At 41.5% G+C, this 72,089-nt stretch overlaps 1 protein-coding gene and 1 non-coding gene across 3 annotated transcripts; one reads left to right on the forward strand and one right to left on the reverse strand.

Moving 5' to 3' along the window:
- The first annotated feature begins 21,775 nt into the window (after positions 1-21,775).
- Znf800 (zinc finger protein 800) lies at positions 21,776-42,246 on the forward strand. Of its 2 annotated transcripts, XM_051151838.1 has the most exons (5): positions 21,776-21,896; positions 26,471-26,566; positions 36,092-36,235; positions 38,736-40,422; positions 41,650-42,246. In XM_051151838.1, coding segments are annotated over exons 1-5 (1,989 nt in total). In that variant the 5' UTR covers positions 21,776-21,835; the 3' UTR covers positions 41,651-42,246. The 2 variants fall into 2 exon arrangements, with proteins under 2 accessions (XP_051007795.1, XP_051007794.1); XM_051151837.1 differs by lacking the exon at positions 41,650-42,246 and having other exon boundaries at positions 38,736-41,188.
- Positions 42,247-56,720: 14,474 nt separating this feature from the next.
- On the reverse strand, positions 56,721-56,854 carry LOC127194983 (small nucleolar RNA SNORA42/SNORA80 family). The gene has a single exon (XR_007831353.1). It is a non-coding gene; the product is annotated as a small nucleolar RNA SNORA42/SNORA80 family (small nucleolar RNA).
- Positions 56,855-72,089: the final 15,235 nt, after the last annotated feature.

Genomic DNA, 72,089 nt, shown 5'->3' on the forward strand with positions numbered 1-72,089 from the left:
CTGATGACATCTTAAAGTAGTTTTGATTTTTCCCTGACGACTAAGGATGTGGAATGTGCAAGTATTTCCCATCCATCTGTCTTTCCTCTTTTGGGAATTCTGTATTTTGAATTGGGCTGTTTGCTTTATCAATGTCCACCTTTTTTCTGTTTGTTTGTTTTTTTAGTTCTTGACGTATTTTGGATATTAGCCCTTTATCAGATGTATAATTAGCAAATGAATCTTTTCCCTATTCTGCAGCCTGCCACTTTGTTTCAAGGTTGCTGTTCTTTGCCATACAGCCTTTCAGTTTCATGAGGTCCCATGTATTAAAATGTGCACACATTGAAAAATGTTAATGGTACAGTTCAAACAGACTCTCAGTCACATTACTAATACCTCTGTTATTCTTGGTCCTATAAAACTCTTTGTATTCCACATTCCTTTCCCACCAAGCTTAACCTTTGCTTTGAGTTCTTCAAAGGGTAAGAAGCCCAATGTGTTTGGAGGACAGAGCATGTGAAGCTGAGGAAATACACGGTGAAATGTCATACAGTCACTATGCTACAGAGTGTATGGTGCTAGCTCTTCTGGGGTCTTTATTAACTGATTTCTCATAAGCTTAAAGTTAGTGGGGGCCACTGAAGCTTGAGAAAAGTTCTTGCCTGCTTAGAATTAAAAAAAAAAAAAAACCCAAACAAACAAATAAATAAAAACGCACAGAAACCGTCAAAAAACTTGTGTTGGAGATAGAACCCCCAAGTTTTACTGCTTCCAAAAACAATTACTGTTTTAAACCAATGCTTCTTGTCAATATCTACCTCAAATATGTTTGCAGTTGGCAGTAAAAGCGGGTTTGAGGCTAAGAATAACTATAGTACTTGGGAGCCTGAGGCAGGAGGATTGTGAGTTGGAGGCCAGCCTGAGATTCATTCTGAGATCCTGTTTAAAAAAAAAAAAATGGAGGCAGTAACATTAGACTCCTTTGGACTGTAGTGTGTGTTGAATGGTCGGGTGTTTGAGTACCTAGAGGCTAGCAGGCCAAAGAGATGGCTACTTCAGTGGTCTAGAAATGAAGTTTGGGTAAAAAAAAATTGATGGTGCATCCTTGGACAGGAAACTTTATTGTTATAGCCCAGAGCTTATGATTCTTTCTAGGTTACATGTCAGGAGTTGCTAGAAGAGAGACTTTGTACCACTAATTTTCACTGCGTTTCAGCCTTGCAGTGTTCCTTGGATTCTGGATTCTGCCTTGAGTGGCTCAGTGGATAGCAACACTGTTACTAAAATGTGGAAGGGGAAGAATAGGTTTGGCGAGAAGATAAGTTCAGTTTTGGTTGTGTTTATTTTGAGAAGCCTGGGGAAGTCTACATGGGCAGTTAGTTAGAAACACAAGTTTTTTTTTTGGCTCAAAGGTAAGTCTGAGCTGTAGCTAAAAATTAGGAATCACCAGATTACAAGTAAGTACAGAGAGATAGAGAGGAGGGACTAGGGAATAGACTTAATCAAAATGATTATATGCATGCAAGAAATTCACAGACATTAAAATATTGAAAATTATGATAATGGAATTTTTCACAAGATTTCATAATCTGATCAAAATATGAAATGGTAAATTAATCATCTAAATCAGACAATATGCAAAGCACTTTACATTTTTCCCCTGAACCTTCACAAAGCTGTTGGCTATTAATTGTACCCGATAAGTACAGTAGCGCACACAGATGGAGGGCCCTCTGCTGAAGCATGAGCAGTCTCTCAGGGGTCTCCCTCTGGAAGAACAGTGATTCTCCCTTGTCTAGAAGCCAGCAACTGCCAACGGTTCTTCAGTTAGGAAGGGGGCCTTCATGAGCCCCATGCTCTGTCTAAGCTGGGATTCTGGCTGGCAGGATTTTGTGCAGACTGTCACAATCATCCTAGTTCGTATGAGCAGCTGCCCTGTTGTGTTCAGAAAACACTGTTTTGCCACAGTCTATACCTCTGTCTTTTACAATTTTGATTCCTTATTTCTGCAATAATCCCTGAGCCTTGGGAAGAGGGGGTATGATGTGCCATTTATGGCTGAGCATTCCACAGTCTTGTATTCTCTGCATGTTGACCCATCTGGGTCTCCGTGTTAACTGTTCTCCAGTGCAAAAAGAAGTTTCTCTGAAGAAGTTGAGACATGCATGAATCTATGGATATAATACATCTTAGGAGTTGGGTTCAGACTGTGTCCACTTGGGCTGGAGACAGCTCAGGGTTAGGAGCACTAGCTGCCTTTCCAGAGGTCCTGAGTTCAATTTTCAGCGACCACATGGTGGCTCACAACCATCTATAATGAGATCTGATGCCCTCTTCTGGCATGCAGGCGTACATGCAGGCAGAATACTGTGTACATAATAAATAAATCTTAAACAAACAAACAAACAAATTGATCTCAAAAGGCAAAATTTATTTTTAAAAAAGACTGTGTCCACTTAGCAAAATAACAGTAGCAGTTTCTCCCTTAGGGGCAGCATCTAACTTACCTAGCTACAAGTACTTTTCCCCACCGACAGTACCAGGAATGAATACTGTTCTGTGGAGTGGACCTTAAATCCTGTCTGAAGGTAGCTGGTTACTGTCATAACACCCATGCCACTGTTGTACCAGAGGGCCTCTTTTGCCAGGGAAGTTGTTACGGTAGCTCTCCGCCTTGACAGGCAGGTAAGACTGATGATTGCTTTTCGTCCCTAGTACCTAGCATGCGCAGTACCGTCTATCACTGTGAACGCTGGCCAGTTTCCAGGTCAGCAGCAGTTCCGTTTCTCCACACTCATGTATGCAGTGTCTTCAGCAACAGGATCTGACTGTCAAGTCCTGGAGGGCAACCAGGAGCAATGACGTGTAATACATGAGTTATGGACTCCACAGACCAACAGCTCCAAAATGGGAACTCACTCCTGGCACTGACCTATAGTGTCTAGGGGAGGTATATACTCCATGTTATAGTGTAATTCCATTTAGTTTTTTTTTTTTATATGTGCGTGCGTTTATATTTTAGAAACCTTCTATGGAAGTAGCTCTCCATATGGCAGTTTAGGTCTTTAGTGTTAGTGATCCCTCCCCATACTCTCCTCTTTGCCCTGTATTTCCACCCCACCCCACTTACTCTTCCCTTCAAGGCACCGCTGTTACGTCTCCCCTCCCTTAAACCTCCTGAATGTCCCCCATTTCCCCGGATTCTATGGGTACTTCAATTTAAACACACACACCTCTAAAGATTCAAAGCTGGTGTCCACATATGAGAAAGAATATGTGATGTTTGTATTTCTGGTCCAGGTTATTCCATTCAGAATTCTTTCTAGCTCTAATTTTTTTTTTTTCCGAGACAGGGTTTCTCTGTGTAGCCTTGGCTGCCCTGGACTCCCTTTGTAGACCAGGTTGGCCTCGAACTCACAGAGATCCACCTGCCTCTGCCTCCCGAGTGCTGCGATTACAGGCGTGCAGCACTGCACCCAGCTCCCTAGCTCTAAACTTACTTGCACATTTCGTTTTCATTAGCAGCCAAACAGCACGCCATTGTGTAACTATCCCACACCTAGGTCATCTGTTCGCACATTGATGCCGCTTCATACCCAAGGCTGTTTCCATCTCCTGGTGTTGTAAATAGAGCAGCACTGAACAAGTGTCTCTACAACAGGATATAAAGCCCTTTGGGTGCGTATGCCAAGAGTGCTATAGCTGGCTTATGTAGCCGACTTCTGAGGGACACCCACACTGATTTCCACAGTAGCGCAACCAATTTCTACTACAACAATGCATTGCTTCCCCCTTTCTCCTTATCAATGTACCTAGTGTCCTTTTTTTTTTAATTTTATTTTTAGACATCCTGGGCTTATCTTTCTTTTATTGAAAATAGACATTTTTCTCACATAATACATCCTGCTTATAGTTTCCCTCCCACTACATCTCCCAGTTACTCCCCACATTCCCTCCCATCTGGAGCCACCCCTCCCTGCTCTCTGCATCTCCCAGTCACTCCCCACATTCCCTCTCATCTGGAGCCACCCCTCCCTGCTCTCTGCATCTCCCAGTTACTCCCCACATTCCCTCCCATCTGGAGCCACCCCTCCCTGCTCTCTGCATCTCCCAGTTACTCCCCACATTCCCTCTCATCTGGAGCCACCCCTCCCTGCTCTCTGCATCTCCCAGTCACTCCCCACATTCCCTCTCATCTGGAGCCACCCCTCCCTGCTCTCTACATCTCCCAGTTACTCCCCACATCCCCTCTCATCTGGAGCCACCCCTCCCTGCTCTCTGCATCTCCCAGTTACTCCCCACATCCCCTCTCATCTGGAGCCACTCCTCCCTGCTCTCTACATCTCCCAGTTACTCCCCACATCCCCTCTCATCTGGAGCCACCCCTCCCTGCTCTCTCTGTTTAGAAAACAAGTAAACCTCTAAGGGATAATAATAATAAAATCAGATAACACATAATAAGATAAGGCAAAATACAACACATTGGAAAAGGACAAAAACAGAAGAAAAAGAGCACAAGAAAAGGCCCAAGAAACAGATCTAGAACGAGAGACCCACTCATCTGCACACTCAGGAATCCCAAAATATATTAAACAGGAAGCCGTGATATATACAAAAAGGAACTGTAGTGTGAAGGGGACAAAATATATAAACAAAATAAAATAAAAAACCAACCAACCGTCCAACCAACCCTCCCAAACACACACACACACACACACACACACACACACACACACACACACACACACAACCCAAAAAACAAAAAACCTGAAAAAACAAAACAAAACAAAACAACAACAACAACAAAAAACCAAAACCCCCTGACATGACATTGTGAGACAAGGAGCCTCCAAAGGTGCCACTGAGGTCTTTTCCTGATGGCATCTAGTGCTGGGCATGCTGCCTAATCTTAAGAGTAGTTTGTTGGATGGGTGGTGGTGGCAGACACCTTTAATCCCAGCACTCAGGAGGCAGAGTCAGGTGGATCTCTGTGAGTTTGAGGCCAGCCTGGTCTACAAAGTCCAGTACAGTCAAGGCTATGCAGAGAAACCCTGTCTCAGGGGAAAAAAAAAAAAAGTAGTTTGTTTTGCCAGTGGGACTCTCTTGGAGAAAACTATATTTTCATTTGCAAGAGGCTGTCAGTTGGGGATAGCTTCTGAGTTGGGGAGGGGGTCAGAGGGGTATGTGTCCACTTTTTGCAGCTCCAGGACTCCATCTGCTGGGACCCGAGCAGGCTGTGTGCATGTTGCCTCAGTCTGTGAGCTCATATGTGCGCCGATCCTACTGATTTAGAGGGCTAGTTTTCTTGGTGTCCTCCATCCCCTCTGGCACTTTCACTCTTTCCAGTTCTCCCACCCCCCCCCCACCCCCAGGGTTTCCTGAGCCCTGAGGGTAAGGATTTGATAGAGACTACCTTTCAGGGCTCAGTGTTCCAAGTTCTCTCACTATTTTGTTTGGCTGTGGGTCTCTATGTGTGTTCCCTTCTACAGAAGGACGCTTCTCTGATGATGGCCGACAAGGCAGAGATCTGTGAGTATAGCAGAACATCACCGGGAGTCATTTTATTGCTCTGTCTCTTCAGCAGAATAGCAATATTTGGTTTTCCCCTAGGTCCCTGGCCTATCTTGCCTCAGACTCTTGGTCATGAGAGACGTGCTGGGCTCTACCTCACAGACTGGGCCTTAAATCCAGTGAGGTACTGGTTGTTGGTCACTCCCGTAAGCTTTTTGTCACCATTGCAGGCAGGATACTGTTTTAGATCAGTTTTGTGGATGAGTGGCATTTATATATATATATATTTTTTTTCTTTTTCATTTATATTTTTCTTTCGGTAGCGTGTAGAACTGGCGTTTCTGTTTTTCTTTTGGTAGCGTGTAGAATCCCTTCCTGTACTAAAGACAGTAGAACATGGGGTGAAGGTTCTATGCAGGTGTCAGCTTAACATCTCCATGATCAATGAGGTGCGTAGGTGTGTCTTCAACACTAGGGCCTGGCTATCAATTTGTGGGGAGCAACCTAAAGTCTTCACACCAGCCTGGGTTGTTTGGGGCTCCTGAGGGGACCCATTTGGCCAGCAACTCAGTTAGACATAACATATCGCCAGTTCTGGAACCTTAATTTGGTGACAAGGGATATACAGTCAGTAAAAATCTTTTCCCATTCTGTAGGCTGCTGCTTTGTCTGAATGATGGTGCCCTTTGCCACGCAGATGCTTTTTGGTTTCATGAGGTCTAATTTATTATTTGTTAATCTTATGTGCCTGTGGTAACAGTGTTCTGCTCAGAAAGTCCTTTCCTGTACCAATGAGTTCAAGGCTATTCCTCAGTTTCTCTTTTTTAGATTCAGTGTATCTGGCCTTATATTGAGGTCTTTGAACCATTTAGAGTTGAGTTTTGTGCACAGGGATAAGTATGGATCTATTTGGATTTTCTGCACGCAGCCATCCAGTTTGACCAGCACCATTTGTTGAAAATGCTGTCTCCTCCCCACCCCCACCCACCCAGTGTGTATTTCTGGCTTCTTTATTAAAAAACAAAAACAAAAGCAGGTGTTCATAGGTATGTGGATTATGTCTGGGTTTTCAGTTTGATTCCATTGATCAGCATATCTTTTTTTTTTTTAAATCAATATCATGTTTTTACTACTGTAACTTTGTAGTGCAACTTAAAACTGGGCATGGTGATACCTTCACAAGTTTTTAAAAATTATTATTGAGGATTGTTTTAAACACTTGGATTTTTGGTGTTTCCATATGAAGCTGAAAATTATACTTTCAAGATCTGTGAAGATCGTTGGAATTTTGGTGATATTGTATTGAATCTGTAAATTGCTTTTGGTAGGATCACCATTTTCACTATATTAGTCCTATGGGTCTATGAACATGAGAGATCTTTCATTCTCCTGATATCTTCAATTTCTTTCCTCAATATCTTAAAAACTTTATCATATAAGTCCTTTTCTTGTTGAGTTGCCTCAAAAATTTTATATTAATTAAGGTGTGTTTCCTTGATTTCCATTTCAATCCATTTGTTATTTCTATATAGGAGGACTACTGGTTTTTGTGAGTTAATTTTGTAGTCAGCTACACTGCAGAAAGTATCAGCTGGAGGAGGTTCTCAGTGGAATGTTTAGGGGTCACTTCTGTATGTTACCATACCATCTTCCATTTAAGTTGATGATGGCTATAGGCTTGCTGTAAATTGGGGAAATTTTTACAAGGAAATTGGTCTGTAATTCTATTTCTTTGTTGGGTCTCTATATGGTTTGGGTATCAAGGTAACCATGGCCTCATAAAAAGAATTGGGTAATATTCCTTCTGTTTCTATTTTATGGAATAATTTGGGGAGTATTGCCATTAACTCTTCCTGAAAAGACTGGTAGAATTCTGTCCTAAAACCATATGGCCCTGTGGGTTTTTTTTTTTTTTTTGGTTGGAAGAATTTTAATGACTGTTTCTATTCACTAACTGTTATAGGTCTCTTTAATTGCTTCTATGGTCTTGATTTAACTTTGGTAAGTGTTATGTATTGAGAACATTATCTAATTCTTTTAGATTTTTCAGTTTGGTGGAGCACAGGTTTTAAAGTCTACCCTTATGTTTCTGTGGATTTCTTCAGTGTCTGTTGTTATGGCACCCTTTTCATTTCTAATTTTGTTAATTTGGGCATTCTCTCTGCCTTTTAGTTAATTTGGCAAGGGTTTGTAAATCTTTTTTTTTTTTTTTTTTAAAGAACCAACTCCTTGGTTCACTGTTTCTTTGTATCTTTGTTTGTTTCCAGTTTATTAATTTCAGCCCTGAGTTTGATTATTTCTTACAACCTACTTGTTTTGAGTGTGATTTCTTCTTTTATTCTAGAGCTTTCAGGTTGTTAAATTGCTAGTATGAGATGTCACCTTTTTTTTTTTTTTTTAATATAGGCACTTAGTACTATGAACTTGCCTCTTAGAATTGCCTTCCTTGTAGCCTGTAAGTTTGAGTATGTCGGCTCTTCATTTTCATTCAGTTCTAGTAGGTCTTTAATTTCTGCTTGACCCACTTTTGTTAAGTAGAGAGTTGTTCACTTTCGTTGAGTTTGTAAGCTTTGTTTATGTCTAGCTTTAATCCTAGCAGGAGGGGAGTCTATAGCAGGTGGTCTACTAGGGGAGGCTACAGCGGGTGTCTACTAGGGGAGGCTACAGCAGGTGGTCTACTAGGGGAGGCTATAGCAGGTGCCTACTAGGGGAGGCTACAGCAGGTGGTCTACTAGGGGAGGCTACAGCAGGTGGTCTACTAGGGGAGGCTACAGCGGGTGGTCTACTAGGGGAGGCTACAGCGGGTGGTCTACTAGGGGAGGCTACAGCGGGTGGTCTACTAGGGGAGGCTACAGCAGGTGGTCCACTAGGGGAGGCTATAGCAGGTGCCTACTAGGGGAGGCTACAGCAGGTGGTCTACTAGCAGAGGCTACAGCAGGTGGTCTACTAGGGGAGACTACAGCAGGTGGTCTACTAGGGGAGGCTACAGCAGGTGGTCTACTAGGGGAGGCTACAGCAGGTGGTCTACTAGGGGAGGCTACAGCAGGTGGTCTACTAGGGGAGGCTACAGCAGGTGGTCTACTAGGGGAGGCTACAGCAGGTGGTCCACTAGGGGAGGCTACAGCAGGTGGTCTACTAGGGGAGGCTACAGCAGGTGTCTACTAGGGGAGGCTACAGCAGGTGGTCTACTAGGGGAGGCTACAGCAGGTGTCTACTAGGGGAGGCTACAGCAGGTGGTCTACTAGGGGAGGCTACAGCGGGTGGTCTACTAGGGGAGGCTACAGCAGGTGGTCTACTAGGGGAGGCTACAGCAGGTGTCTACTAGGGGAGGCTATAGCAGGTGTCTACTAGGGGAGGCTACAGCAGGTGGTCCACTAGGGGAGGCTACAGCAGGTGGTCTACTAGGGGAGGCTACAGCAGGTGTCTACTAGGGGAGGCTACAGCAGGTGGTCTACTAGGGGAGGCTACAGCGGGTGGTCTACTAGGGGAGGCTACAGCAGGTGGTCTACTAGGGGAGGCTACAGCAGGTGGTCTACTAGGGGAGGCTACAGCAGGTGTCTACTAGGGGAGGCTACAGCAGGTGGTCTACTAGGGGAGGCTACAGCGGGTGGTCTACTAGGGGAGGCTACAGCGGGTGGTCTACTAGGGGAGGCTACAGCGGGTGGTCTACTAGGGGAGGCTACAGCGGGTGTCTACTAGGGGAGGCTACAGCAGGTGGTCTACTAGGGGAGGCTACAGCAGGTGGTCTACTAGGGGAGGCTACAGCAGGTGGTCTACTAGGGGAGGCTACAGCAGGTGGTCTACTAGGGGAGGCTACAGCGGGTGGTCTACTAGGGGAGGCTACAGCGGGTGTCTACTAGGGGAGGCTACAGCAGGTGGTCTACTACAGAGCTGGGGATGAGGCTACACAACTGGATCTGCAGGAGAGGAGGGACAGGTGAAGATCTGCGTTTAGCCTACCTGTGGAAGTGTTTTTAAAAATATATTTTATTAATTTATTCATATTACATCTCAATTGTTATCCCATCCCTTGTATCCTCCCATTCCTCCCTGCCTCCCATTTCCCCCTTACTCCCCTTCCCTATGACTGTGACTGAGGGGGACCTCCTTCCCCTGTAGAATTTCAGACCAATTTCTCTTATGAACATTGATGCAAAAATACTCAATAAAATACTTGCAAAACGAATACAAGACCACATTAAGATATCATTCACCATGACCAGGTAGGCTTTATTCCAGGCATGCAGGAATGGTTTAATATATGGAAATCCATCAATGTAATCCACCATATAAACAAACTGAAAATAAAAAAACCACATGATCATCTCCTTAGATGCAGAGAAAGCATTTGATAAAATCCAACACCCATTCATGTTTAAAGTTTTGGAGAGATCGGGGATACAAGGCACATACCTCAACATAATAAAGGCTATATACAGCAAGCCAATAGCCAAAATCAAATTAAATGGTGAGATACTCAAGGAAATTCCTCTAAAATCGGGAACAAGGCAAGGATGCCCACTCTCTCCATATCTCTTCAATATAGTACTCGAAGTTCTAGCCAGAGCAATAAGAAAACAAAAGGAGATCAAGGGTATCCAAATGTGAAAGGAGGAAGTCAAATTATCCCTATTTGCAGATGATATGATAGTGTACATAAGTGACCCTCAGAATCCCACCAGGAAACTACTACAGCTGATAAACACCTTCAACAAATTGGCTGGATACAAGATTAACTCAAAAAGTCTGTAGCCTTCCTATATAAGCTTGCAGAGGAAGAAATTAGGAAAACCACACCCTTCACAATAGCCACAAGCAATATAAAATATTTAGGAGTTACTCTAACCAAGCAAGTGAAGGACTTGTTTGAAAAAAAATTTCAAAACTCTGAAGAAAGAGATTGAAGATGACATGAGAAGATGGAATGATCTTCCTTGCTCATGGATCAGGAGAATTAACATAGTAAAAATGGCCATCTTACCAAAAGCAATCTACAGATTCAATGCAATCCCTATCAAAATACGTATACAATTTTTTAAAGACACTGAAAGTTCAATTCTGAACTTCATATGGAAAAACAAAAAACCCAGAATAGCTAAAACAATCTTGTAAAATAAAAGATCCTCCGGAGCAATCTCCACACCTGATCTCAAGCTGTACTATAAAACAACAATAATTAAAACAGCATGGTACTGGCACAGCAACAGGCTGGTTGATCAGTGGAATCGAATCGAAGACCCAGATATGAATCCACACACATATGGTCACTTGATTTTTGACAAAGAAGCCAAATCTATTCAATGAAAAAGAGAAGTGGTTTTAATTTGGATTTTCTGATGGGTAAGTATGTTGAACATTCAAAATATATCTCAGTCACTTGTTTTCTTCTTTAGAGAACTCTTTAGTTCCGCACCTCCTTCCTTCCTTCTTTCCTTCCTTTCTTTTTGATGTTTAGATGTTTCCATATTCTAGATATGAATATTTTTTTCAATTGTGTACATGGTAAAGATTTTTAAAAACATTCTTTATGTTGTATCTTCACTTAAACAATGGTGTCCTTTGCTATAATGTCTTAGTTTCATGGGCTTCTATTTATCAATTGTTGGTCTCAATGCCTGTGCTATTGCTGTCCTGTTCAGGGAGCCATTTTCTATGCCTGTAAGTTGAGTGTATGCCCCACCTTCTCACTCATCAGATTGGTGCTATTATGTCTTATCTACTTGGAACTGAGTTTCAGGGTGAAAGGTAAGGATCCAGTTTCCCTTTTCTACACGTAGTTATCCAGTTTGACCAGATCTTGTTATTTTGAAGAAGCTCTTTTCTTTTCAGTGTGTACTTTTGGCCTCTTCATTAAAAAAAAAAAAAGAAATCAGATGGCTTTAGAGATGTGGTCTTGTATCTGGGCTCTTCCATTCCAGTGATCATTGTGTTTGTTTTTATGCCAGCACTATGTATTTGTTGCCGTAGCTCTGTAGTATAATGTGAAATGAGGGATAATATCCCCAGCAGTGCTTTTACGGTTCAGAATTGACTTGGCCATTCTGGATCTTTTGGATTTCAATATAAAATTTCAGAATATTTTATTTCAATTTTTGTGAAGAATTGCATTGGAATTTTGATGGGTATTGTGTTAAAGCCATAGATTCCATCTTTTTTCTTCCACAGAATTAATCTTACCAATCCATGAGCAGGAAAGACCTTTCCATCTTCTGGTGTCTTCGTTTTCTTTCATCAGTGCCTTAAAGTCTCTATTAGACAAATCATTTACCTCTTTGGTTAGGTTTTTTCCTTCTTCTTTGGAGGGTATTGTGCATGGGACTCTTTCACTGATTGCTTTCTGAACATGCTTACTGTTTGTATGACTTTTGTTGGCTAATTTTTACACTGCTACTTCGCTGAATGTGTTTATCAGCTGTGGGAGTTCTCTGGTAATATATGGAATAATATCAGTAAAATAAAAGCAGGTTGACTTCTTGCTTTCCTATTCCTTTATCTCTCCTTCACTTGACTTAGGGCTTTGGCTAAGACTTCAAGCACGACAGAGGACTTGAGGGGAAGGATAAATATCTCCGTCTTGTTCCTGATTTTAGTGGAGACTCTTTGTGTTTTTCTTCTTTAGCACGATGTTGGTTGTGGGCTCATTATATATTGCCTTTATTATGTTGAGACATATCTCCCATATCTCTGTATTCTCTAGAATTTTTATCCTGAAAAATTGCTGGAGTTTGTTCTAGGCCTTTTCTGTAGCTAATGGGATGATCATGTGGTTTGCGCCCATGAGTCATTTTATGTGATGAATAACATTTATAGCATTGCATATGTTGAGCCAACCTTGCATTTCTGTGATGAAGCTTAGATGTGGCAGACGATCTTTTTGATGTGTTTTTATTGAGAATTTTTGTTACTATGGTAATTAAGGAGACTTGGCCTATAATTTTCTTCTTGAGGGAGTCAGTGCAGCCATCAGAGTAATACTTGCTTCATAAAATGAGTTTGAGATCGTTTCTTCCTTTTATTGTGTGGAACAACTGGAGGATTATTGGTGTAAATTCATCCAGGAAAAGCTGGTAGAAGTCTGTGCTGACTCCATCTGGCTTTGGTCACTTCCTTTCTTTCTTCATTTCTGGTTTTTCGAGACAGGATTTTCTGTGTAAGAGCCCTGGCTGTCCAGGAACTAGGGTGGCCTCAACAGAGGTCTGCCTGTCTCTGCCTCCTGGGTGCTGGGATTAAACGTGGTCTTTTTTCAACTGAGAGTTTATTTATTTATTTTTTATCCTTCTCCCATGCAACACATCCTGGTTGCATCCTCTCTTCCCTCCCACCCCTCCACCTGCTCTTCTCCCCCTGTTTATCTCCTCCAACACTTCCCTTCAGAAAAGAGCAGGCCTTCCAGGGATATCAACCAACCATAACATAACAAGATGCATTAAGGCACAAACCCTCACATCAAGCCTGGACGAGGCAACTCAGTAGGAGGAAAAGAGCAGGGACTACTGCGTCCATCTTGTTGGTTAAGGGTCTGTTCAAATTACTACTACTACTATTGGTGGTGTGTCCCAATGCTTTGTCAATTTTTGACAACATTCCATGGCTTCTGAGTATACAGTAGGTAGAATATTCCGTTGATGTCAGTTACATTTGACCTTTTCAGATGACCTATTAGTGAGAGTGGGTTAACAAAATCTGTGATTTTAGATCTTAATAGTATTTCTTTTATAAATTTAGATACTTGTGTTTGGCTCATCTATGTTTTCAGTTTTAATATCCTTCAGGATTTTTCCTTTAATGTGTATGAAGTGACCCACCTTATTTCTTCAAATTTCAGTTTGACGTATTTTCAGGTATCAGAATAGCTATACCTGCTTTTTAAAAACCTGCTTATTTTTTAATTCCATTTTCTTGGAATGCCTTTTGTCCTCCATTATTTTACCTTAAGGTGGTGTCCATCATTGATGGTGAGATGTGTTTCTTGGGGACAAAAAGGTTCTATATCCCAATCAATCTGTTGTTCTTCCTGATCTCAACAAGTGGGGAGAGATTGAGGCCATTAATATTATGAGTTATTTTTTAACAATGTGTTAATTCTTGTCAATTTTTTTTCTGCTGGTTCCTTAGACCTTTGTTTGATTAACAGCTCTAGGAATATTTATTCCCAATATACTTTTGGGTATATTTATCCTTCTCTTCAGACCAAACTGTTATTTCTAGTATCCTTTGTAGAGCTGGCTTAGTTGGTATAAATTCTTTTAATATGTTTTAATAATGGAAAGTCTTTATTTCTTCTATTATGAGTGATAATTTTGCTGGGTATAGTAGTCTGAATGGCATCTGTGGCCTTTCAGCATGTGTAGAACATCAGTCAAAGCCCTTCTTGCTTTAAAATTCTATTAGATATGCACTGAAAAAATAAGCTATTATATTGATTGTTCTCCTTTACATGGGACTTGGTCTTTAGGTCTTGCAGCTTTCAATTTTGTTTTTCACACCTAGTGTATTGGCTAATATGTGCCATATGGAGTTTCTACTTTGTGTCCTTTTGAGCCTTGACATGCGTCTCTTTCTACAGATTAGAGAATTTTTCTTCTATGATTTTGTTGAAAATATTTTATGTGCCTTTGACCTAATCTGTTTTTTTCTCCACTAAAATTTTTATGTTTGTTCTTTTTTAGTGTTTCCCAGAGTTTCTGTGCACTCCATTAGTTTTTTAAAAATTTAACATTTTCTTTGAAAAATGCCTAATTCTTTTTCTTCAAGTCCTGATATTCTATTGACCACTTGGACCATTCTGTTGGTGAATTTCTCCATTGAGCACTTAGACTGATTTTTTTTCAAGTTTTAGTTTGCCCATAAAAATTTTTAAATTTTATATTCATATCTTGTTTTGTATTCACTCTAGCATTTAACATATCCTCTTTGAGTTCCTTGAACATATTTATAACTGACATTTTAAAATCATTGTCTGATGAGTCATCTGATTTACTTTCTTTAGGGTCACTACTATGGAGTACTATTTTCTTTAAGAGGAGAGACACTGTCCAAGTTATTCATATTGTGTTTTTGTGATGGTAGTTAGACATCTGGAGTTAGGTCACTTGATTTATCTGTCCTACCTTTGTTGAGTGGATCTTTTGCCCATTATGACAATGTATCAGGTTATGGACTAGCTGAATAGTACTTGGGGCTACTCAGTATTGATGTGCAAATAGGGTATCAGAAGTGGCCCTAACTCATCTGGAGCTAGGTGCAGTCTGTGAGCACAAAAGCAAACCTTCTATAGAGACAAAAGATTCTTGCTGTAGATCCTCAGAAGTCTGTATTCAGTATTTTGTAGGTAGTCCTTAGGTGGTAGTGCCTGAGGTCCAAGTGAGAGCGAGCGCTGTTACCTGGGAAAGTTATGCAGGGGTGGAGTTGCAACAGGGGTGAGGGTCCCTATTTGGAGGAGCTAAGAAAGATGCACAGCACTCAGGCATCAGGAGTGGAGGTGACTACCTGCAGGGTGCTCAGACCAGTGGTCCTCAGGTGGCAGATACGGATCCCAGTGGTGTGAGAGTCATCACCTGGGTGATGTGCATCCATTCTTGTAAGCTGTTTAAGCTACCATATGAAAGCAATGTGTTTCATTATAGCATTTTCACAAATATGTATTATTAAACTCTATTCCTGTTCGGCCTTATTGCCTTCCCCACCCTCTGCTTTTCTGACACATTTATCACCTGTCTGTATGTCTGTCTACCTATCTACCTTCATCTGTGTAGGTATATATTTAAATCTAGATTCTACACACGAGGAAAATGTGGTATTTGTATAAATCTGGCTTATTTCATGTAGTGATGTCCAGTTCTACTCCAGTCTGCAACTGTCATTTCATCCTTCACAGCTAAAACACATTCTCATTTATGTACCACCGTCTCCTCATCTGTCTGCTGAAGGACATCTGGGATGCTTGCCCAGCTTCACTACTAATGAACAGTATCAGGAGAAACATGATGAACAGGTGTCTCTATAATATGCTGGCTTAAGATTCCTTTCTGTATTTTTCCAGGAGTAGAATAGGTGGATTACATGATCAATATTTAGTTTTTGTAGAACTTCCATGGTGATTTTCATAGATGGCCTGGGAAAATTGGATATTTCTGTGTAGAGAATTAAACTAAGTCCTTATTTCTCATGATGTACAAAAATAAACCCAAATGAAAGGTCTTTAAATGAAATATCTGAGACTATCAAACTGCCTGAGGAAAAGACTTCAAGACACAGGCATAGACTAGAACTTTCTGAACAGGGATCCAAAAGCTGAGGAAATAATTCCAATATGACTTCATGAAAAAAAAAAAAAAAAAAAAAGCTCTGTACAACAAAAGAGATAACAAAGAGGAAATTGGATATCCATCTGTAGCTCTGGTATTGAAGATCTTTTAGAGCTATTCGTCTGACAGGGGACTGATGCTTAGAATATACAAACAACATCTGCCCAAAAGCCTAAACCCAAACAATCCAGTTAATGAATGAAAAAACAGAATATACTTCTAAAAATATAAACAAGATGGCAAATCCATATATGAAAAAAAATCCATAGTCACTCTGGTAATACAAATAAACACACACACAGAAACACACACACACAGACACACACACACACACACACACACACACACACACACACACACACACAAAACCACCGAGGCTTCATCTCACCAGTTAGAATGAGTATCATTAAAAACCAGCAAATGCTACTGAGGATGCGGAAAACCCTTACATGTTGCTTGTGGGAATGTAACACAGCGAGCTGGACTTTTTGACATGTTTTGACTAAGAGCATGTCCCACAGCTCTCACTGGACTGGCATGGCATGCTGTTACTGCATGAGGAAGTCCAAGTTACTCACCTTGAGGATGAAAGGCTACACTGAGGGGAGTCCCGTCATCAGACAGCACCAGCTGCCAACTATGTGGTGCATTCAGCCAACCTTCCGGAGGAGCGACAACTTGGTGACTCAGACAACACTAACCCAAATTACTGATCTACAAATTGAGAACATATACAATGGCTTGATGCTCCAGTGGTGGCTTGGCATGCCACAATTATGTGTATGAATCTCTTACCCTGAGGATAAATAAGAAAGAGCAACTTTAAGCCATAAAATAGAATTTAGGTTACTCAACAGGATGTACTTCTAGACTTGCAATTCTGTCTCAAACCAAAACAAATCAAACCAAACCAACCAAACAAAAATCCCAAACAAAAAAATGCGAGGCTGTAATAATTAGCCAGACCATTTGTTCCTGATGTAACCTTAAACAGTAGGGGGCATGTAGCTCTTGTTTTCAGAGGTCTCAGTTCACTCTTCTTGGCTTTGTTGGCTCTGGGACTCAAAGTGAAACAGAACAATCTAGCAGCAAAATCAGATGGCGGAACTGTTCACCTCTTAGCAGGCAGGAAGGACAGATAAAGGAACCTATGACCAGATGTAACCTTCCATGTCACGTCCCCAGCGACCTTCTTCCAGATAGGCCTTGAAGCCCAAAGTTTCCACACCTCCCAAAACAATGTCACCAGCTTGGGCAAAAGTTATCAACATATGGACCTGTTTGGTATATTTCACATTCAGACTTTAACCTGTTACCCAGGATGCCTGGGATGCTTTGTGACTTTTTATTTTTATTTTTTAAATAAAGGTAGGGTGATAATTCTATACATCCAAATTTTCTTTTAAGTTCTGGAGCACCATGAAATTTCAGTTTTCTTGAGATTTAGCAGCTCCATTTTTATTTCATGTATGGACAGCGTCCCATGTAGCTCAGGAGGGCATCACATTGCTATGTAGACAGGAATGGCCTTGAACACCTCCTCGTACCTCTGCCTCCTGGGATCGGTCACCGTGCCCACTGAATATACAGTATCTTGACACATACTTTTCACAGCTGGAAGGATCTACTGGGTCATCCTTCAGATACCATGTGATTGGCCCCCAAACGGCTATGATACAGAGAGGGCAGCTCAGGAGAGACAATATAGCATTAGTGGCTAAATTCATGAGTTCCTGAGTCAGATTGTTTCAGATGTTCCAGCCTGTGAGCTGGAAGTTGAGTGTCCTACTTCAGCTTCAGCACCTACAGAAGGGAAGGGGAGGGGAACGTCACTGGACTGCTGATGGAACGGAACTGAAGACACTTTAAGGCTAGAGGCGTCTTCGATGTTAACACTGTCGGTACAGTAGGGAGCTACCTAGGTCTGGAAAGCAGTTATTACTGGCCACTTAATATTCCTGGGTCTCTGTCTCTTCAAGTATAAAGTAAGGTTCACTAGGTAATTTCCATGGCTTATTTCCATCTGTAAAACCCCGCGACTCAGTGTCTGTGATCTGTTCTACTCACATCTCAATTCTGAGCTTACTTCTCAGTTGTTTACAATTTAATGCTAGCAATTCTGAGGACATTCTACTAGTGATCAGTTAATTGCAACACTGTATTTACAACACTATACATTATATATATATATTTTCTTCTAAGACAGTCTTTCTCTGTGTAGCCTTGGCTGTCCTGTTCTTGTTTTGTAGACCAGGCTGACTCAAACTCACAGAGGTCTGCTTTTGCCTCCATGAGTGCTGGGATGACAGGTGTGCGCACCACACCTGGGCTCAATCATGAGTGCTGGGATGACAGGTGTGCGCACCACACCTGGGCTCAATCATGAGTGCTGGGATGACAGGTGTGCGCACCACACCTGGGCTCAATTTAGTTTTTTTTTTTTTTTAATGTAAAAGCATTTCTACGTGTGTGAGTGTTTTGCTTGCATGTTTGTGTGTGTACCACATGTACCTGGTGCCTCTGGAGTTCAGAAGAAGGGGGTTGGATCACCAGAAACTGGAGTTACAGTGGTGAGTCACCATATAGGTGCTGCAAACCAACCCCAGATCTGCTCTCTGTAAGAGCAAGTGCTCTAAACTAAGGAGCCATCTTTCCAGCCTTTTCACACCTACCCGGCAAGCAAACATTTAAGTCCCCACACATATTTTCCAGGCTTGTAAAATTTTAGTATTTATTTGTATGCATGTGATACCCTTATTATGTAAAACTAAGGAAAATATCCTTTGGAACAAAAATATTTTACTTAAAAATGTACCAGTCATCTATCACCAATGTTGGTTTTGTCTCCTTCCAGTTTTTTTTTTAAATCGTAGTTTTGTGTGGTTTGTATTTTTGTGCTTTATTATTTTATACCATTTCACATAATTATGATCATTTTAAAGAGTGAAGTTAATCTCCTTTGCAGAACATTGGAAGGTAAATTATAGGTTTTGTTAACTATTTTTATTAAAATCATATATGCTTCAGACAAAAGCATCTATAATTCCAATTATACCATCCATCACATTTCAAAAAGTAAAAAAAAAAATTTTCTTTTTTGGTTTAAGCATGTTCCACATAGCTAACATTACACAAGATAATTTTGTGCATAACGGATTTGTGCCTGTGGACAGGCTAAAGGTCCACATTGTATGTCTTCCTCAACTGCTCTCCAACTTATTTTTTTGAAGACAGGGTCTCTTACTGAACCTGAACCTCACCCATTTGGTTACCCCACCTGGCCAACAAGTCCCAGAAATTCTTCTGTCTTGTTCTCCTTAGCACTGGAATCGCGGGTGTACTTCCACCACGGACTTGTTTTTTTTTTTTTTTCCCCTAACATGGGTTGTGGGATCAAACTGAGGTCTTCTTGCTTGCTTGCAAGCCCTTCAATGGCAGTGTCATCTCTCCAACCTCCAGATAAGATTTTTAGTGGTTGCATAATACCATCACACAGAATTTATAGCATATTGACCTACAATCCGCATTTGTTTCACGTGGGTAGTGACTCTTGACAATGGGACTGAAACAAGATCATAATATACCCTATGTGGCTGCTGGGTCACTTATCCTATTCTGGCTCAGTTACACCAGACCTAAACAGTCCTCTGGGACTGCTAAATTACGTAGTGAGAACTACATTTGCTTACAAACTTTCTTTGGGAGTTTGATGATTTTCTTTTCACAAACACAGAGCTGAGGCGGGTGGTCAGCTTGTAACCCCAGCTTTGAGAACCTTAGTGCATACAGACAGGAAAATCCTGAGTTCAAAGTCAACCTGGGAACTCTGTGAGTTCCAGGCCAGCCTGAGCAAGACCGTCTATCGCAAAACACATAATACCTAACTCGTAGAGACTACCTTTCTAAACCTCACTTTTCCAGGAGCTCCCAAGTTGCAAGCTTGTTGGATAATTGCGCCTTTTATTAATGTCGAGAAGATAAATAGGGCAAATGGGTATTCTTAATACTCTAATAGCTGACACATATTTGACTGCAGTTAGCAAGGGCGAGAGTTCCTTCTCAGAGTTGGGAAGAAGGTGGAGGCAGCCCGAAGTTTGCAGATTTGACAGAAGATGGCCATCTTCGAGCTTTCGCGGGATTTTCCAAGCAGCATGCTGGTGCCAAAGAGGGAAAGTGCAGGCTCGCCAAACGACCCAACTTCATTTTTAGGCTTGCGCCATCAGAGAGTACCCATCTCCTGCCAATCGTTTTCCTCCTCCGAGAGCGCCTGGGGAAGGCTCTCCTTCCCCACGTTCCAGGAGGCACACTCGCACAGCTGATGGCTAGCCAACGCCACCTGACAGCCTTCAGGGGGCCAGTCTACTTGGGGGCCATTCCCTACTTTTCCTCCTCCTTCGCCTTTCCCAACCTTCCCCGGTTCGGGTTCGCCGGAGCGCAGCGCGAGCAACAGTTTGGTGCCCCGGCGAGCGAGCGAGCGAGCGGGCGGGCGGCGCGTGCCCGGGGAGGGACGCGCCCGCGGTTCTCACACCTCCGGGCGCACGCAGCCTCGGGCCGGAGCTCCGCAGCCGCCGGCGGGAGGGCGCACGGGAGGGCGGACGGGCCGGCGGGGAGGGGGAGGGCGCGCGCCAGCGAGGCCCGCCATCCACCCACCCCGCCGCCCTCAGCGCCTCAGTCTCCCCCCTCCCGAGGCCTGGGCCCCGCGCGTCGCCTCCCCACCGGGGGTTGCCCGCCGCCAAGCGCATGCGCGCCGCGCCGCCGCCGGGCGTGCCGGCCACACACTCCCCCCACCCACTCCGTGAGCTTGTCACTTCCTGCCCTCGCCCCATCTCCGTCCGGGGTCAGTCAGTCGCTCCCTGTCGCCGCCGGAGACTTCTCTGCTTCCCCCCCACCCCCTTTCCTACCCTCTCCGCGGCGGCCGCTCGGGCTGTCCGGGGGCGGTTCGGGGCGGCCGAGAGAGAGAAAGAGAGAGAGAAGGAACGGGACTGACTTCAGCAAAGTTTCCCGAAGCATCTGCTACCCGAAAGGCCCCAGGTGGGGGACCCGCGCAGCCTCCCCGCCCCTCTCCAAAGCCCCCGGGGGGGAGGGAAACCGTTGCAGGTGGAGCGGCTCTGAGGGGGGAGCCCGGGGCTCGGCGCGGCCGTTGCCCCCCGGCGGAGGGGCGCCTCCAGTCCCGCCCGGCTCCGGTTCCAGCTCCCTCGGCTTGCTGCGCCCGGGCGGTTCCTCCTGTCAACTGCCTGCGCCCCGCGCGCCGCCAGCTCGCCGCCGGCCCGGAGCGCCGAGGGCCGCCGCCGTGAGCCGCCACCGCGGGCCCGACCGAGGACGTGGTGAGCTGTGGCGCTTCCGCGTCCGCGCCGCCCCGGGGAGTGGGTGGGCGGGGGGGGACGGGGAGCCTCTGTGGGAGCGCGCCGGCTTGGCGCCCTGGTGCGCGGGGGGCTGCGCCAGCCAGGTGGGGCCCTCCGCCGCGTCGTGCGCCTGGCCGGTGCCGCGGCCCGTTCGCCCGCCTCGGGAGTTGTCCTAAGTTGGGCGCACTTGGCGGCGCCGCCGGACCGCCGGACCGGCTCCCGGGGAGACCCCGGCGCACGTGCGCGGCGGGAGGGCGCGAGCTGCTCCCCGGCCGCCGCGCAGGGGCCCCCCGCCGCGCCCCGCGCCCCGGCTCTCCGCCCCAGCGCGGCGAGGCCGCAGTCGCCTGCGCAGCCCGCCAGGCCTTCGCCGCCCCGTGCGCTGCGCTGCTGCAGCTGCGCGCCGGACGCCGCGTTTCCGGGTAGGGCAGATGAACCTGTGCTGCGGGGGGACCTGAGGCGGCAGGGAGGCCGGGCGGCAGCGACGGAGGGCCGGCGTCGGTTTGCTTTCAGAGCCGGAGGTGCGGGCCCTGGGTCGGGAGAACAGAGCGCATGGTGGGGTGGTCTGTGGAGACGGCAGCCACAGCCCTCCTCCGGGAGTTGAGGGACGCTGACGGGTTTGTGCTTCTGCCCGCAGCCGAGCCGCGATGAAGAGCTTCTCGCAGTGAAAGGAAAATAGGTCGCACCCGGTTAAAAATGCCTTTGAGGGACAAATACTGTCAGACCGACCACCACCATCACGGATGCTGCGAGCCAGGTAAGTCCGCTTTTGGTGTTTACCCCTCCCCCTCCCCACCAGAGTCTTTGCTTTCCTCCCTCAGAGCTACGCTGCCTCCTGTGTTTGTCTCTCCTAAGAAACGCGGGGGTCTCCTTCCCCACCGTGTAAAAACCAGAGACCTGCCCTCGCCTGATCCCCGAGAGAACGAGCTGCAGGTGTCACCGTCAATCATCCCCACAGGACCAGTCTGCTCCTTTTCCTTCTCTTTCAAGACAGTTTTCAGTTAGTGGTTTACTCCTTGCTCCGAATGTTTCAAACTGAAGAAAAAGGCAAAGATAAGATAGGTGGTGGAATACTAGCGTTCATCTTCTTGAAAACTGCTTATCATTAAAGTTAAGTTTCCCATGCAGCTTTCTAAAACCATAGTATAATGTTTGTCCCCCGCCCCCCACCCCGGAAAAAAAACCACACACACACACACCAAAGTTTAATTTGGGTCAAGAAGGTTAATTGAACTTATAGGGAGAATAGGGCTTTTTAAATTTAAAAAACAAATTAAATGTTTTGGATAGAACTTATTGTATTGCAGATTGCTTAGAATACTTAAGTATATTTAATGTATTTTATTAAGCTGAACTGATTCAGTTAAATTTATTTTAAACCCTTTTTGAGTCTCATGAAGAATGTTAGTGAATTTTAATTTGATGGACATTGTACTTGTAAACTGTTGATGATGCTTAAAACTTTGGCCTTAGCTTTAGAGGGAAATCAGTGAAAACATTGTCAACTACAAATAAAAGCTGCTCTAAGTGGTGGGTCACACCTGTAACCCCAGCACTGGGGAGGCAGAGGCAGGTGGATCCCTGTGAGTTCCAGGCCAGCCTGGTCTACAAAGTGAGTCCAGGACAGCTAAGGCTACACAGAGAAGCCCTGTCTTGAAAAACCAAAAACCAAAACCAAAACAAAAACACGGAAAACAAAACAAAAAAAGCTGCTCCATTCTAGTTCAAAGACAAATGTTTATTACTTTTTACTTAAAATTTACTAGGGTTGGTGTTTTTTTTCTCCCCTAGTTTGGCTTGCTTTTAATTGAAATATTTTAATTACACTCATGCATTTAGATTTTTATCATAACATGTATTTGAAACAAATATTTTTGAGTAAGAGAAAAATGGTGGTAGTAAACGGAAGCAGAAACTCCTTTGCTGTACATGATGACAGTCACCTGGCTCCAGCCTTGTGTCTGTTGTTATTTTGTTGCAATAACCCAGTAAAAGGGAGCCTCTGGGAAGGGCCCTGATGCTCGCCCAGGCGCTGAGCCTTCTAACTTGGGCCCCTTGCTTACCACACGTTGTACTGAAGGTGAAGATGTCTTGCATACATACCATGGAGCTGAGTGGCACTTACTTGTTTGCTTATGCATTTCTTTAACAAATCATTACTGAGCGTCTCTTAGGTGCCAGGTATTACCCAAGGCAATGGAGTAGAAACGGTGAAAAAGACAGTATTCTTGTCACACAGCTTTTGAGTGGGAAGCGATAGATTTAAACAAATAAATGAGGTGATTTGTGATTATAATTTACAGTACATGTTGATAATTACGTATTTAGCAGACTTTTAATGCCTTTAAAGATGCTTTCTGGAGTTGAATTTTTTAATGTGGATTGAGTCTTTTCTTCCCCATTAACAAGAACTCTGTGAATATCACTAATTAAGAAAGTAAAAGTTACTGCTTATTAATATTTACTTCCTTAGGTAGAACTGAGTGCTTTGGAATGTTTATTTTAATGGAGAGCTAGGCATTTACTGACTTTTAGGCTAGGTCATTGACATCCTTTCAGGGAAGGTGTGTGCTGAGGAGAGGACGTCTCCAGGTCTGGAAGTGTGGTATGACAGTGACTCACATGTCCAGGGGGAGCTGTGATGGTGAGCTGTTTGAGAAACTCTCTGATGGGCTTTCGTGAGTGGTCTGTCTGCATTTGGGCTACAGACAGGGTGAGGCCTCAGAAGAGGCCATCATGCCAGTGCATAGTGACAGGTATTAGAAGTCTGGCGGTATATGTGTATTCGTGTTTTGACTTTTTTTAAATAGAAATTTTCAGAAGTTCAGAATGGCACAAGGATCTGATGAAGCCATCATGCAGGTCCGCCGTTTGTCAGGACACGGAGCATCTGGTCCATCTTCTTCTCCCCTCCTGACAACTCCTCTTCTGCTTTCCAACTGCTCCAGCTTCTGTCATGATTAGAAAGATCCCCAAGGAGCTTGTTTCGAAGCAGGAGAGGTTTTTTTGTTTGTTTGTTTTTGTTTTTTAAAACAAAAACAGATATGTGCTCTTGGAGGAGAGTAAGTAAAATGTTCTGAGGGATTGGGTGTTTTTGGTTGGCGGAGATAAGTTTTTAAATGTTTGTAACCTGGATCAGTCTGGTCATCTGATCTTGGAACGGAAGACAGAGTATGTAAGAGGACAGTTTAGAAAATTACATGTGTGCGTGCATGCGCGTGCATACGTGTGCATGTGTGTGTACAAGTACTTTTGAATGAAAAAAGTGTATTTTAATAGTGGGAGCTGTGTCCATGCAAAGATGAGACATCAGTCTTATTTAGAATGCTGCCTCAGTGTGTAAGCGTTCTAGGAGAAGTGCTCTGAGGGTGGAGGTAGGAAGCTGCTCCAGCTCTGAAGCTGGGTCTTGTCACCTGGAAGTTGCTGCATCACAGAAAGGTTTCTGGGGCGTGTTCCTAAGTGAGGAACTCAGACATGGTCTGCTTCTCCCCATGGCTCTCTTACTATTTGTTGTTCTTTCTTTTTCTATGTCTCTAATTCTCTATTTGTTGCCCCTATAAAGCCACACCTTAGTGCTCTACAGTTAGTCAGTTTTCCCACTCTTTTTGTAGCTAATTATGTTTATAGTTATCAGTTGTTATCATGTACAAGTAGTCAAAAGAGATCCTTCTAACTCATCCTAACAAATCTCTTCTGATGTTTCTCTTAAAGGTTGAATTTGGCTTAGGTTTTGTAAAGAATATTGCTTTTTGGTGTCAGGAAAGTGGCTGGTTTGTTCATAGTAATGCTGCTGCTGCAGCAGGGGTGTTTCCTGAGCACTTGTTATATTCCAGGGTGTGTTTTGATTAGTTTTTATTATATCTTATTTTAAAATTACAAAGTCCCCCCTCTTTTTTTTTGAGATTTTTGTTAGCTGCATGTTAGAGAAGAGGAAGCAATCTGATCATTTAGTTGTCTCAGTTACACCTCAGCAAACAGCCACACAGTGACATGCAAGGGCCGTGGACCTTTATTGTTGCAGTTGTCAGTTCTCACACTTAGGTGCCTGTGTGTGTTCTGATCATGTGCTTCAAGTGCTTCTTAAGATACTGTTGATGAAGTGATAGGGTTCTGAAGTTGGGTCCTCCCATCTGTGTGCACTGAGCACTTGAGGTATGAGGGAGCCTGCAAGGCTGCATCTGTACGTGCCGCCCAGCAGCCTCAGCTGCTCTGTCAGAAAGGAGTTGCTGCTGAGGTCTAAGTTGCAGGGCAGTCGTAGCACACCAAGAAAGGTCCCTGGGTTATGGTGGCATTGCTGGGTAGGACATTACGTTTTTTAAAAGAGGAAAAAAAAATTAAATGGCCAGTTTTTCTTCACTATAACCTGCTATTTGACAACTTATAGAAACACTGTTGTCCTTTCCAGCTACCTTGTGTCACATGATCTAATAATTTTTCTGCTCATCTGAGAATTTTGCAAAGGGGAGGAAGTGATAATGACTACTAGATATGAAAGTGAAAATTTTTATTTTTAAAATGGGAAACTTATTTTTACTTTTGTACCTCATCCTTGATAGCCCACCCTGACACAACCTTTAAATCCTGTTGGTATTCTAAGGTAATTTTCTCTTATCTATGCATATACCCATGTCAATTAAACTTATGTATTTCTGTACCTGCATAAAATGTATTATTTTAAATAGGTCATGGCCTTTACCATGGGTTATTATTTAATAATACTGACACCCTTCACTGTCAATACACTGGAGCTGGCTGGTGCTTTTCAGCAGTTGTGAGAAATGGTATTATGCAGATATTTCATAGTTTTTAGTTTGATCCCTATAGCAAGTCTTTGAAATCTTAAATCTCTCTCAGCTGAATGCAGTGAAACTCTTAGATGCCCACAATCGTATACTTGTCTGTTTCCTTCTATTTCCTTTTTTTTTTTTTTTTTTGGCAGTTGGGTCTAATTTGGTACAGGGTGCTTGATCAGATTATTTTTAAGGCTTTTGGAAGAGTTTGCTAGGTGTGGCTAAGCCACCATAGCCTTAAGAGTCGTTGGTAAATGTAGTAGTTCTCTAAGGGGACTAAAGAGGCGAATGGTGTCTACAGAGTGGTGCCAGAGCAGTGCGTGCTGTTGCTGGGCCTGCTGACTAGCCGCCATGGGAATGACCGAGGTGTTCTGTCCATTGCCTTACTTGTCTTATAAAGAGGAAGGTGAATTGTACATACATAAGTCTACGTGGAGGTATTCTCATTACTAACATAGGTGTAGCAAACTATTGTTTGATTCAACAGTGACTGAAATAACCCCTTTTTTGCGGGTTGGGTGTGTGTTTGTCTTCCATGTAGTTTATGTCCTGGAGCCTGGAGATCCTCCCTTGTTACAGCAACCACTACAGACATCCAAATCTGGTATCCAACAAATAATTGAGTGCTTTCGATCAGGTATGAACATTTTAGTTATATTTTTCAGACATCACACAGTAATTAAAAAACTAGAAGGTCTGTACATTGGTTTTCTTTATAGTATACTTTTGAGTTGTCATATTTTTAAGACAAATTAATAAGCATTGACTTGTTCTGGAAATTTCTTTTCAATACTACCTACTGTATATTAATTTGAAAATTTTTACTATAGTTTAGAGAATTCTGGTATATTTTAAGATAAAATGCTGTTACTTCTTAATGTAGTCAATTCTTGTTCTTTATAAACTTTGGTGTAAATTATATTAAACTATGTGAGATATCATTATAGGTTAATTTTCTTACCATTTCTGTTTTGGGGGTGTCACCTCCTGCCAAACTGTGGAGTTTTCAATATCTTCAATAGAGTACAGGATAGAAAAAAAGATATGTCCAGCCGTGATATCTTTATATGCATTTATTAAGCTTTTGTTTCTTTTCCTTTTAGTTATTATTTTATTTTAAATGTGTGGATGTTCTGACTGCCTGTTTGTCTATGTACCACACGCGTTCTTGGTATCCACAGAAGCCAGAGACGGCATTGGATAACTTGGGGTTCAGTTATAAACAGTTCTGACTCTCCATGTGGGAGTTTGGGAATTGAACCTGGGTTCTCTGAAGAGCAGCCAGTGCTCTTAATCTCGGTCCAAACCCAAGCTTCCATTTCTTGTAGATTATTACAGAAACTGGTTATATGTTATGTTTATGGATGTACATTTCAGTGCTTTGAAATAGGGGTTACTCATTCCATGTTGTTAACACTGAGGTCATAGACTGCTGTGACTCTTATGACTCCTTTATCCATTTTAAAGAATAGATTTATGTTCTGACATTACTGTTCATTACTAACATTATCAATAAGTAGATAAGTACAATGGATGGACATCTGATTAATGAACAGTAGGATCTTGTCATTATGTTAAAGCTGCCATCTTAATGAACATTATCTGAGGTGTAAAGGAAAGCACAGTTATGTAGGAATGTAGGATGATGTGCTTGAAGCTGGTGTGTTAAAACTGTGCAGGGGAAGCGCTGGAGAGCTGGTTCAGCAGGTAGAGTGCTCACTGCCCTTGCAGGAGACCCAGGTTCACTTCTCCGCATCCACATGGCAGCTAACGGCTTCCTGTAACTCCAGTTCCAGGGACTCCAGCACTCTCATGTCCAGAGTGACTGCGTGCATGTGATATGTACATACGTGTACACACACACACACACACACACACACACACACACACACGTGTGCACACATGCACACAGTGATATGTACATACACACACACACAACATAAATGAGTTGTTTTTGTTTTTTAGTTTAGTTATTTTTATTGTTGATTAAAATGAACCTTATGTGGAGATGTTACAAGAGTTAGCAGTATTTATGTAAAATTATGCAGTGAATTTGTGGGTTTCCTTATTTTCTATATTTAATAATGCCCAGTTCACTTTCCATCAGCTAGCATTTCATTCTTTCCTTCTTTTATTTATTTATATTTTTTATTTCAATATTTATTTTTCCTTTTTTAATATATATTTTATTATAATTTATTCACACATTACCTCCAAGTGGGGGTGGGAGTGGGCCTGCTGCTGAACCTCTGGCACGCACTCTGGTGCCCATGATTTGGTCACTGCCCCTTTGCAAGATGGCCTTACGGGCGCAGAGAGGAAGAGGGTACAGGCTGTCCTGATGACCGTTGTGGACTGGCCAGACTGTGGGTAGGCGGCCCTGTAAGTCAGAGGCCTAGGGGAGGGAAGGGTGGATAACAATCAGGATGTAAAATGAATTAAAATGAATTGTTTTTTAAATAAAAAAATTTAGAAGGTGAAATAAACATTGCTTTACTTTACAATTCAAAGAAATAGGTTATCCTCAGATTAATTTTTTTTCTCTGATCTCTAAGAACCAATTTTTGGGCTTAGAATGGCATCAATGCCTGTTGTCTTTCCTACTGTAATTGTTCCAGTGCCTGTCATATGCCTATCTTTATGCTAGGTGTTTACGTGATTTTTGAATATTTGTTGTTTTTACTTTTGATGCTCATCCTTGCTTAACAGAATAATCTGTAAATCAAAGTCTTCAATGATGAAAATATAACTTTCACTTGTTAGGAGTAGTTTATATTTCTTGCATAAGAGAATAATAGTTCATTTCTGTTTGTTTTAACAACTTTAAAACAAATAAACATTTTTTTTTTCATTTTTTGGAATGAAACTTAGAATAATAGTTTTTCACATTTAGTAGCATAACTTGATGTTTAAAAAATTCATAATTTATGGTTAAGGTTATTTTATACTGCCTTAGCTTATTACAGTATTAGTCCATTAAGTTAGAATTGATTAGTTCATAAATAATTTGTCTTATAAAATACTTTTCAGAATATTATATATACAGTGTTTGTGTGTGTGTGTGTGTGTGTGTGTTTATCGTGGAAGGTGTTCTATTGCTGTAAAGAGACACCATGACCATGGCAACTCTTAGAAAAGAAAGATGTTATGGCAGCCGCCTTGCAGGTTCACAGGTTTAGTCCATTAGCATCATGGCGGGAACATTGACACTGGGGCAGTAGCTGAGAGCTACACCTGGTATACAGGCAGGGGTGGGGAAGAGACAGACTGCTGGATGGACACATGAGAGACAGACAGACAGACACAAAGAGAGACAGACAGACACATACTGGGCTTGGTTTGTGCTTTTGAAACGTAAAAGCCTACCCTCAGGGACAAATTTTCTCCAGTAAGGCCACGCTTCCTCCACAAAGGACTTACTCCCTAATCCTTGTAGTCCTTTCATAGTGCCACTCCATGGTGACCACGTGTTCAAGTACATGAGCCTATATGTGCCATTCTTGTTCAAATCATTACAGAAGGAAAATATTTAAGGATGAAATTAGTACTTTTTACTGCACGGTAGTCATTGATTCTCTGTTTGCCAGTTCTTTTAAGCTAAAGAATGAGGCAGTAAGGTAGTTATTTTAAGGGGGGCATTTTCTTACTAGTCATTTCCCCAAATGGCTAACTTGTGTCAAGCTGACATAAAACTAGCCAGAAGTGTTCTTTAAAAACCTCTCGGGCTGGGTGTGGTGGCGTCCACCTGGAACCCCAGCACTCGGGAGGCAGAGTCAGGCAGATCACTGTGAGTTCGAGACCAGCCTGGTCCACAAAGTGAGTCCAGGACAGCCAGGGCTACACAGAGAAACCCTGTCTCTCTCTCTCTCTCACACACACACACACACACACACACACACACACACACACACACTTCTCCCCAGGACATTGACCTTAAGTTGTTTTCTTTAACATAAAAATTTCTGAAAATAATTCAAATTAGAGTTGATTTAGAGATGTGCAGAGAAGCTAACTTTGGATTAGAAGAGAGTCATTTCAGTATTGTGTCCCATAAATCAGAAATTTTAATTTCCTCAAGACAGTAACCTCTCACATATCTAGCCAATGTAGTCTACTGGCATAGTTCTTTGTGATACAAAGGTATTTCAGGCTCAGGTAGGAGAATGGGCCGCATGGCTGTAGTTAACATCCATCTAGCCCGAGGCTCAGCTGCTCCCTGACCCAGTCTTCTGTAAGCACACCCGCTGTGACTCATCTCTTTCTAGCCTCTTTCCCCTGTAACGAGGTCACACGCTTTGCCTTGAAGACACTATCCTTGTAGTGCTGTGTATCCGATAGATACTTGGCAGTGCCACTCTGAAGCAAGTCATGAGTCTGCTTAGCAAGTGAGGGGCACAGTCCGGTTGGATAGTAGTGCTCACCGTAGGACCTGCCTTTATCTTCAAGCTCAGAGAGTTGTCTTCAACTACTATGTCATCTTTGAGATGTTACTTTCTTCTTCTACACTGGGTTGTCCTACTTAGGCTGGGTACTCATAAAGGTTGACTCATTTTCACTAGCTCATGTGTGCTACCCTGACCACTTGACAGTTTTGACCCATTCTTACTGTCTTAGATTTCAGTGTTTGTGTTTGCTTTGCATTATTTTCTTGGCTCTAAATTAAAAATTCTTTCTTACTTCTGCTATTTATTTCTAATTGGTTGGTTCATAAAACAATTTAGGTAGGTTTTTATTTTTGGCGGGGGAGAAGAAATAATACTGTGGATACAGTTTTTAGGGCAAAAAGTAAGGTTCCCACTATCCCCTTCACACAGGTGACTACTGCTGCACGGTGTGCCTCTCCCGGGGTCTCTTATCCATGCTTCAACATACCCTTGCTTTCCTCCCAGTAGGGGTACATTCTGTGCACCTTTGCTGTGTGGGTAGATTTGGTTGTTGGGTTTCCTGTAGAGTTAGATGTGCCTATATTTTTTCTACTGTGAACCTTAGTGGCTGGATGGTGTGAACCTTAATGGCTGGATGGTGTGAACCTTAGTGGCTGGATGGTGTGAACCTTAGTGGCTGGATGGTGTGAACCTTAATGGCTGGATGATGTGAACCTTAGTGGCTGGATGGTGTGAACCTTAGTGGCTGGATGGTGTGAACCCTGCCGTTTGCTCCAAACCCCAGCTTCTGGTACTACCTCCACCATGGCCTTCACTGTCCTGGAGTCCTCCCATGCCTGAGTAAATACCTCTGGGGTCACACCTGTGATGTGGTGCCCTTGACTTCCCTCCGTTCCCCTAACATGCTTAGTTGATCTCCTTTCTCTCTGACTTCCTTCAAAACACAGTTTTGAAGAAAAAAGCAAAATACCTTTAGATATTTACTGAACATTTCTAGGTACTTATCACACCGAGTTAGTTGAGATTAATATTCTTTGTTAGTCTCTTAGTCATCCTACAGAGGCACAGAAGCTGTAGAATATACTAAAGTTAGAAACAGGAAGATGAGGGAAGGTGTCCAACATTCAAAGCTAGTCTTTAATATGAAATTGACATGTTATTCTTATATTAAATTATAAAAAGAATATATAAAATTATAGAGAAAAGGTTCTTTATATACAGAATATACTATACTACTATATGCAAAGAACGTCAGCTTTCCCTCCCCAGAAAAGAATAAATTGTTGATTTGTGGTATGCTGGTGAAAAATAAGAATTTTGTGTAATAGTTCTTGTTGTGGTTGTCTTCCTAGATTTTATCATTTCAAAGTTATTTCTTTCTGATTGAAGTAACTTTAGTTGAAGTTAGTGTAAGTCATGACTGAATTATGATGCTGCATTTTTACTAGGTAAAGTTTAGTGGGGAAGTAAGGTCTGTGAGAGCTGTCTAACAGAGAGTTCTGTATTCTGTGATGGGATCTCTCTCCCTTCCTTCCTTTCTTTCTTCCTTTCTGCTGGTATACATGGGTCTATACGAATGCAGTGTCTGAGAGGCCCAGAAAAAGACATCCGATGCCCTGGAGCTGGAGTTAGAGGCATCTTTGAGCCACCTGACATGGGTGCTGGGAACTTAGCTGTAGTCATTTGGGAGAGCAGCAAGTGCTCTCAGTAGTGGAACTGTGTCTTCAGCCTGTGATGGAATTTTTCTGATTGTTATATAGCAATTATAGGAAATTTAAAATGGGACTAGATATCGTTTGGGTTAATATATTTTTTTAAGCATTCATCTTCCAAACATGTCTTCTAGGATTATGTTGCTGAGAGAGCAGGTAGTTATACAGGTTTGAAGTTCTCGGTATCACAGAACCACATCCCTCACTTACATATTTCCAGTGAATGGACTAGTGCATGTGATACTGGGCGCTCCATCCAATGTTTGTTAGGGCGAAGTGAAGCATTCATCACCAGGTAGGCACAGCCTTAAAGTAATTTTATCCTACTTGTAAATTTATTATTGTATGTGACAGTGTTCCACTACCAAAACTCTTACCCTTTAGTTGGCTTTCAATGTACAGAGATGCTTGCCTCTGCCTCCCAGAGTGCTGGGATTAAAGGGGTGCACCACAACGCCCACATAGGAAGGTCAGAGAAGGCTTCCTGGTGGAAATGACATCTAAAGTGGGATCGGAAGGTGTTATGAGTGAGTCAGACTAGGGAAGGAGGTGTTATAGTCAGGGTAACATGGCCATGCGTAGACTGGGCCTAGGCCTGCTACACAGCAGCTTGGGCTTCATGTAGGTCCCCTAGTAAGGGCAGCAGGGCTGTCTCTGACATGGACTCTGTTGCCTGCCTTGTGATCACTTCCCCACAGGGGACGAGGACCCTCCCGGTCCTGATGCTACTGGATGAGCTTGCGGGGGCTGGTTTGTGTGTGGGGCCCTTCTCTGAGGAATGGGGGGGGGGGGTGAGGAGAGGGGGAGGGGCTGTGATCGGAATATAAAGTGAATAAATTAGTTAAAAAAAAAAAAACAGCAACATGGGTGATGGCATACAAAGACAGAGAAGCAAGAGAACATTTATTGTATTTCTGACCCAAAAGAAATTGGTGTGCCTGAGTCCACAGTGACACTGTGTGTTTGCATTTTGAGGATAGTGTTTATAACCGATAGCTTAGAAGAGATACTTTTTGGGGGTGCCCATTGGGAAGAAGTAATACCGTCCCTACTAAATATAACTGTTTAACTAGGAATAATTAAGAAACTGATTTTCTTTCTTTTCTTTTTTTTTTATGATCAAGAGTTACTAGTGGACAAAGTGGTTACTTAATTTAAGGATATAGCTTTTTGCTTTTATATTTCACTTTTTATTAATTATAACCTCATGTTTATATAAGATTGGCAATGCTTTAAATGTGCTACTATTGCTTATTTAACTTTAAAGTTGAATTTTTAAAAAATCTTAAAATTTAAATTATTTTAAATTATGTCTCTATGTGTGTGTGGGTGGGGTGGGGGCACCATGTGAGTACAGTGTACATGTACTCTGTGTAGGTCCCTGCAGGGCCAGAGACACTGAGTCCCTTCAAGAACTGGAGCTGTAGGTAGTTGTGAGCTTGTAGATGAGGGTGCAGAGAACTGAACGCGGGTCTTTTGCAAGAGGAGAGCATCCTTTTAACCACTGAGCTGCCTTTCTAACTCCTTTGGTTGTGGTTTTAGTTAGATTTCTTTGTTTTTCTTCAATCTTTTTTTCCCTTCAGTGATGACTATTTTTTTTTTTAAAGACCTTTGTATTTTATATATTTGAGCGTTTTGCTTGCAAGCGTGTTTGTGCACTGTGTACATGCTTGGTACCTGTTGAGGCCAGAGCTGGTGTTGGATCCCCTGGGACAACACAACAGTCCTGGTTGTGAGCCTTCACGTGGGTGGTGAGAACTGAGCCCAGCTCTCCTTCAAGTGCCATAAATACTTTTAACTACCGGACCGAAGGTGTAGCCCCGGCTGGCCCTCTCATGATGCCTCTAGCCCAGGCTGCCCCTCTCATGATGCCTCTAGCCCAGGCTGGCCCTCTCATGATGCCTCTAGCCCAGGCTGGCCCCTCTCATGATGCCTCTGTCTCTTCACTACATCCTGACAGTGTATTCACCCCATTGACTCTGGTGACTATTTTATTTTAAAGATTTATTTATTTTATATATATGAGTACAGGTTATCAGATCTCATTAATGATGGCTGTGGGCCACCATGTGATTGCTGTGAATTGAACTCAGGACCTCTGGAAGAGCAGACGGCGCTCTTAACCATCTCTCCAGCCCCACTCCTCACCTCCCCCACTCCTCACCACCCCCACTCCTCACCTCCCTCACTCCTCACCTCCCCCACTCCTCACCTCCCCCACTCCTCACCTCCCCATTCCTCACCCCCCCACTCCTCACCCCCCCACTCCTCACCTCCCCCACTCCTCACCTCCTCCACTCCTTACCCTCCCACTCCTTACCCTCCCACTCCACACCACCCCCACTCCTCACCTCCCCCACTCCTCACCACCCCCACTCCTCACCACCCCCACTCCTAACCACCCCCACTCCTCACCCCCCCACTCCTCACCCCCCCCACTCCTTACTTCCCCCACTCCTTACCTCCCCCACTCCTCACCACCCCCACTCCTCACCTCCCCCATTCGTCACCTCCCCTTTCTCTCAGATTCACTGCTCCTCCGTTTCCCTTCAGAAAAGAGCAGGCTTCCACGTGATACCAACCAAACATGGCATAACAAAAGGCAACAATACTAGGCATAAACCCTCATCAAGGCTGGATGAGGCATCCCAGTAGAAGGAAAAGGGTCCCAAGAGCAAGCAAGCGTCAAAGACACCCCCAGTCCCACTGTTAGATGTCTCACAAACTCCCCAAGCTAAACAACCACAGCATGTACACTGCAGACCCAGCAGGCTCCATGATGGCCACTGTGTCCCCGTGAGCCCCTGTGAGGCTGGTTGGTTCTGTGGGTTGTGCTCTCTTGGTGTCCTCGACCCCTCTGGCTCTTACAGTCCTTCTCTCCATTTTCTTCAGGGTTCCCCAAGCCTCGCCTCATGTTTGGGTGTGGTAGACCCTACAATCTTACTATACTGTGTTTAGGTGGTTTATATTCTTCAGTAGTACCAGGGCTTTATAGACAGGCGAATGCTTGCTGAGTGACAGAACCTTCAGTACTTAAGTGATCTGAAGAGTATTGTTCAGGATAGCTTGTAGATGAAAATAACAAAATTAAGGCATTTATATTAATAACTTACTATAGCAAAGACCTGTAGGAAGTAACAACAAAAAGTCTTTTTTGTGCTCCATTCCTTGTGGATGTTTTAAAGATTTGATTTTTGCCAATTATTTTTCTGTGTCTTTTGATGTTCCACTGTAACGCTTAGATCCCCCAGATCTGCAGCATTTCTGTTACTGGAACTGAACATCTTGTGGTTATAAATTCAATAGGCTTGGTCTTGGCTGCTCTGAGAGTTTATAATCTAATGGATAAGACATATTTGACTATAGTAATAATATCGATAAATATTTGGAATTGGGGCAAGTGTTCTCATGGATAAGGTATTGAGATATATAAACTGACTGTGCTATCAAGAAGCCTGAACAAAATTAAAAATTTTCTCTCAGAAGGGAAAAAGATTCTTTTGATTTATTACCAAATAGTACAACTTCATGCTGTCCTAGAGCCTGCAGTAATATAAGCTGAGTTTTAAAAGTATGGTCATAGATAACACACAGATAATTGGGAAGTGTGGGCTTTTGTTTTGTTTTTGTTTAAAATCCTCTTATTTTTCACTTCCAAATTTAGAAAGGAGCTGGCAGAACCATCAGAAAACTTGCATGAAGGATGGGAAACATTTTCCCGCCCTGTTGCAGACCTACCAAATTAGACTCTCTAGGGAAGGGTTATGTGTAGATTTTCAACTCGCTGTAATGCTCAATCAGATACTAGAACTGCTGCCTTGATAGATTCAGTGAACTGATTGCCTACTGAAGTTGAAAAAGGGCCTCACAATTTGGCTGTCTAAGTTGCCAAATCATAAAATATTTGCTTGGAATTTATTACTTAGTTAATAAATATTCTGTGGTATAAATTGTCATCATCTGTATTTTGTTTTCACAGTAACTGTGTTTTTGGATTATCAACACTAGTACTTTATTGAAAAGTACAGGTCAGAATGAACTTTTATATATTTCTTTTCCTTTCAGGAACCAAACAACTTAAACATATTTTATTAAAAGACGTGGACACTATTTTTGAATGTAAATTATGCCGTAGTCTCTTTAGAGGATTACCAAATTTAATTACTCATAAGAAATTTTACTGCCCACCAAGTCTCCAAATGGATGACAGTAAGTTCATTTGTATATTCAGCTATACGTATTTTTTTTTTTACTGCCTCTTTGTATTTTGCATTAAGATGGTATTGATATCTAGATAATTTAGTGATGGATAATAAAATGAAACACTTAGCATTGTTATATTGTTTCTTGGATTGTACTTTATGTCAGTGTTTTCCATTTGGTTTTTCCTAATCTATGAGTTTATATCTGTGAGTATATTTATTGTATTGAAATATTGAGGATTGTTTTTGAATTTTTATATGGGCCATGTATAGTTTAGTATTTGAAAGTTACAAAATAAATGTCTTTAAGGGAGCTATTTCATGGTACATTTCTTTTAATTTAACAACTTGTTGCTAAATATAATTGATGCCTTCCTTAGATTCCCCTTAAGTAAATGAGAATGCTTCCAATAAGTTGCAAAGAATGAATAAATTACTTGACATTTTGGGAATGGCAGAGAACATTGAGATATTTATTAATCTTTCTAGTATTTTCTGGAACCTAATTTGAAGATTGGATTTGTTCTTAGTGAAATTTATTTAGATATCACATAACCAGTATTAGATTGAATCTAGACTAATAAGATTATTACTTTTTGTTATGAAGGCAAGTAGCATGCTAGTAGTCTTTGTAGAACCAAAGTTTTTAAATTAAATGTACTTTTCTTGAATGAATATGTAAATAATATGTATAGTGTTATTTTCTTGCTTTATGGAATTAATGTACATTCTTGAAATGTAGTAATACTAGGTAGCTTCATTATTCCTTGTTCTGGGATTTTTAAACTGGATTTACAAAATGAGAGGCTGATATCATAGATACATTGTAGATCTTTTTCATTTTTCAACTCAAACTCACTTTTTAAAAAAGTTATTTGATAGGGAGATAAAATGTAATAATTGAAATAACAAAGTAATTCTTTAATCATTATTAAATTATCTTAAGGTGTGTTGTAGGGTATAGATAAAATCATTTGTATAGAAAATTTTACACAAAGAATATGGTCCTATTTTATCAAAACTCATATATGAGAACATTCTTCATGGTGTTTTATCCATCCTTGGTTATGGAAACTTTGGTTTAGTTTTACCAGTCTAAGACTTTGAGACTAAACAGAATAAAATTTTTACTGTTTCAGATAATCCATGTGCTTGCTGGTATTTGATCTTACTGAACTTTTTATTACTAAGCTATGAATTCAAGAGTAGTCTGGAGAAACTAGTTGAAAATCTGACATTTTAATTAAAGTATAATGTTTTATTTCTTGGTGTTCTTTATTGTATTTAAGTTGTAGCGGTAATTTATATAGTGTAATTGATAAGTGGAGTTTCCAATTATGTGTATTCTTGGCGGTGAAAGTGTTATCAAACTCGATTACTATTTACAAGAAGTACGAGGGCTGGGGAGACGGCTCTTGTCACAGCTTGAGGATGAGAGTTTGTGTCATTAGAACTCACAGATGTCCAGGGTGGGTGTGGTGGCGTGCCACAGGGGAATTCCTACAGCAAGCTGACTAGCAAGACACGTTAGCGAGTTCTAGTTCTGATTGCGAGAACCTGCCACCATGAAGGAAGGGAGAAAGATGGACAGTGATTCCGACATCGACATGGGGCCTCCGTATGCATGCATACACACGTATAACACAAGCACCCACACATGGAAACATACACACACCAAGCACGCCCATGAAAAATGCGGAAAAAAGGAAAGAGGATTAGAAGAACTATACTAATGGATTATGTCATGATTTATAAATAGTTATTAGATTTAGTATTATTATATTTGTAACTAGATTTTAGAATTATGTGGAAATATAGCTGATGCCAGCCTGTCTTGTTGCAGCAGACTGTGTGGTTGCCTGTAGAGGGAGTTTGCTATTATGCAAATAATAAAACTAGACTAATGGATAGTTCTTAACCACTTGTTTTATTAAAATTTTGTCATGTTGAGAAAATTGTGTAAGACTGGGCTTTCATACCGTACACCATTTATGCTGACTTGCAAGTATTTTTTATTTCTATGAGATGTTCAGCTATCCAAGTGGAAATAATCTGCATTGTTTATTAAGGCTTACATTAGCTAGAATACTACCATATTGCATTAAAATACATATAATAGTAGCATTCTTCCTGATATTTTATCCATCCTGGGTTGTAAGAACTTGAGTTGGCTTTGGAACTCTAGAATTTTCAGACTAAAAGTAAGTGATAGTACTTTTCTCGTCCAGGTCGATCCATGTGCTTGTGATTTTATAGTAAGGGAACTTAGAAGCACAGGTGGCTCTTCAGATTATAGCTTTCTCATATGATAAATTAGATCAAAGGTTTAATTTAGTCAATAACTAGGTTTTATGTTCCTAAAAGGCTGAAATATAGATAATGCTATAAAAAGAAACATGTACTACTGAAAGATGTTTCATTATGTATTTTAAAATATTAGAGTGTTAGAACAGGTTAATTATTTCAGGTTAAAACAATTGTGGTTTTTTTTTTTTTTTTCTTAACAGATCTTCCTGATGTAAACGATAAACAAAGCCAAGCCATAAGTGATCTCCTAGAAGCCATATACCCAAGAGTGGACAAGAGAGAGTACATTATTAAGCTAGAGCCCATAGAAGCCAATCAGAACGCAGTGTTTCAGTATATCTCAAGGACTGATAACCCTGCTGAAGTCACAGAGCCAAGCAGTACTCCTGAACAAAGCGAAGTACAGGAGACAAGCGAACAGCCCAGCGCAGTCCCAGATCCAGATCCAGAGGTGGTGGAGGCTGTGGAGCCGCCTCCTGCAGAGACTGCCGCTGCAGACGAAGCTGCCCCTCCCACCGAGGAGCAACCTCAGGAATCACAGGCTGACGTGGAGACCTCGGACAGCTCTGACCTTGGTCACCAGTTGATCTGTTGTCTTTGTAGAAAAGAGTTCAATTCTAGACGAGGTGTCCGCCGTCACATTCGAAAAGTACACAAGAAAAAGATGGAAGAACTAAAAAAATACATTGAAACACGCAAGGCTCCAAACCAGTCTTCAAAAGGACGCAGTAAGAATGTTCTAGTTTCATTAAGTAGGAGTTGCCCAGTTTGTTGTAAATCATTTGCTACAAAGGCAAATGTAAGGAGGCATTTTGATGAAGTTCACAGAGGACTGAGGAGGGATTCAATTACCCCTGACATAGCCACGAAGCCTGGGCAGCCTTTGTTCCTGGATTCTGCTTCTCCTAAAAAATCTTTCAAGACTCGAAAACAAAAGTCTTCAAAAGCCGAATACAATTTAACTGCATGCAAATGCCTCCTTTGCAAGAGGAAATATAGTTCACAGATAATGCTTAAGAGACATATGCAGATTGTCCACAAGATAACTCTGTCTGGAGCAAACCCTAAAAGAGAGAAAGGCCCTAATAATACTGCCAGCAGTTCAGAAGTGAAAGTTACAGTTGAGCAAGCAGATTGTGTAGCGTCTTCAACCCCTTCCATTACCCATTCTCCACAGAGTGAACTAAAGGGAACAAATCATTCAAATGAAAAAAAGAACCCACCGGCAACACAGAAAAACAAAGTTAAGCAGGACTCCGAGAGCTCTAAATCAGCTAGTCCTTTGGCTGCGGGTGGCCAGCAAAAAACCAGGAAACCAAAACTGTCAGCTGGCTTTGACTTTAAGCAACTTTACTGTAAACTCTGTAAACGCCAGTTTACTTCCAAGCAGAACTTGACTAAACACATTGAGTTGCACACAGATGGAAATAACATTTATGTTAAATTCTACAAGTGTCCTCTCTGCACTTATGAAACTCGTCGGAAACGTGATGTGATAAGACATATCACCGTGGTTCATAAAAAGTCATCTCGCTACCTTGGGAAAATAACAGCCAGTTTAGAGATCAGAGCTATAAAAAAGCCTATAGATTTTGTTCTAAACAAAGTGGCAAAAAGAGGCCCTTCAAGGGACGAAGCAAAACAGAACGATTCAAGACAGGACGGCACTTCCAATTCTCCTAGTAAAAAGTATGACGTAGCTGACGTCGGTATTGAAGTGAAAGTCACAAAAAACTTTTCTCTTCACAGATGCAATAAATGTGGAAAGGCATTTGCCAAAAAGACTTATCTTGAACATCATAAGAAAACTCATAAGGCAAATACTACCAATTCACCTGAAGGAAACAAAACCAAAGGCCGAAGTACACGATCTAAGGCTCTTGTCTGGTGAGGAACAGTTACACAGCTTTGTTCCCCTCCCCTCATCAAACTACACACAGTCATTTGGCCGTAATTTATAGTCGGTTCCATCTTAACATACATTTTCTTCCATAAGTCATACAGTAGTAGGAATGGCAGGAGGGATAGTTACTGCTTTTATCTCTCAGGGACCTTTATTCTAGTAGCTTGGGAACAAAGTTGATTTCAGAACTTATCTTCCACTATAGCTTAGGTAGATGACACAGGGCCAGGGCTTTTGTTTTAATGCTGCAAATATATCCATTTATATTTCGGTCTATGTTTACATAGAAATTTTGTGTTTAACTTGCACAGGTTTAATTTGACATAGCTATTAATTTTATTTAGTCTACTAATCCTAATCCATTGTAAGAAAGTTAACTATATTAGAATGAATTTATGAAGGAGATAATTATAGGAAAAACATTTTAAGGCTCTGTACTAATTGTAAAAATTTGTAATGCTTAAATAAAGTATAGCATCTAGGGAAAACATATCCCAGATGGAGTTTAGAAGAATTAACATTTATTAATTACTGTTTCCACACACTGCTTCCAGGGGAAGGGGGAAGCTAGTAAACAAAAGTTTGAATTTTTTTCTTCTTTTTGGGAGTATGTGTTGGTGAGTTTTTAAGTTTTGATCTATAAGGGAAAGATTTTTTTTAGGTGCATATATTTTTGTTTCCCTTTCTGTTTAATAAACTTATAAGTGATCATTTCAATGTAGTTAGTATTATTCAGTAGTGAGGTGTGTGTGTGTGGTGTGACAGAGAGAGAGTGGGGGGGAGAGAGGGTGGGGCGAGGGGGAGAGAGAGAGATTGTGACCAAAAGGAAGGCAAAACCCCTATTTGGAAGAAAGAATAATTATACTTTTTGAAGAAAATTTGAGACAAATTGTGTATTTTAAAATGCAGTAGACTCCCTATACTTGATTTTGTAAGTCTGTATATTTTTAAAATTTGCTTACAGCACCCGGGCCCCTTGTAATTAGATATTTAATGTCCTCAGTATTAAATAAGTTTGTGGTAACAGGCTCTAAAGCAAGCTTCTTAGTTTGAGTGCTTAGTATGTTAATGTGGTTTGATTATCACATTGCTTTTGCTTGTGGGAAACTTAAGAGGAATCCGTCCTTTAGAAGTCATTACTGTTATGTGATTTAAGACCAAGGTTTTATTGGTAAACTCAAAAGTGTCCATTTATTCCTGTTTCTCCTCAGATCACTTCAAATGATGTACGAAAAGGTTTGGAGTTCATTTTTGTGGAAAGACTTTAAGTTGTTAGAACCACTAAACGTCTTCACATGGTACTATGAGGAGAAAAAGAGAACATTTTCATAAAATTTCAACTGTAACTGCTGATTTCTGACTAAAACAATACCCACCTACCCAGGTCCTAAGGCAGTGCCCATCCATCCCAGCACTTTCGAGTAGCTGTGATGCTATATATTGTCTTCATAGACCTGGTACATATGGTCTACAGTTTCTACAAAAATGTTGGGAATTTCGCTTTCCAAATAATTTGTTGATTAAAATGATCAACAACCTGCAGAATATAATAGTTTTTAATTGATATAAACTTTGTATTTTTAGTGGCTTAAGTTTATTTCACTTTTACATGCAAAATTTTATCTAGATTGTACAAATATGATTTTTGTAGAGAGTATGTTGTTAGGACCAGAAAGCAAATTAGTATCAGTACATTATGAATATTTAGTAGCCTACTGAATATTTATAATTATTTCATATCATTTATATTTGAGTTTTTTAGCACTTAAGTGTTTGGAAGTTTTATTCTAAAATATATACAACAAAAAGGTTCATTTTATGCATAGATCATTATTACATTTATCATTTGTAAACATCAGACATTTCTATGAAAATTAAACATTCTCCTATTTTTCTTTAAATTTTATATAAAGCACTTTAATGATAGATGTAATCTTATTTCTCAGTTCCTATTTTTTAAAAGAATACCCACTTACTAATGTTTATATAAAGGTAATGAGCAGCTTACTGATACTTTATAGATGCAGACAATCCATGTGCAACCACTTCTTATGGTTCTAGTTTATTTCTCTAAGTGTTGCTGGAAAGGAAGATAGGGGTGTCCATCTTAATTTTTTTTTCTCTCCCAAGGAAAAAATATAAATGACCACTTTAGATAATATTTTATTCCTACTATAAAATTGAAAATAATGAATTCTTGTCCAACTTTTGTAATCAAGATTTTAGGAAAAAAGAAATACATCTATCTTTGGGCAGGTTTTTGTGTATCAATATTTTGTACTTTTAGGGAATATTTTATTTTTTAGTAATTTGTGTCAAATTATTTTAAAAGGTACTGCAGAAAATATACCATGTTTTTATGTAGGTTCACAGCTGTACTTAGAATGGACCCTGTCCATCTGTATACTTTTTGTATAAATTTTTAAATGTTGAAGATCTAGAAGGTCATAATAAAATGCTTCTATAGTTAGGAAAACATTTACCCTTCTCAGTGCTTTGCACTAAAATATACTGTGAAAGGAAATTAGAAAGACTGTAACTGTTGCTGGAAATGTTCTATACTGAATGTACATGTTTATGTTGGAAAAATGTACTATATGTGATGAAAATAAACCAGACTAAAAGTTATTTCAGCTAAATGTGCTTCAACACAGGTACATTGGTTGAAACTTAAATGTTTTATTACAAACTTACTCAGTGACTATAAGCAGCTACACTTGAATTATATCCTGTTAGTTTTATTTTTAAGAAGTAATGATTTCTCTTTAATTTAAAAACAGATTACTTTTCTACAGATGGAAAATTTGTACTTATAGGTCTAACTTTAATGACTAATAGCATAATATATTTAGGGACCAAATGTGAAGTTGGTAGCATTTAATTTATGAACAATCTTCATTAGTTGCACATTATTAAACCTGTATTTTTGACATTTGCAAGGTGTTATCTTTTTGTGCATTGCTACACACAATACATACTCTTTTGACAGTTTCTAGTCTGTTTTACTTGTTAATTATTGTAGGAAAGAAAGAAGCTATAGCTTGATGTTGGAGCAGGGAAGACAGCACCAGAAGTTCTTGACTCCCCCGACTAGGCCACAAGCTCCACTTAGCAGTTGTGGTGCTCCAGAGCAGGATCGCTAAGGAGAACACACGCTCCTCTGTCTCCAGAAGACCTTTGTCCAGGCTGTTACGGAGAAGACAGTGCTGTCTCAGAGCCTGCCCACATCAGAAGCACCTAGGTGAAGGCACTTGTTAGGGTGGATGTAACAGGCGAAACTGGGACCAGTTTAAAACAGACAAGGGTATTTGAAGGTGTTGTCTTTCTTGCTCCTTTCTGACCTGTGTACCTACTTTTTGGATTTATTGTGCAGGGGCACAGGAGTTGAAAAAGAGTTTTTTTATACGCCAGATATGATAGCATAAGCCTGTAACCCAGCGCTTAGGAAGCAGAGGCAGGGCCATGTTTGTTTCTCTAATGGAATCTATAGTTTATGAGGATGATGACTTAGCCACGGTTCTTAGAGTTGATCTAAAGTCAAGCTGTAGGATACATAGTATAGTGTTGGCTTTGCTTTTAGAGTTACCCTGTGCTCTGCTTTTCTTTATACCGCCTGGTTTACGAGCTAAAATGTAAGGATAGGCAATCTTAGAAGGGGCAGACCCGTTGATGGGTGCTCAGGTGCCAGGCACATGGTAGGATGCAGAATAAGACATGTTTTCCTTAAACTCCTAAGTATTTCCCTTTTCTAATTCATCCCTCCCCTCTTTAATCTGTGTCTTTATCTTTTTCTTTTGAGCTTCTAGCTCTTGCCCTGCTCTTTCTCTTCAATTGATTGAGAGACATCATTGTCCAGATAGCTAAAATATTTGGGAGGTAAGACAGATAAGGATACGAGCATGTTCTTCTGAATCTTCATCGTTTCACGGTGGTTTGGGAGGAGGAGTATTTTCAGGCTTCTTTGCCTATTTTTGATACCACATCTTCTGAAGCAAAGGAAAACTTAAAAACCATTGGTACATCTGGTTAGGAAGAAATCCCAAAGATGGAGGTTTTGGTATTTGTGTCTAGTTTGATTGTGTATTTTTGGTGTCAGGAGACTGACTGTCTAAGGCCCTACAGTACATAACATTCTCCTGTGTTTCTGAACACTTACGGGTTTTGCCTTGTAGTGTGTGCTGGCCTCACATCCATAGTCCTCCTACCTCAGCCTCCCAGTGCTGGGGTGCAGCTGTGTGTTACCATGTCTGCTTCTAGCTCTCTTTTTATTATCTAAATACTGATGAGTTTTGCCTTAGAAAACACTACCTCTAAGAAGAGTTTATGGAAATAAAGATAAGCCTTAGTGATAGATAATAATATTTATGCAGTATAGCAGGCACTCTGCTAACGTTTTATACACATAGCACCTCTAAACCCGACCAACAGATCTATGGAGCAAGACCTGCTTCTCCATCATTCCTCTTTTACAGAAAGAAAACTGAAGCTTGGAGAAGTTCGATGACATAGTCCTAGCATACAGCTACTAGGAAATAAAATGTCCACTCTTAGTCAACATAACCTTAATGTTTACATATTTTATCAAATGTAGAGCAGTATATAGTTATCTTACTGATAGCTTATTGTGATGAGCTGGCGCTAGAGTACTTGGTAAAATTTTGGACCCACAAATTATTCCCATGTGACATTTGCACATCCACTCAATGTCTTCTGTCTTAGTTATTTCACTTATGAAACAGGACCAGTGTATTTTACTTCTTGTTTTTCTTTTTTTCTGAGAAGATGAAAACTACATGCAAAAACAAAACAAAACAAAACAAAACAAAAAAACCCTCAGAATAGTGGCTGACATGTTATTACAAATGTTAGATGTTATTGCTAGAAAAGACTTGAATGGCATAAGCCAGATGGGAACTTTATTATTACTACTAAATTAAATTTAGATGGAAATTTCAGCATTGGAAGAGAACTTTGTTACATATCAGATCTGTTGCTTTTGTGCTTAATCGGAATAAAAAAACCAACCAACACATTTGCTATCAATTATCTTATAGTCAGATGTCAGTAGCTTATCTTCTTTCTTACAGCCCCCCCACTGTAAATTAAGCTTTGTCTTTATGACCGTCCTCATAACCATCCATTTGTTCCAAAACCTCATAAGCATATGTTCTGTCACAAATATTTTTGGTCATGTGCAAAATACTGACATGCAACAAATATTAATTGAATAACATTGTTGGACTTTAAAAAATAAAACAAGGCTTATAGATATGTAGTGCTATTTGAAAGAAGAAATTAACTATGGAAAGAACAGATTTTTCAGGAGCACACTTTATCTGTGTTGGGAATGTCTAGTGAAACTGTTATGAAGAGATAAAGAAATGACGCCATCAGAAGCTGGTCCAGTGGCAGTTATTGGGGGTAACGTAACGCCCCACGTTTCACCTGAGGTTCTGCTGGGAGAGGCTTCTCACAAACCTGACCATTCTTCACCTTGATTTTTGACCTTGGAACTCTTGTTGTTCCAGTTTGCATCTCTGTGGGCTGAAATCTTAAAGAAATATGGCTGCTTTTGTTACTTTTGTGGTGGTGCTGGCAATTGAGTCCAGGACGTCATGAATGCCTGGCAGACGTCCTACCGCTGACTGGCATTTTCAGCCCTTTCTGTTTTGAGATAGGGTCTCACTATGTACCGTAGGCTGGCCTTAAGCTTACGGTGTAGGATCATCTCCCTCAGCCTCCTGGGCGCTGAGATTACAGGCCCTTCATGATGATTCTAGTACTCAAATGCTTCTGTCTAGGATCTGAGGCATAGTTCTTGCAAAGGAAATAATTGCCTGAACTAATGTTAAGTGATAGGGTTAAATTATCCAGAAGCCCTGTTTTGGATACTTGAGCAATAATAACTAGCCTTCTGCCTTTACTGCTCCATATAAGCTGTAACAATTCGTATCTCGTGTTATGTTCAGGTGAGGTATTAGTATGTAAGAATTTATGTTAAGAACATGTAGTTTTCATTATAATTTGGGTTTTGAATATGGATCTTTGATCCCTTTAATCTGAGAATATACTGGAAATAAATTAGCTCTGGGAAATAGAACCATATCTTTCAGTCAGATTCTCAGACTGAATTGTTTTTAGAAGCAGTTGAGAGTAAGGTGCCTTGGTAGCGCTGAATTCAGAGTATGTGCTAGTGGTGACTGGCAGCTTTGACACTGAATGGGACTAAAAAGGAAGGAGCACCTCCAGGAGAAGCAAATAGGAACACAGACAACTGACCACAGGGTGGGCTTAGGGAAAGAAGCGTCCTCTAATTTTTTACATAGAGGTAGTTAGGGGAATAGGAGTTTCTGTAGGAGAGTTGTTCTTGTGGTTTTTGCATATTAAATATATTGTTTGATGGTGTGCTGCCCGCTGGGCATCTGTGGGCTGTGTGTTGAGAATAGCTGGTCATCCTATTTTGTGTGGGTGTGAGATAGGCCCCTAAGTCTTATTTTTCCACAAGACATCTTTCTGTTTTTCAGTTGTCATTTCTGTGCTTAACCATCTTGACTAAGCAATGTTAAAGTGATTATAAGAACCAGCTCACTTACCACAAAAATCCTTACACATGCATTTATGCACGCGTAGAGCAAAGAACTTTGAAAGGAGATAGTTTTGTGTCTTGTAACTGCTCTGGAGCTCTCGTTAGTATTGAATTATAGAATTTATAATGAGTTGTTAATTTTTTTTGCACGTGCACATGTGCACATGCAGTCGTGTGTGTACTCTGTACCTGTGCACATACACATGCAGCCAGAGGTTGACATCATGTGCCTTCCATGACTGCTTCCCACTTTTATGTTTTGAGACAGGGCCTTTGACTGAATCCGGCTCTTACTGCTTGGCTCTACAGAAGCAAGCTTGAGGAATCCACCCTTTCCCCCATAAACTCCCAATGCCTGTACTAGAATTGCTTACACAGGCTTCCATGTCTAACTTTATAGGTGCTGGGGATCTAAACCCAGGTCCTCATGGTTGCACAGTAGGGTCTTGACCCATTTCCTCAGCCCCAGGTTTTGAGCTCCTGTCTCTAGGTGATTAGGGCTCAGTGACATATCTAAACTGCGGATACTGCAAAATGTGAGAATAAGAAGGCTTGGGTTGCCAGCTACCACCTAGCTTGTCCAGTATCTGCAAGCTGGTGTGTGAGTACATGTGAATGTAGTGTGAGGGATCTCTTAACTGAGTCTTAGAAGGGCTACAGAAACAGCTCTCAGGATATTTCATTCCTTTGGCTTGTATCTGGTAAGGGGAGGGTTTCCCTTTCCTCCCAAAAGTTTGATGTGAGGAACATAAGGGAGACAGAAGTAACATGGTCTTGTGAAATCCAGTCAAGTTGGCTTCACTAGCTTTTCACTAGGTAGGTGACATGAAAGTTAGGGGGGAACCAATGTAACTCTAGTGGTTGGTATTGCTGTCTTGGCAGCAAGAAGTTTTGCTTCTCTTTCTAAGACTCACTTAAAAGAGCTACCTCACAGTATGTCTTTTCAGTATAATTGCAGGCGCCTCATTAATTTACTGCGTTTTCTGCACCCTCCAGCTGCTTTCTTTCCCTAGTCAGCTTTGGTTTAGGATCTTAAGGGAAAACGTGGTTAGTTGAATGAAGTATATTTGATCAAATTTCTCTCTCATAGGTAGCTGGCTAGTCTGTAGTTTAGTGGTCTTTGGACAGGTTTTATGTGTTCTGCCATGCGATCATTATGGGACAATCAGTAGTATAAAACATGGTCCTGATCCCAGTAGAAGGATAGTGCTAGAATGTAGTAAGGATTCTAATATACATGACAACATTAGAATTAAAGGCAGCCCATGTTCTTGAGTGTCATATTAGTGCTTCATGAATGGTCTTTTCCATACTAAGAAGATGTGGAAGACAGTCTTTTGATCAGTGCTTGTGGTTCCTTCTGAACTGTGTGGTGCATTTCCATCTTTGGCTTTGCAGAGCCATAGAAGTCCTGTTATTTTCATGGAGAAAGAGCCCCTGTGTTTATTATGGCAGCATTTGGGTCATTCTGTAGCAAGTTATTACCATTTGCAAGACACTGTGTCAGGCTGCAGAGTTTGAGCTGGCAATTTAGTTCTAAATTTTTAAGGTAATGTTCTTGCCTTCCTGTTTGTGCTTTTGGAATTTGACTTACAGTGACAGCTGCTTTCTGTTCTGTAAGTCCAGTGTCCATGATGTGTCTGGCACCATTCTGCTCTCTGGGTGAGCAGAGAATAATGTCACTGTTAAAGCATGGAGTTTGCAAACTCTGGTTCAAGTCTTGGCTCATTTATTTATAGCTTTGTCGTTTGGGCAGGTCACTTATAAACCTCAAATTTCTTGTCAGTAAAACAATAATATTAGAAACTACCTTCTATAAAGATTTGTTGTGTGAATTTTACACATTAATGATACAGTATATATGAAGTCTTTACATTATATTTTATTTAATATACTTGGTGTTTGTTGCTTCATATAAGAGTCCAAAAATACTTGTGACTCTTGTAGTGATCACTGAAGTTGCTATCAAGTTGCTGCTGAAATTCTTTCTAGCACCTACTTTCTGGTTATCTTGCTTTGCCATATGTTGTTCGTTGCCCTTTGATGGGGCATTACTCTTGACTGTTTATAGTGAAAAGTCAGATGTAACATCAATGATAAAGCCAAGGTACACAGCAGTTTATTAAGTTAGAACAAACCGTTATTTTTATGGGCCTTTAGTCTGTGCTGGAGTTTGGTGCCATTTTTGGTAGAACCACTTGTATCTTACTCAACAATATATAGTTCTAAGTCGTCTCAGGGAAGCCCTCCCTCACTCCATCCTCTGCCTCCTTTCCCTCTCTCTTCTTTTTCCGCTCTCATTACTCACTCTGTTTTCTCGATAAACATTAGGCTGTGGATAGAAGAACAGATTTACAGGCAAGTGTTGCCTTACCTTTGTGTTGCCAGTGCTTTGTGCTATACCTGGCACACAGCAGGTATTAAGAGATTGTTGAAGGAAGAGAAGAAAGGAACAGGACTGCAGTCCACAGTCTGTCCTGGGTTCCTTCATCATCTAATAAACACAGCATTTAACCACGAGTCACTAGTTAGGTCTGTAACTGTGGCTTCTGCCTACATTCTTGTCTGAGTCTCCCAGTTATGGCATTCCACTAAGTAATGCTTACAAGAAGAAACTTACAGAAGTGCTATATTGACTATTGGCCTGTAATTAATCAGTGCACTGTATGAGTATGCTTTATTAATTTTTGATAGATTTTAATTTACATTTAATGCATACCTATTGGATTTTATAAACTGCAGCTCAATAAATGAAACTTAGCATCCTCTCAAACTCATTTCTCTCTCAGATGTTTCCTGTTAAGTTCTCATATCTGCCCTTTCAGTTCCTGGCTAATCAGAATCCTGGGGGAATTTACACTCCTGCTGTCATCAGTGATCAGTGTCTGTCTGTCCTTCTGGAGGCTTCGCGTGTGATTCCTGCGATCTTGTCTTTTACTATCCCTTCTGTAATAGTCTTGTAACCAGCCTCTTTCCTCACCTCCCTCCATGCTGTTGCCAGCGCTGACGTCCTAAGACACAGGCGGGTGCTGTGTGTTCACTAGTGGACTGATTTACTCATCCCACAGGTGCCTGCTTCTCAACAAAATGTGTCTCTCCCTGAAACTCAGTATCATTTTCTTTTCCTACTGTCCTCTAATGTACTTTGTAGTCATGCTTATATTCTTTTTACTGTGTGTCTTCCCTCTGGAGAATTTATGTAAGGTAGCTGTAGACTTCCATGTTTAGCACAGTAGTTGGGACATGGTAGTAGTTAAAGACTACCATGAAAAACTGGGTGGATGAGAACTGAAGATAAGAATGTTACAGGATCCTAAACTCTACGTTCTCACAGACGTTGGTCTGTAGTGCTGACCTTTCTGATATAACAGTGGGCCTCATTTGTCTCTTACATTTATTCCCCACAACAATGGGAATCTGCACTGTGGTGAGAGGGATGTGCAGCCTCCTAACCACAGGGTCCTGACTCAGTTAAAGCAGGTGTAGAGTCACTCTTGTCTCACTTAGGTAATCTCGTTTCTGAGGAAACCGAGTCAGGTAAAAAGGTCATTAGATACTCTTCCTGTGGATTTTCTTCAGAGTTGTTTTTTTTTTTTTTTTTTTTTAAGGTGGAGCTTGGAATAATTGTGTCTGTTAGGAATGCTGTACTCCTTGAGGTCAAAGGCCTCACACAGGGCATTCAGTGTGTACTTTCTATTTATTTAGCATCTTAGGGGATAATCCTTTTAGGTTGTTATTTCTGGTATAGGCAGCTTTCCCTCAAGTTCTAAGGCTTAAAAAGGAAATGACTGAATGGTGACCTTTTCAAAAGGTGCACTTCCTTTACAAGCCATGTTTGTTCCTCTGGGATCATACAAATAAGTGAAACTCGGATCATACAGAATAAGTCAGTGTGAATGACTGCATGAATTCCACTCGTTGGTTAAATACACATGGCTTTCATCTGGTTAAAATTTATTTTTGTCAGGTGTATTTATTTTTATAAAATGTGTATGGGTGCTTTTTTTTTTCCAGGTATGTCTGTGCACCATGTGCATGCTTGGTATCCGCAAAGGCCAGAAAAGGGCGTTGGATCTCCTGAATATGTGTTAGTGCAAGAAATGAGTTTTGGGTGGAGTCTGTCAGTCTAGTGATCTACAAAACCGCTAGAAATATCCTAGGACCATTTCTTTATCATTGAGTGAAGCATTGCTAATTTGACTTAATTTAGATTCAAAATGCATTTACATTCTTTGGATTACATGGCTCTAATGAAAACCTGTGAAATTATTTTTCATATTTTGGTTGAGTAATATGAATAATAATTTTACTCTTGGATGATTCTTACCATGTTGCTAAAAAAAATTCCTATACATTTGTGCTAGTGGTAACTTGTGATTTAGAATATATTTTGTTCCAACAAAGAGCCAGTGTGGGTAAAACAGTGGTTCTCAGCCTCCCTGATGCTGGGACCCTTTAATACAGTTCTTCACGTTGTGATGGTCTCCAACCATGTTATTTTCATAACTGTAAATTTGCTACTGTTATGAACCATAGTGTAAATATCTGTGTTTTCCAGTAGTCATATGTGACCCCCTGAAAGGATCATTTGGCCCCTCAAGGGGTCACAGACCACAGGTTAAGAACCATTGCTTTAGAGACAGGCATCCTTCTTGGTTGACTTCAATTTTTCTGTAGAGGGAGGTTATTCACCTAGTGGAAAGGAGTTAATATAAAGACACAAATCACCACTTGCCGTATCTTACAATATAGAGTGTCTACAATACTGTGAACACATAAACTCTTACTTTCAAAGTACAAGAGCAGTTTTGTATTTAGAGGAATTCTGTAAATCTGGTTTCTTGGATTGCATTAGTGGGTGGTTTTCTATCCAGGGTCTGAACGTGAATGGCCTGTGAAACACTGAACCGGAAGCAACAGATACCTGGGCTTTCTCTTTGTCTATATACTGTAGTTTCTGGTGAGGGCACAGCTATGTCTTGTCTGAAATGCTTGAGACCAGAATTACCTCAGATTTGGGATGCTTTTGGATTTGGATGTTTACATGTTAACCAATAGGATTCCTTCAGAATGGGATCTGAAAGAATAAGCAGGCTACCAAGATGAGACACATAGTGGGGAGGAAGTCCCCTCGGCCACAGTCATAGGGGAGGGCAACAGGGTGAAAGCGGGAGGGAGGGAGGAGTGGGAGGATACAAGTGGTGGGATAACAACTGGCTTGTAATCTGAATAAATTAATAAAATAAAAAGAATGGTATCTGACATCAAAACTGAAGCCGATTTGTGTTTTATAGACATTCTACTTAAGCCTGAAGATATTTACTTAGTGCCTTTTAATGTGGTTGCATTTCAACTATGATTCATTATATGAGATCAGGTTTGGAATTTTCTATCTGTTTTGTCAGTGGCACTCAAAAAGTCTCTGACTTTGGATTTTTGGATTGGTATGCCTGTTGTGTGTTTAGATGTATCATAAATGTGTCATAGCCCCAGATCCTTAATCCTGTCATCAATTCTAGTAAAATTGAGTTCTTTTAAATTCTTATTTTGTTTGTTTGTTTTTTTGAGACAGGGTCTCTCTCTCTGTGTAGCCTTGACTGTCCTGGACTCGCTTTGTAAACCAGGCTGGCCTCAACTCACAGAGATCCACCTGCCTCTGCCTCCCGAGTGCTGAGATTAAAGGCGTGTGCCACCACGCCTGGCCTCTTTTAAATTCTTACCTAGTTTAGTTATTTAAACAATATAAAACTATGCCTACCTCTGTACTGAACACAATAAAATGAAGCCAGAAAGTAAACTGGTTTTGTTTGGGGGCTACGATACATGAGAAGAAGTTTGCCATTATGACTGCAGTGCAGTAGGAGTTGTAGGGTGGTGCAGAAAATTGTTTACCTGCTATTGATGCATGGGTGGTGTCCTGGGCATGTAGTCAAGCAGGTGTTTGCTAGGTCTAATTAACCCAGATTCCTGACTGATGCATAGTTTGGTATCACATGTTAATGAGAGAGTTTATTACTTGTTGAGTCTGAAGTTTAGTATTTATTTCCTTTCAGTTATTAAAAAATTGTTTAAATTTTAATGAGTAGGAGGTGAAAGAAACCTTAGAATATCAACAGTGGAGAAGTTGGTATTACAGTAGTAAGTGAATTAAACCTTTTTGTTTGTTGTGATTTTTAGATAAGGTGTTGTTACGTAGCTCAGACTGGTGTGGAACTTACTATGTCGCTTAGGCAGGACTTGAACTTAAATCCTCCTGCCTCAGTCTTTCAGATGATTGTATTACAGGTATGTGCCACTGTGCCTTGTTTAAACATCCCCCACCCCGTAGCACTTGTTCAGCTATCAAAAGTGAAATAATTTCATGGAATATCTATTCCGCAGCTTTTGTTCTATATCATTCGTCTATATACAATTGTCACTCATTCTATAGACATCTTGAGCTCTGCTTTGCGTGTGGCAGGCTGGGTGCTACGGGATAGGCGTTTGCTGGAGCTCCTTCAGGTATTGTGAGAAAGGAGCTCACTCTAAGGACACAGAAGTGTAACCCTAAGGCACACCAGGGTTGGGAAAGCCATTTGTAATTCCTGAGTTCATCCTTAAGTTTTGAAAGAGTTAGGCACAAAAAAACTGCCAGATAGGTAACAGAGACTAGAAACCACATTAGATTAAGGGAAAGAGTATGAGACCTTACAATGGCCAAATTAAGATGTTATGGATTCAGTAAGTACTTTGAATTATATTTTCAAGATTAGGAGTAGCCATTGAAGACTTTTAAATGGGGTCTTTTCATAGCACTGAGGAGATAATGTGGAGCAAGAGGAGTGAAAAGGTATGTGTGGTGGGAAAGTTAATTGGGAACCAGTGTTAGCCCTGTAAGAGTGACAGAGCTTAAACTCATGTAAGTGGCAACATTTAGGTAATGGCAGTAAGACTAGAGAGAAGGCTGCCAACACAGGGCCAGGAGGGGAATCTTCTGGACAATGAGGATTGAACCCCAGATGATTCCAGTTTCAGTCATTTTGGGTAGAATTCTCCAAGGTAGAGACAGAAGGAGAGAGAATGAATTAACTTTGAGATATGCTGAGTTTGAGGCGTTTCCTCCACGTCCAAGTAGAAATACTTAAGAGGGGACCATTCAGGGTAGTGGTCAGGGAGAGATGGCCCATGGTAGACATCTGTGAACTGTGTGTGTTGGTGTAGATATGGAAGCCACAGGTTTCTAGAAATTACTATATAGAATAATAGAGTCAATGTATCTGCTATTTCTTGCATCTTTTGGTCTATTTGGTAATTTAGAATAATACCTAGCTTCTATGTTTCTATTTCAGTGGTTCATTGAGAAATGGTGTCTGGCTAGCACTGGTTATCTCTGTGTCTCTGTGTCTCCGTATGTAGCAGTGCATTTGATATTACCTCAGAAGTGGCACATAAACTGTAATAGCGTGAGGAAACACGTGTTAATTGATGTGTTTTATTCAGAGGGCTCTTGAGTTAGACAACTCGTTTAAAGAGAATATATTTTATTTTTAAAAATAAAACAATATATTACTGTTCTTGGAGTGAACAAGGTTTCTTTTTGGATCCGTAGTGTTGAAGCGTAGGTGTTCTCCCTGCACAATCTCTGTGCCTCTCACCAGACAGGAATGGCCTGTGTTTCAACTCAGGTAGCTTAACGTAGGGACAAGGCATAGAGACCTGAATTTGTATTTCAGGCACTCATGATGTACCTATAAGCCCATTGCCAGCCTGCCTAGCTGAGATGGCAGGCTTCTGGGTCAGTGAGACACCCTGTCTCAAGGCAGTAAGATGGTCAGACCTGACATCCTCCTCTGGTTACTGTGTGCGCACACATGGGCACGCTGCATTCTCATGCTCATGGGCAACACACACCATACACACATACTTTGAAGAGTAGGGTCTAACCCATGTGAGTAACTTAATTAGCATCCATAGCTAGAGCATAAGGGAGAAAATATGCTCTGAAAGTCTGAACAAGTGATATATGTATGTTTTATTTTTCACAGCTGCATCTTTTGGGCTGGTGAATTCTTAGATGTTAGAACATAGGTTATGCATTCTTCTGGGTGTTAGTATTCTTTCTGAAGGGAGAACCTAGCACTACAACTTGCCTTGATCTTGCATCTGAACAACCATCGGAGTTCAGATAGATATTTTTGTACCAAGGCGTGAAGATGCTTGTTCACCGCAGGGAAGGTGCACCAGGTGGCTTTTCAGACGTCAACACTGTCATGAGCCCACTCATTCAATGCAGAAAGTGTAAGTCTTCATGCCTTTTGAGCTTCCACTTTTGCAGACTGATTTTCAAAATCTGATAAAGGGAAGAATTCCCAGGAGAGAGAGAGAGAGAGAGAGAGAGAGAGAGAGAGAGAGAGAGAGAGAGAGAGTGTGTGTGTGTGTGTGTGTGTGTGTGTAGTTTCAGTAGATTAGGTGGCATGGACAAGTCATGACCCTAAAACTTAACCACAAAATGTTGACGACAGACGTGAATTAGAAGAAGATTGTCAGAGTAAAGCTACACTTTTGTTCCTACAGGATCTATAGAAAAATGGAGGTGGGGGCTTATACATTTTTGTTTTATTTCCTTGAAAATAGTTTATTTTCTCTTATCATTTATCTTCAAATAATTTACTAAATATTAGCATAAAAGCCTGATATCTCCATCATATAACACAAAGCACGCTGTTGTAACACAGAACTGTATTATAACTATAAACTTTTACTAGTGTTTTAAACATTTATTTTTAATTTTGTGAATACTGCTCCTGTGTCCCCAACAGGCTTCCACATACCAGCGCATACTCCAGCACAGCACCAGGAGCACTGTGAGTGTTAATAGCACACCTGATGCTTGAAGTATAACAAATAGCAGCAGAGTAGAATTTTAGAATGTATTTTCTGACTTGAAGATCTCACTTGTTTAATGGCATTTTTCTACGTGTTGTTCTTTCTAGTCAATATGCAAAGATTCTAGATATAAGATTCATTTGGAAGTTTTTTTTTTGCAGAGTTTATCAGTACGTTATCATAGTAGCCTGCCCACCCAGTGTCCCTCTTAACAGTGAGCACTCTCAACTGGTATTGGGTATTTCTTGGGCACTTGTTTATACATTGTTTCTTTCTTTACCTTTTTAAGATCAGTAGATAACAAAGATAGAAGGGTTTTTTTTTTATTAATTTTAATTTAGATAACTTTTCTTTCATGTAGTAAAATTCCACAGTTTATTTCATTCAGCAAGCCCAGTGTATAAATTTAATGGAAAACTATTTCCTGATTTTGTGCTTTTTGGGTGGAGCTGATTTTTAAGTATGAAAGTCATGACAGGAAATAATACAAGGTACCTGCAAGAAAGCACTGGGAAAGGTTGCTAAACATCCTGTGCCAGCATGTTTCTTCTCATGCAGGACTCTGCCCTGCCCAAGAGTTGGATCCAGGTGTGCACGCTGGTCTTGTAGTTGAGCCTACTCACTCAGTTTCTTTAAAACAAATAAATTTGTATTTATGTGTATTTGCTTATATGCATAAGTGCACTCGTGTATGGACAGAGGCTGGATAGTGTTGAATCCCCTGGAGCTGTGTGTGAGCTGCTCAGTGTGTGCAGCCCTGGGATCCAGTCTCTGATCCTCCGGAAGAGCAGCAGGTGCTCTCAGCCACTGAGCATCTCCTCAGCCCCTAGTCCATCAGTGACCCACTTCAGTGCCAGCAGCCTATAGGCACAGAGGCCGGGCAATGGTTAGGGGCCACAGTTTGCTCTAGCATGGGACACTGTGAGAGGCCCAGGGTGACTGTGTATCATTATTAAAGAAGATTTGGCAACCTAGTGTTTAAAAAAATAATTCTGAACATTTTTAATGAACTTACGAGTTAGAAGTGAGCCATGATAAGCTGGATTCCTCATTTCACTGTCACCTTACATTGCCACCATCAGAAGAGATCACTGTTGTGGACTCGTGCTGCCCTGTCCCTTTGCTGACCACACAGATGTCACAGCCTGTCCTCTGTACATCTGCTACTGATGGTTCTAGACCAACACTTGCCTTTCCATTTATTTTTACGTTTACTCTTTGTGATAGTGCATTCATAATAATTTTTGCTGTCCTTGTGAGTCAAATCTGGCCCTTGGAGACCAGCACTATCAATTAGCTTAACATAGTGGCATACATGGTTATAAATGACTGCACCACCAGGCCTGTGTCCATTTTCTTTGCCCTGCAAGGAACCAGCTGAGCTTTGGTTTCTTTATAGTGCCTCTGTCATAGACTGTTATTCCTAGCACTGTCTGTGTATGCCTTTCTACTTTTGCTGTCTTTTCTGTTGCTATTATCTTCTGTTTAAAAAGGTTATAAATGGCTTTAGGAGATTCTTAGGCTATGAATTAAAAGGATTTGTTTCAACATTTTCTTAAGATTTATTTTTAAACTATCATAAAAGCCTACCTCTTTGTATGTCCACCTAATATTTGTTCATTTATTTGGATGTGCATGCTGGAGGCAATGGTTTGTGTGTATACTTAGCCAGAATTTTACTTGGTACCAAACAGAAAAGAGAGAAACACTGTCAAGTTTGAAAACCTGAATTTTCTTCCATACTCTTGATTACTCTGTTGTTCTAACAGCCTTCATGGAAACTGCAGGTAGAAGTGTAAATAATTACGTGATGTCAGCTGCTGCCAAGTAAGGCTTATGGTTTGCCAGCTGGCATTTTATGTACACCTGTTGGGCCACGATTCTGCTAAAATGTAGATGGAGCTACAGAGACTTAGTGTGACTTCACTGTAGGATGGAGACACTGATTGCCCAGTTCATGTGTAGATACTGAAGGAGCAGAAAGATTGCTGTGTCAGGTAATGTGTGTATCTGAAAAGGGTGCTGTGGAAAACACGTCTCCTCTCTGCTACATCCCTCCTCTCTTGCACTTCCCCAGGGGTGGGCAGTTACCAGTGTCTTTGGACTTTTAAGGGCTGTTTTATGTATATGCAACTATATGCATGTGAACATTGCCCTAATGCAAATGGCAGCATCTCATTCACAGTTTGAGTATCTTTTAAAAAGTATATCTGAAAATTGTAGTATCTAGGTATTCTTATTTTTTGGTTCATAAACTTCCCACATATGTATCATTTAGGCAACTGGTTTTTGCTAACTCAAACAAACAGAATTTAAAAATAATCCCTTATTTCCAGTATATCAACAAACCATCTTCTGTTCAATATAGTGTACTATTCACATTTCTTTTATAAAGAAGCCATGGTCGTTGATTTATTTTATAATGAATCAGGCTGATGTTAAAAACAAATTTGAGAAATTTCTACAGTAGCTATTACTGTAGAATCAGAATATTTACTTTTTTTTTTTATTAAAAAAGGAAAAAAGGCAGGAGGCTGGGGAATGTAGCTTAGTGATAGAGGGCTTAACGCGAGTCAGGCTCTGGGTTCAGTCTGTGGCATAAAACAAAATAACAGAGCAAAAACTAAGAAGGAAATGACAGAATTTTTCAGGAAATTCATTTGCTTTTAGACTTGTATAAAAGTCTTTATGGTAATGTGCAAAAAGTCACTCTTAGGGCCAATGAGAGGTAACACAGTTATAAATCAATCTCTCTCTCTCTCCTTCCCTCCCTCCCTCCCTTTCCTGTGTGTGTTTGTGTTACTATATGCATTTGTATGAGTGCGTTTATGTGGGTGTATGCATATGTGGGATGTGCATATGGTGGAGGTTGACACTGGCTATTTTTCCAAATCGCTCTCTACCTTTTTTTCCCTGAGAGGGTTTCTTCCTGAATTTGGAGCGCACCATTGGCTGTCTGTCTGTCTGTCTGTCTGGTGAGCCCCAGGGATCCTCTGTTTCCACCTTCACTGCTGGTGTCCTAGATGCCTAGACCTTTACACAAGTGCTGGGGAGCCCAACTCAGTGTTACTGGTTGGCTCCTTAATCTATCTGATTTCTGTCTTATTTGAATAGATGTTGGTTGTGACTTCCATCTAAGCATATTCATTTTCATTTCAAGCCCTGCTTGACTTCTTTCTTACACAGTGGAAAATTATTTTCAAAATGGTAGCAGTGTCTTATACTAGGGAGTCGGCCATAGTGGTGGGAGGTAAGGATTGACAATCAAGAGGAGAGGTAGACTGTTGGTTAATCAGCAGGCGACCATGGCATTGCTGATATGACACACAGTGGGCAAACGAGAGCTTTCTGTATGAGTGTGAATACAGAGAAGATGAGTCAGTCAGCCAGACAGTCGCCCTGTCAACAACCGACGCTGTTAGTGTTCTCCCACGCTCTGCAGGACGGGCTTGGTTTTTGTTTGCTTGTTTGTTTTTCTTAAAGAGTAGCAGCATAGAGTGGGAAATGGTGAAGACATCACGCTCGACGCCCTACTGTCTGTAAAGAAGTTACCCTAGATACCCTACTGTTTGTAAAAATGGACTGTGCCAGTAGTCTCAGTGTGTGTAGGGGGTGCGAGGGGAGAGAGAGTAAGAACTTGAATATTTGAGGGAGACCTCCCTCCCCCTTTAATGACGTCAGTGGCAAGTAGAGCACACAGGTGGGAAACCATTTTTGTTTTTTTAAGAGAATTAAAATAAAATATATTGTCTCAATGTGTCTAAACTATGGTCCATGTAAGGAAACTGATGAAAAATGGGCAGTGGTGCTCTCTTTTTTAGGATGTGACTGTTGTAACTTCTGGTGCCTCTTCATTTCCATGTCTGTTTTAGTATCAGCAAATAAATCCATTTCAGAACTGTGGAAGTCGGGAAGGTGGTCAGCATCTTCACATACTCTTGCCTTCACTCTTCTTTCAGTCCCACTTACATAAATATTCCAATGAAGGGGAAGGGTGGAAGGCCAGATGGTGCACCTGTGATGTTGGGCACACAGCTTGGCATTCTGGTTTGGGGAGCAAAGGACTGCACACATCATTGTATCTCGTTGTTTTGCTTATCCAAAGCAGCCGCCGTCTGTCCGAGAGGTCTTGTCAAGAAACAGGAACAGAATATATTTTCTTTGTACTACACAGAAATTTTATGACTTAGCAGAGTGCTTATTTGACCTTGATTGGTCGTAGGATAATATAATGTGTATTGATTCCAACAGGAGTCGTAGAGGAATTTGGTGTCCATGACACAGGCTAACTTAACCTGGCAAAAACATTGTTAGGAAATTCTGTTTGGGCTTTACACACCTTGGTGAGTCAAGGTTTTTAGTACTTGTAGCCTCCGGGAGAATGGCTCAATTGACTGTGAAGATGAAGGGCATTTTGTTGTGATAAAGGCCAGATCACAGATTTAACTAGGAAATCAAATCTCATCAAGAGTTAATACTGAGCAGCTGAAACTTTTAAAATCACAGGCTTTCTCCCACCCCCAACCCCCAAAGCATCAGTTTTCCACTTAGGAAGAGTAGCAGTGCAAGGGAAACCACCATTTTCTCTTACACGCTTATGTTCAGGAATACAGTTCCTAGTGTGATTCTGTGCAAGCTTCTGCACGGTGACCACATCTTTAGGCTGAGCCCTGGACTGGCTGCTGGCTCACCTCAAAGGATAACAGCTACTGACTCATCATCTAGTGTGTAGACAGAGGGATACTTTTATGACTCTGAACAGAGGAATGACAGGAAATGAGAAGAAAAGCCCGGGCCGCCTGCAGTGACTTGGGGATTTGGTTAGCCTTTGGTTTCTTGATGGTCCTTCTTAGGAATAGAAACCGTATGGTATTTATTTGCTGTTATTGTTTGGGCAAAGCCCCTAAGACATAATTCACATTCCAAATATTAAATTACATTGAAATCAGGGCAGTGGATGGCTCGGTGGATAAAGGTGCCACCAAGCCTGACAACACGGTGGCTGGGGAAAAGGGACTCCCCAAGTTGCTATGTAACCTCCATATGCCCTGGAATACATACACCAAGTAAATACTTTTTAAAAGTTAAAAATTAACCAACCCGAAGTCATTTGGTAATGGTTAGTTTTGTTTTGTGTTTTGTTTTGTTTTTAAAGAGCTGATGCTTTCTATAAAAGCTCCGGCCACCGTCATTTTGCTCAGGAAGTTACTTAACATAAATGTTTGGTTTCATAGGATTTGGTCTCTTTGTAAATTTTATTCCTGATATGTGCTGTCACTAAAGTTGTGCCTCTGGGCACGATGACGATGACCCTTTCCAAAGCCTGCAGAAGGCAGGACTCCTGCAGGGTGGTTGTTTTTGTCATCAACATAAGCAACACAGAGCATTCCCACAAACACCTAACCTTTGATTTGCTTATCACCGAATAAAATCTGATAACTCTGAGGTTTCCTTAGTCTAAAATATTTTGAAGCTCATGAAGCAGTGGATTCTCTCTAGTACCAGAGCCCTGGCACAAGTCTATGTTATCATTCTTTTTGTAATTTCCATTTTTTAGCGTACTGTATTCTAAAAGTCTGGAAATTTCAAGTTGAAATTAACCTTTTAGAAGCCCAGAAAACTTTTTTTTCCTCAAGTAATAATGAGTAGAATAAAATAAGGTATAATCTTTGATTCACTATTAAAACGATTGTGTAATACTGTGATTTCTACAGAGCCTAGAGTGAAGATACTCAGTAAACCCATGCCTTAAAATCTCCTTATGCCCACCACTTTGCTACCCTATATAACTTTATTTTTATAAATTCACAAGTGGGATAAATTTAAAAACCATTAACTTTTTATTCTAATAGTGAAGTACACTTATTGTGTAAATTTGGCAGTTATAAATAAAATGGAAGTAAAGACTATGTGCAGTACCCAAAGGTGACAACACACTGTTGTGGTTTTTCTCCTCCACCATTTTATAAATTTGTGTAGTCTAAATATACAGACACATAGCCTCACACTCTACAAATGCTGATGAAATGGAATTTTTCACTGACTACTTTTTCATAGTTAGGCATTATCTCATAGCACTATTTTGTTAGCAAGGTACTTTGCACAGTAATCCTGTAACACTGTATTGCTGGATATGAACATTTTCCAAATTTTTTCCCTCTTCTTTCCCCATTTTTATTACAGTCTTTTATTACACTTTAATTGAAATTTTATTTGCATTCACAGTTTTCCTTAAGGGAACATTTTAAACGAGACTTTCTGAGTTAAGGGTTGTCAGCTAACACGGGACTGTGCCACGAGCCGCGCTCCGGGGCGCAGCTTTACCTGGTGGGAGCGGGGCGGGGACGCGGCGCCTTCTCCGGGCCGTGCGGTTCCTGCGCGATGCTAACCGGCGTGTCTTTGTCTTTCCTCCCTGGGGTCCGCTGCGCCCGTGCGGGGGCCGAAGCCTGGCGAAGCCGTCGCCCCGCAGCGCCTCCGCGGCCATCCTGCGCCCGCCCGCGAGCGCCGTCACCACGCGCCAGGCCGCCGCCTCCAGCTGCCGCGCCAAGCTCCGTGGCGCCGCCAGGGAGCGCCAGCACGCGGCGCGCGCCCTCGGCAAGCCGGCCGCCCCGTGACGCGCCGCGCGACCCCGCGCCCCCGCGCCCCGCCGCGCCTCGGGCGCCCCCTGTCGGCCTCGGCAGACCCTGCACCCCGCGGCCGCCTGGGCACTGTCGCGGGTGGGAGCTCTTCGCAGCCTGCCCTGCCTCTCGGGCCACTCGTTGCCACGCGCAACGCGTTTCTTCAGCGCGCCCGGCTTCTTTGAAAACCTCACCGCAGCACATAATTCTTCTTCCCGTCTGTTGCGTGTTAATGACTCCCTGTTCCCACTCAAGACTCTCTCCATCGTTAGTTCTTTGAAACCAGCTTCGTTTTCTTCCCCTTCAGCAGTCAACAAGATCTGCCCCCCACTGCCGCCTGCCAGCAGATTCTAACTGTCTAGACTCCCGTGACTGTGGGGTGGCTAACCAACCCGGAGTTTGTATGATGAGTAGCTGTGACTTTAGCTCCCGCAGCCCTTGTTTCCAAGGACCTACGCGCGCCATCCTTAGAAACTGGAATATTGTCACATGGCCTCCACGGAGCGCGCCTCCTCCCACGTCTGCTCGCCCACGGCGTGTTGGTCGAGCCCCTCTTGTTTTCCCCGGGGCTCCTGCTCCTGGGCTGTTCCCAGTGACTGGTCCCAGCCGTGGTTGCCCGTTGTTGTGACACACATGGTCGGTCCCTCAATGAACTATTTTGGGGTGGGGGGCCCCTCAACCCTTGGCCGGACCCTCAACCCTTGGCCGGAACTTTCTAGGACTGCTGGCTTCGGTCTGTGGCCCCTCGTGTCTTTCACAGGTAAGCCAGGCTTGCCTGATGGCCTGAAGGCTCTCTTCTCCCCTCTTCGTTTCTTCTGTCTTTCTCAGGTGTCCCCCTCAACACAACTGCTGCACAGTGACCTGCTGCTAGGACCTGAACTGACACGTCAGACATTCCATTCTCTGGTCACCGTTTTCCCATCCTGATTTGTTAGTTCACTGACCTCATTTTCCTACTGCCGAGCAGGCCATGTCTTTGACATATCTCCCCGACAAGCCCGGCTCCCATAGCCCACTATCATAACCATGCCTTGAAAGGCAATCCCCTCGGCGCTCTGGAACCTCAGTTCCTTCTAAGTTGCTTTCCTAGCAAAAATATTCAACCTCGGGCGTGTGAAACCTGTCTTGCGCTGGACCGACTGGAACAACTGACCATTTCTTTTAAGAAAAATCACAAAACCCAACCATTTTGTTGTTGTTGTTCTTTGAACACATTATTGCAAATCTTAAGTCGGTGTTTTCCCTGTTGTCTCAGCGCCCCCCCACTTCTAGAGTTCCTATGCATGTGTCTCCTCAGCATGTCCCTTTTGTTTTTATATTTCCTTGGGAAATAAGAGTTATAGACAGCCTTCCTTGTCTTCCTACTGCCATGCATGGCGACGACTTTGTTTTGTGACTGTGAAAGAAGATTGAAGGCCAGCCAGCCCCTTCTTCTCTCAATGCTGTGTGGATCTCACTCCCTCTTTCTTGCCTTTTGAATAACTTTAGCTTCTCTTCTGTCCCATCATTTCCCCCTCCTTTTAATTGTTCAATGGCAGTTAATGATGTCCCCATTCACCCAGTGTCTGTAGTCAGAAACCTGGGGGCCGTCTTTGCTTCCTCTATGGCTCACAAAGCAGACCATCCTAATCTATCAGTTTTGTTACTCAGAGATGCCCCTTCGTTCTTCCGGTTGGCCTGGAGCTCGCAACGAAGAGAAGGTTACCTTTGAATTTGTGGCCATCTCCCGCTTCTGCCGCCTGAGCCCTGGAACCACAGGTGTGCGCAGTCATGCCTGACTCAGAATTGCCTTTAGTCTGCCTCCTTTCCAAATTCAGTGCTATTACTTAGTCCTGGCTGACTTTTTTTTCTCACTTGTCCTCTGTTGAGCTAAGCTAGTCGTCCATGGTCTCTCAGCTACCATTTTTGACCTACTTTAATACATTTTTGATAACCTGGTAATAGTGCCCTTTCTCATCCATTAAATCAAATGAAGTGTTGCTTATAGAAGAAAATCGAAACTCCTTACCATGGCTCACAAAGTTGACACCATCCCCCCCCCCACCTCTGTACTCTTACTGTTTCCACGTGTGGCCGTGCAGCACTCCAAGCAAGATCTTTCTTGTCCCTCAGGTGGTTAAGTAGATGCTACTATTTCTAAGCTGCTTTTCGCGGCCACCCTCTCCTCCATCACCCATCCATCCCGGGTGCGAAGCCTTGCGAGAGGCCTGCCCAGAGCACCACAGAGAAATTTGTCATTACCTCTCCTACCTAGTTCTTTATTTGTAATCTTATTTATTTGTTTATTCTGTTGTATTTCCTCCCCACCTCCACTAGAATGTATGAAGGAAGAAACTGTGTGGATGTCTGGATTCCACACTGCATTCTCTGCCCAACGCACGCTCGGGGCATGTTAGGTGCACAATAAGTGTCTTTTGAAGGAATAAATGAATGCATATGCTAATTTTTCTGTTGGGGATTCATTTTTCTATTGACTTTGTAAATGCTGTTTATATATTAAAACCACTAATCATTTGTTTATTGCAGACATTCTGCCCCTTCCCCCAATATGTACCAGTTTAATTCTTGATGTCTATGATATAAAGGAATATTGTATTTTCACAACAATAAATATCTTTTATGAATCCTGCTTTTGGTGATATGTTTAAGAAGGTCTTCTTCATGTCAGTGTTACATTCATATTTGTTTCTTTCCTTTTAATTTTTTAGATTTAAATATTTTCTCAAAATAGAATTTATTTTTTTGGTATACATGTGATTAAGGGCCTAAATATTTATTTAGTTGTTACATCAACACTTATTGAAAATTCTTTTTCTTTTATGGTTTTGAATATTTCACATTTATCAAATATTAAATTCGTATAACTAGAGTGGTTTCTGAATTAATTACTGGTTTGTTGTTCCTGAAGCCTGTTGTTTTAACTATTGTCATGTTACCAGTTGCTTTACTGTGTGATTACAATGAAATAACATTACTCTTATTTTTTAAAAAAATATTTTTGGTTTTCAGCTATGTTTTTGCATTTATTCTCCCCAATAAGCTTTAGTTATGTTTTGGTAAACGCCAAAAGAATGTCTCCTGTTATTTTGTTTAGGATTGATTTACGATGATGGGTTATTGAGAAATAGTTGTAAAGTGTATAATATTAATTCTTCTGCTGAGGAACTTGTCACATGTCAGGGTTACTGAAGACACATTGTATGTCATTTATTTTATTTTATTTTTTAATGTGCTGCGAACTTATTGGTTATATTTTAGCTATTTTACATTTTGTTGCTATTTGACTGTGATCATTTCCCCCTTTCTAAGAGCTTTTAAGAAAGCTGTTCCTTGTAGGGTCAATTGATTTTATATATTTAATAACTTTTTAGAATTCCCACTAATCCTTACTGATTCTTTTCTACATAACAAGTCATTTAAGCATAATTAATGATAATTTCATGTTCCTTTGGCTATGCTTATACCTCATCAAATAAGTGATGGTAATAGCTTTGCTTTTATTCCTGACTTTTTAGGAATGCCATCAGTATTTTGTCAGATTTTAATGTTAACTACTGGACTTAAATACAGGCCTTCCTTCAGGCAAAGGAAATGATTTTCTGGTTCAAATATACCAAACTCTTTTTGGGAAGGTCTTGTTGAATTATATTAAACACTGTAGGCAACTAGAGATTATCTTATGGTTTTATTTTGTGGTCTGTTACCACAATACACTATTATTTTGAACAGATTTCCTATTTCTGCATAAGATATAGTCTGTAATCATGGTGAACTTCCCCCATTTTACAGATGATAATGTTAAATTCAACCCCTACATTTTAACTGGGGTTATTACATTTATATTCATGAAAAAGATTAGATTGCAATCTTATATTTTTATATTCTTTCCTAGCTTCGGAAGGGGCACTTCTCTCTGTTTTATGGCGTAAGCTAGCGCATACTGCAGGAGCTGCCTATTTCTCTGTTTTATGGCATAAATAAGTACAAACTGCAGGAGCTGCCTATTCTGTGATGTGGAGGAGCCCCTCATAACACTGTTTGTAAGATAAAATAAAATTCTCTAAAAAATTTGAAAACTTTCATGTTTTTGTTCTATACAGGCAACCATGGTTCTTGAATAGCAACTTTAAAATTATATTTTAAAAAAGAAATTCATACATTTTCATAGAACTTAAAAATATGTTAGATTTCTGCATATATTTATCTTATAATTAAAAATATTTTTCTCTGTATCTGTGGTTGTAGTGTTTTTCTTACTTCTGAACTTTCTAGTTTTTTGTTGTATTTTTTATTTTATTAGATTTACCAGTCTTTTTAAAGAAATCAGCACTTAAATATTTTATTAAGTCTAGTTTTTCTGTTCATATCAATATAATTATTTATCTCTAATTTCTTCCTTATTTTTCCTAAGTTTAGTTGTTGTTTTACAAATGTTTATTTGTAGTTGATGATTTAGGTCTTAATAATAGGACATAAGCCTATGGCCTTGCTTCTAGGCACAGCTTGTTATGTAGCCCCCTACTGTTACAGTAGTAGCTGCCTCTATTTCATTTTTACCTGGTGTAATTTACAATAATGTTCTGATCTTTTTTTTCCCTGTTAATCCTGCTTTCTTTTTTAAAAAGTAAGTTTATTAATATTTATGTTGCTATTTTTAATAAAGAGCCAATTTTATGTGTAAGAAGTAAGATTAACTCTGAAGTGATTTTATCTGAAGTAGCATGCAGGCACAGCCATAGGGTTCTTCCTTGGAAGATGCCACCAACAGAGCTGGCTAGTGTCAACTCCAATTACAGACAGCAGAATTTTGAGATATCATCACTACCTGTAATTTAACGGAATAGCAATTTCTTCACTTAGTCCTGGTTGCTCATATAAAAGTCAAGAGAGATCTTGAAAATGTTTATGGTATCAGTAACCATTGAGTAATAGGAAATTTAAAAGAGTAACCTAATAATAAGAAAATTTCCATTCAAACTTATGAAAGCAGGAAGAATTGCATATTTTAAATATGGAGGTTGTCTCAAATTTTGTCATTAGAAATGTTTTATGTTAGACTTAGAAAAAGTGGTTTTAAAATGTTCATTTAAAAAAATCGTGAATGTACATAAAATAAAAACGTTCCATAATGCCATTATTTCAAGAAAAGCACTGTTCAAATTTTGTTTTATTTCCTTCTAAGACAGTGTAGTGCATGCCTTTTGGGGGTTGGGGGTAATGCAGAGCCAGGCTCGTAGTCTGTGCAGTCACGTGACCGTCGTAATCACGTGACTTTGGCATGCTCTCATAAGGAAGGGGCTGTCTGTGCTCTGCTGCCTATTTCCGGTTCCGCAGCCATGGCCCCCGGAGATTCTTCCTTCTGCTTCTCTGCTCCCTAAAGCGGTCAGAAGTACTCTCTGTCAAATTCCAGAACAACTGTCATTGAGAACGAACGAGGTGGTTTTGTTCGATTTCATTGATAGTATTCTCTGACGTCTAGGACCAGTAGATACATTGCTATGCACACACGCCACCTAAAACTGGCAAATGTCTACTCATTCGCAGATCTATAGGTTCACAGACTGCTTTTTTTTTGACAAGTCTTTTAGAAGTTCTGCATTACGAGAGGAAAAGTTGTTTTAAAATATGTATTTCAAACCTTTTTCTTACGCAACACTTTCGTTTTTAACAAGACCTGTTGGTAGTTTTTAATTTTTTTATGTTTATTTGTGAGTATGTGCATCCGTGTGTGTCACACGCGTGTGCGTGGGTGCCCGCAAAGGCTGGAAGAGGGCATCGGATCCCCTGGAGGTATAGTTCCAAGTAGTATGAACTGCCTGGTGTGGTTGCTGGGAACTGAGCTCAGGTTTGAGAACAGAAGCAACCTCAAGCCACCCGGCCACCGTCCCGCTAGCCTGGTCTGTGGTTTTTATGTGGTTTATCTGCGGTGCCACTTGCGCACTGAGGAATTAGTTCCCGGACTGCCTAAGGCAAGGTAGCTCTCTGCTTTGGATCCCATGCTAGTGTGAGCTTGTGTGAAGATGGTGACCGAGAGGAACTTCCCGCCCCACCCCTGGAACCTGAGCCCTCGTTAGACCACTCGTTGGGCTCCTGGCACCCAGGAAAGTTTCACCTAACAGCACCGCCTTGCAGTCTGTCCTCCAGAACTCAGCCCAACGTAAGGCTAAAGAGAGCTGTCTGTTTGGGCTGAAGAGGCTAAGGGCATTGGCTGCTCCTCCAGAGGAGCTTGCCTTATTTCTCCATACCCACGTGGGGCCTTAAAACTAACTCCAGGCCAGGCGGTGGTGGCATGCGCCTTTAATCCCAGCACTTGGGAGGCAGAGGCAGGCGGATCGCTGTGAGTTCGAGGCCAGCCTGGTCTACAAAGTGAGTTTAGGACAGCCAAGGCTACACAGAGAAACCCTGTCTCAAAAACCCAAAAATCAAACAAACAAACAAACAAACTCCAGGCCTTCTGGCTTCTGCAGGTCTCAGGTCCCAGGCACACGTGTGTGATGCACAGACCCAGGCACACGTGTGTGATGCACAGACCCAGGCACACATGTGTGATGCACAGACCCAGGCACACGTGGGTGATGCACAGACATATATGCATTCTGTGTGTGAGGCCCCTCAGTGGGGAAGATGCATATGAGGTCATGAGTCAGGGACCAGGCCACTGGTTTCCAGCACTGAGAAGTTCAGGAACATTAAGTTCAAATATGGCTTCCTAGTGCATTATGGAAGGTGTATTTATTGGCAAGGATCAATAGGACATTGTTTTAAAGGCAGGGTCTCTATAGCTCTGGCTGTCCTGGAACTCACAATATAGACTGGGGTTGCCTTGAACTCACAGAGATCCACCTGCCTCTGCTACCTGAGTGCTGGGCACAATGGTGTGTGCCACTACCTCCTGCACAATAGGACACATTTATTTATGTAGTATTAATGCCTGCGTATCTGTGGTATATGCACGTTGTGGGTGCAGCTGCCCATTTAGGTGTGTTTGCTGGCCAGAGGCTGAGGTAAGGATATCTTCCTCAACCTCTTTTCTTACAAACATATGAGTGTGTGTAAATTATTTGAAAATGTCACACATCATAACGTATTTTGATCATACCCATTTTCTACCCCTGGACTGGCTTGTTTGTAACCCTGAAAGCATTTGGACATGTGGCATGTAAGTCTGCATTTTACTCTCGCGCCAGACTCTGTCGACGCTTGGCGTGAGATTGGTGTTGGAAGGCTAGAAGTAAACAGCGCAATCCTAAAGGATACTGGCAAGTCTTGAAATGTCGGAGGAAGTTTGCTATGGGTTGAGAACCCTGTGTGTCGTGACACTGCCTGGTTACACTGCCCAGTGACCCTGCCCGGTGGGGCCCCCAGGCTTACAGTGTGGTCCCTGAGCCTGTGTTTTGGGGTAGCCCACTGCCCGGTGGGGCCCCCAGGCTTACAGTGTAGCCCCTGAGCCTGTGTTTTGGGGTAGCCCGTGAGTTGGACAGTATGTAATTCCTTGGCGACTCTGGATCATAGTGAATTGAAGGTCAGAGGCCCTGACTTCCAATTACAGGACTGCAGAAGCTTCCAGAACTGTTTCGTATCCTAACAGATTTAACAGGCTTCTCAGAACATAACTGATTTTTCTCTTCTGATTTTGTTTTTATTCCCTTTTTTTAAAAAAAGTACATGTGAATGGAAAGTTCAGAATTAGGTTTTGTTTAGAAAATTAAGCTAATAATACCGCTCTTGTACCTGTGTAAAGCAGTGTAAGGTCTTCAGAAACGAAATTGTAAAACATAAGAAATGGTATGAGAAGAAGTGCATGGTGCCTTGAAAAAGTCAGACATCTCTGGGCCTGCAAGTTCAGGGGATGTTTCAGGAAAAGATTGCTTACCTAAAAATACATATATAACACACGTTGGCTGTGTATACACATAGGTTAAATGAACTTCTACCATGTGGGGTGATATTGCTCCCTCCAAGAGCTACAGGGTTTCTAATGAAAACCCCAGTACTAACCCCTTTAAGTTGGTCAGGGCGATGCAAAAGACTCCCCAAACAATACTGGCTATTGTCATCACCCCTGGTTGCCTCCCGGAACTTGAAGGCAAGACCTGACTGCTGAAGACAGTACCTACTCCAGACATAGGAGGCAGAGGAATTGAGCTGCGAGTGACCTGGCAGCTCCCTGCCTGAGGACTAGCTCTCATAGCATCCAAAGGTGCTCTCCAAGCTTCCTAGGGAGAGAAGCAGTCAACAGCCTGTGGCCCACAACAGTGACCACTACGGCAGGATGCCCCCCAATGGTACAATAGTGGCACTTTTGGGGCCAACCAACAGCCATCTAATTGGATTTAAGGCCAGGTCAATAGGAGAAAATTCATCCTTGATACTGTGAATCTGTCCAGCTACCGATGGCTGCTGAAGTCACAAATCCTGGAGGAAAGTCTAGTTCTGCCACTTTCCTAAACCAGTATAATTTCTAATTGCATTCTAAATATTTATCCTTATACTCACCGGTCACTTCTCACCAAAGCAGCTTTTTTTTTTTTTCCAGAGGGGACAACATTACAGAAAAATACAACTGGTCAAAGTGCAGGGTACATGGCAGGAAAGCTGCACTTATGAAAGTGCGACAACATGGTTGCCGAAACAAGACCCACACAATGACAACACCAAATGACATGCCAATGTCCATGGCAAAAATCTCACAAGGTTCTGGCCCTAGATGGATACTATAGGCAATTAGTGGTTATTGAGAAAGGGAGAATCCGTCTTCTCCAGGAAAAAGGTCCCTAAATAGGTCATCCAGTCCCAAGTGTTAGTTCTAAGCACATATACATTTGCACAACACTACTGGACTCAGTGCGTGTTTTTATATGCACGTATATGTATACATATATGTAACAAAGAGGTCATGAACTTGAGAGGGAGTTGGGGACCACTGGAAGATTTAGAAGGGAGAGGGAAGAGTGGAAATGACATAAATATGGTACTCAGATTTGAAATTCTGAAAAATGTAAGTAAATATGAAAAAAGGGAAAAGTATCCTTTACGTGAAAGAGAAAATAAGCAGGATTTCCAGGAACAGAATTCAAGGAGGAAAAAAATGGGAAAAACATTACGAACATCAGAGAAAACCTCACAAGGAGCTTGGAAATGGAACATAGCCTGGTGAGGTAGAGCTTGGTGGGCCTCTGCATGGCCAGCGGCTGCCTGGACCAGGGGCAGGGCTCTCCTCCCAAAGCTGTGGGTCGGTTCATGATCAGGAAGGGACCGTGAAGGCTCTTCGTGGACAGGTATTATCTGAGTTGGCTTGGGGAATCACTGGGCCTGGCAGGTGTTTATAGACAATTTCTCCTCTGATATTCTACCAAATTGTTCCTTTTAGGTATCACAAACTCTCCTGTAGCTCAGGGCTTCCTGGGGTTGGGGGTGGAAGACAGCTGAGAAACCACAATATTTTTGTTCTATTTTAATCTCAAAGATGCCATGAACTAATACATTGAAAACAAATATTTTAAAAAAAGAATTAAGAAGACAAAAATGAAAGGAAAATAAACAAATAGAAGCCCACATTTGAAACGATAACACTCAACAGACA

This window comes from Acomys russatus, chromosome 10, assembly GCF_903995435.1.
Source record: "Acomys russatus chromosome 10, mAcoRus1.1, whole genome shotgun sequence".
Classification (NCBI taxonomy): domain Eukaryota; kingdom Metazoa; phylum Chordata; class Mammalia; order Rodentia; family Muridae; genus Acomys; species Acomys russatus.

Bases quoted from the DNA above. Each gene is read 5' to 3' on its own strand.
- Znf800 (XM_051151837.1), top strand. From the start codon at position 21,836: ATGCCTTTGAGGGACAAATACTGTCAGACCGACCACCACCATCACGGA. The intron at 21,897-26,470 runs GTAAGTCCGCTT...TCTTCCATGTAG, and splicing joins TCACGGATGCTGCGAGCCAG to TTTATGTCCTGGAGCCTGGA. The intron at 26,567-36,091 runs GTATGAACATTT...TTTTCCTTTCAG, and splicing joins AATTGAGTGCTTTCGATCAG to GAACCAAACAACTTAAACAT.